Below are 66,452 nucleotides of genomic sequence, written 5' to 3' on the forward strand. Positions count from 1 at the left end.
AATCAAATCCAATTTATTCTTGGCTCTTGAAAAATTTTGTTTGAATGGAAGTCTGGTCTGCTTCCCTTTTTGACACGTTGGGCAGCAATTTTCCATGAATTCAATGTCTGGAACATCCTTGGCCATCCCATTTTTTTTAATAATCTCATATTTTTAATCCATAGTGACCAAGACGGCTGTGCCAGAGTTGAGATTCTGCAGAAAATACCATTGAAACTTCTACAGGTTGAACCGGATGAGTGTTGAAGATAAAAAAATTCTTTTGTTGTAGCTCAGCATGAAGAACTGAGTGATTTCTTGGGTCTGTGATGTAAAGGTGAAGTCCTCGAACCAAGATTTCTATTTTTTGTCTCAGGATTTGCCCAAAACTTAACAGATTTTGGGTTAAACCAGGTGCATAGTAAACATCTTCCACAATCATGGGCTTCTTTCCTCTAGATAAGTATATGCTGCCAACACCCAGTACTGGAGTGGTGTGCCCTGTAGCTGACCTCACAGCTCTTCCTTTTTGAGTTCTAAAATTGAAGAGTAACGTTCTGTCACAACACATGTGGTGAGAACACCCACTGTCAAGAATCCAACCTTTTATCGATTGTGTGGTAGTTTCATCAACAGAGTATGTTATTTCCACAGAATCAGGTGAGGTTTCAGTGCAGAATGCTATTTCTAAGTTGCATTCTTCGTCAAACAAAGAAAAATCCACCAAATTTGCGTGTTCTTTCGCCCTATTTTTGTGTATACAGACTCTTTCAACATGCCCTGTTTCCCCATAGCTTTTGCAAATAGCTTTAGGATGGTAGAAACAGAATTGAGCTCGGTGGTTTGTCTTCTTACAGTGGGGGCAAGGTTCGTAGATTTCTTTACCATTTCCCCCTTTTTTTAGTGGATTTTGCTGCACATAACCTCCCTGGCTTGGAGCCTGCAAATTTGATGCTCCTATGCTGATTGCTAAATTACTAAGATCAAGATTTTCTGCAGATAATAAGACTTCGGTTTTCTCGTGCACACCCTCAACCTCTGGGGGTGTGATTTGCATTCGTTTTTCATAAGCTTGCAAAGCACTGATAAGTTCTAGAAAAGTGATTTGTTTCAGTTTGTCAGTTTCTTCTAAAGCGCACAACTTTGCCTCAAATTTATTCGGGAGACTCATAGTCGCCTTTTCTACAACCTTTTCTTCAGGTAATTCCCCACCAAGAGCTCGGATCTCCTTTACTATTTCGATTGTGCGGTCATAGTAATCTTGAACAGTCTCCTTGTAACTCATCCGATTTGCTTCAAAATCTGAGATACGGTTTCGAATATGGATTTTCCGAATCTGATCACCACCTTCATGAATGGCCTTCAAACGATCAAATATCTTCTTTGGTGTGTTGCAGTTTGCAATTTTGGTAAACATGCTCTCAGTTAGAGCATCATGCAGAAGAGAAGCAGCTTTGTGTTTGTTGATGGTGTGATTTTTGTAGCGAAGTTTTTCATCCTCCCTTGCATCTTCTCCGGGCACTGGTAGGTCTTCTTCTTCTACTGTATACCACAAGTCCTGAGCACGCATGTACGACTCGATCTTGATGATCCATGAGAAATAATTCTTTCCATCCAGAATAGGTGGGCCTTTGTTGAAAGACATTTTGGAAAAAATGTGGAAATATTTGAAGAAAACTGATCAAATAAGGGAAAGCATAGGTATTAGGAATCGAGGAGCTCTGATACCATGTTAAGTTTTGTTATGGTATCTGGATAACTCACAAGACCAAAAACTAACTGATAAGCTTGAAAAGTTCTTCAAATGGAGAAATTTTCCCTCTACACCCCACAGAGAGACTGGTAGCCTATTTAACCTTATTACAAAATGACTTTTCGAGTTCCCTAAGTATCGGGACGAACAAACTAATTGAAAACAAGCATAAAGAGATTCTTCAACATTAATGCAAGTGAACTAACTGTTAATCATGCAGCCAATGAGGTGGATATGTCAACAATCGCCCGTCATCGATCTACCTTCTCTCGCCCTTCGCAGAGATGTCCTTGTCATCGAGCTCATCGCCAGCGGAAGGCGGCACCATGCTCGATTAGAGCAGGATGTAGGGGATATTCTGCAGACTAGGCCTTGGAGACTCCCAGAGCTGTCGAATGGAGATCAAACAGATGGAATGTGATGTAGCTGATGGTCTAGTGGATGAGAGGTGGGCAATTGTCATGGTGGCACTAGCCTCGATCCTTCAGTATGGCAGCTATGTTATCTTTGGCACTTTGACTCCGCAATTGGGTTCCTCTTCCGGTGACAGCAAGTTGCCCCTTTCGGCCACAGAGGATCTTATGGTGCCAGATGATTTCAAATGCTCTATATCACTAGAGATGATGCGTGATCCGATGGTTGTGGCCATTGGGCAGACATATGATAGGGATTCCATTGCCTGGTAGATCAGTTTCGACCATGCTACGTGCCCTAATTCTTGTTAGGTACTCACACGCCTTGAGGTTGTCCCTAATTGGGCCCTTGAGAACCTTATCATCCGATAGTGCTGAGACAACTATATTCCCTTTGATGGATCCGACAACGCCATGGAATAAGATGACTGTTTCGACTGACAACGCTTCCACCCACACTAAGACTAACAAAGCAACCCTCGAGGCGGATGAGTTCGCTACGGCATCACTGACAGATGATGTGCACTGGATCGTCGATGAGCTCCAGCTTTTGGCGAAACACGGCTTTGACAACCATGCCTTCTTGCCTCCATGGAGGAGGCCTGCACAATTCCCCTGCTCTTCCCACTTATCGAATCGACAGACACCGGGCTTTAGGTTAACGTCGCGACTGTCTTGCTCAACCTATCGATTTTGGAAGCCAACAAGTGGCGCATCATGCACACAAATGATGTCATCAACGACATCGTCCACGTTCTAGTAGATGGTGTCTCGTGGTAGGCGAAGGAGAACGCACACCTCTACCATGATAATGTTGGTGCAGGAAGCACTAGACGATCGAACCTAAGTTTTGATAATGACAAAGGGTTCAAAAGTTAAGATGTCTTGTAATCTAACAAGTGTGATTGAGCTTGCAAGACAGTTTAAGTGTTCTTAGGTAAAAGTCCTAGTGGATTCTAGGCAAGTGGAAAACCCCAGGGGGAGATAACTCTAGGTCCTAGGGGTGGTAACTCTAGGTTATGGAAAGTTCTAGGTGCAGTTAAGCAATGAAGTCTTGGTCCGGAGGACTGGGCGAAGTTTGGTGGGTCAAGGACTTTGGGCGAAATCCTAGAGTCGAGGATTCTAGGTGAAAATCCTGGGAGTCGTGGACACCAGGTGGAAATCTGAAAGGGTCGTGGAGTGAATGTTCAGTATGAAGTCTTGGAGTCTTGGACGTTAAGCAAAAGTTTAGACGGTCTGGAGGACTGGTCTGACAAAAGGTAGACTCTCCTAAGAGGAGTAAGTGAGGATGTGTTCCTCGAAGAGGGAACAGTAGGCGTTGATCCGACCTAGAGTTTTAACGAAACTCAAAGTTAGGACCGGACAGTCCGAAAACTGTCAAAACTTATCTTTACATGTTATTTGTCTTTTATTCTGTTTTGCAAGAAACAAACAATTTTGCAGGTTCAGATTTTACCTTGTTCGGTCGATCGAACATCCGAATCGGTTGACCGAACCTCTAAGCTAGAAGACCATATTTTAGCTCGCAATGAAGTGTAGATCGAGGGATCGATCGACCGAACAGGGAGGTTCAGTCGACTGAACGGTGGATAAACTTCAGATCGGGTTGATTAGATTAGATAAGCCGATGAGCGTCGAGGGTTCGGTCGATCGAAAGGCAGAATCAGTCGATCGAATGAAAGTCTTATCCGAGCAGTAGCATCTGGACGAAAAGCTAGGCGGATTTAGGTAGGATCGATCGACCGATCAATGTCGAGTCAAACCTGATCCCGAGATCAGTGGATCTGGATCAGGCTCAACTTGGCTATAAAAGGAGGTCTTGACCAAGCACTTCGAAAAACGAATTCTGACAATCTCTCTAGTGCTCGCTACTCCAAAGACAAGTCCACGAAGTCGAATGCTGCTCTAATGACGGAAAGCACGCATCTCCGAATTCTAAAGTCATTAGTATAATTGTTTATAGTACTTTAATTACATTATCATTGTACTTCATCTCTGTACTTGAATTTCCAAAACTATAGTGATTGTCCAATAAAAGCACTCTCAAATGTAGACCTTGGAGTTGGAGTCGTCATATACTCCGAACCAAGTAAATCTTTGTGGTTGTGATTGCTTGTTGTTTCTTTATTTCTACTACGTTTTACTCCGAAGATTTTAAACGAAAGTGAAAAAAATCACGAGTGTTATTCACCCTCCTCTCCCTCTAGTACGTCTCGATCCTACAGCTAAGTCTCTCCACCATCCATTTCTACTGATGGTGGCTCGCGCAACACCACTGCATGGTCAAGAGCTTAGTGCAGATGGTGCACCATGGCCCCACTAGCTCAAAGAAAGAATCAATGGCAGCTATGCTGAGCCTCGTTGGAGACTAAGAAAAACAGCGCTCGGCGGTAGCAAGTTTTATTTATTTTTTCAAACTTTGTCTTTGCCTGCCTCCTTGACCCCGACATGAGCGAGCGAGTTGGACACTAAAAATGGTGGGCACTAAAAATAATGGTCATGCACATATCTCACGTGAAAGATTCCGTCAAAAAAAATATGAGAGTTGATTATGGGGATAAATTTGGGACACTTTATAAAATACGAGGGACATAAATGGTTTCACAAAAACTTTAAGGATATAATCAGACTTGGTTGAAATATTAGGGATATTTTAATGAATTATCCCATATTTTTAGTTTAATTTAGAGTAAGTGTTCATGTTGGAATATTGTGTTATAAGGATGTGAAATTGTGAAAGTTAAGGGGTATTTCGATGATATCTAAATTACGAGGGGCGACGGTAAACAAGATTGTAAATATCCAAAAATCTGTCCAGATCACATTCATTATCATTTTGACGGTTAATTCGATCCTACCTGTACAGACATTGTCCCAACCTCTCACAATGAGGTGATGGGGCCCACACTTAAGTAATGGGTCCCACCACCTCATTGTGAGAGGTTGGGGCAGTGCCTGTACAGGTAGGGTGAAATTTACCCATTTTGACACGTGGTGGTGCGAGCAAACAGGTGACCTGTTCAGATGACCTCATTTTACGTCAAGCTGTGCCTGCCGGAACAACCTACCGCTAAGCAAGCCCTTGCTTCTGCTGCCCTTCCCGACCGTGGCCATGGCGGAAGAAGCGCGAATCGGTCCCTCTGATCCCCGCCCGACAACTCTAACCGCTAATGGATCTCTCAAACCCCAGGCGCGTGCAATCTCTCGTATCCCTTTAATTCCGCTCCTTGATTTGTTTGATTTCTTTTCTGGATCTGCTCTTTTCTAGAGCTAGGGTTTCTGTCCTATCGGTTTGAATATCAAGATCAATTTTCCCGAATTTATTGTGTCTTTGGATGTTAGATGCGTGTGTTTCTTCACTTTTTATTATGGTTTCTCTTTTGCTCTGTGATGAAAACAAATAAGCATACATGACTTTTACTCTTGCGGCGACGTCACTGTTATTTGATTGATCGGATGAACATATGGTGGTCTAATTGCATTTTCCTCTGAATCTTCGTATCTAAATAACTTTTATTTCTTTGGAAAGCTAGAAAATTGAAACCTTTAACCTGTACGATCTGATCTGTTTTTGATGGTTAACCTCATGTATTTTGGAAGTGTAGGTAGCTGATATTTCTGGCTTCACGATGCCTCGTGAACTAATGTCACCTGGAATGGCCCCTATACTCAATCCAGAGTACAACGAAAATGGTGCAGGAATTTATGCTATTCAGTGTCTTCCATATATGAGTCCATTGGCTGGCTTTTCTCCTAAGACTCTTATTCCGTTGAAATACAACATACCTACGTAAGCTTCTGCTCAATTCTGTTAGATCAGATTGACTTCTTTTATCTTTAATTAAATTCTAGTTACTGAAATCAACTTTTGCCAGTTCAGTGACTGTTGATTCTACTAGAAAAATCAATATCCTGAGTTCATACAGTCTATCTCTATCTCTCCTCTCTAAGTTACTATAGGACAGTTAGCAGCATTACAGTTACTTGATTATTGCATTTAGTTGAGTAGATTGGATCCTCATCCATTTTTGAAGATCGTCTCTGAAGGTAGCTAGCACGTGACATCCTTTTCTTTTAGGTATTCTTCATGTTGTGACTCCTAGTTCAATTAAGATTGACATTTAAACCGACTAAGTTCAGTTATTCACAAGCATAATCTTGAGAACTCTTTTTTTTTTTTAATATAATTCTTTATTGTATATTTTTCTCATCATAGTTCAATTATAATTGCTGCTTCTTATTGGCATATTATCACTTCAGTTTTCCCCCATTTTTTCTTTTTCATCTTTTTTGTTTATATTGATATGTAATACTATTGCACCTTCTATTTCTCATCTCTCATTTATCAATCCATGTCATTGGAATCAGCATTCATCTTGTTGCAAAATTTTCCTGAATTAACTGTCTTGAGTTTAAAGTTTGTCATTGGCATGACATTTAACCGTATGAAATATTCTGTATCTCATGTTGCCATGTAACTGGTCTGATAATAGAAAAAGTCTGTTCTTAGTCCTCTTATGTAGTAGACCTACAACAAGCACTTATGCATCCGTTTTGGATAATTGTTCACTTTTGGCCTTTGATCACTTTGAGATCAAAAGCTTGTGAAGTAATTTTATGCTCTAGGGATGCACGGACCAATTTCAAGTCAGCAAATCTTGCTGCATAAACTAAAATGGATTGCAGACATTGTGTCTTCTTTGATTGTTGAATTGTATATCCAAGTCACATTTGTTTTCTTTTTGTTCATCAAGTCTAAACAAATACCAGTTATTCAGTTTTCCATTCTAAAATTCTAGTTAAACTTGATTAATATCTAGCTATATCATTGAGAAATTGACCAGAGTTTCTTTAAAGATACTTCAACAGATCAACTAGTTAGTGTGTCCAGTAAAATGTATTTATGCTGCAAATGACATGTTGAGCTTGATCATGCATTTATTTCATCTCATTTGTGCCTTTCAGGAGGCAAAGTGCAGGTGGAACTACAAATGAACATGGGCAGGAAGCAGCGCACCAACATGGAGTTCAAAGACAACCTGTAGTAAGGAGAGTTCTAGTTGCATTTCAGCTTGACTTGGGTCTGATCATCAAGTTGGCAGCGATGGTTTTTCTTTTTAGCCAGGATGGATCACCGCAGAACTTTGTTCTTCTTATTTTCTTTGCGTCGTTTGTATACCTGTGAGTGCAACACCCTTCCTTCACTACCTGAATATTATTTACTCCTTACTCGTGCTATTCCCTTTTTAAATTCTTTATGTATGTTGATATCATAGGTATCAAACTGGAGCCTTGGCTCCATTTATAAGATGGTTTCAGCAAGCAGGAGCCCCTCGTCGACATCATGCTCCTCTAGTGCAGCAGAATGGCCAACCTGTGGTTCGTGACCTTCACAATAATCCTCAACCTGGTATATTTCTCTACTATTCCATAGATATATGTTTGTTCGATTCCATTATCATCCTTAAGTCAAATATCATGTTTGTGGCTTGTTTTACAACCTTAACTTAGAAACAAAATCTGAAACCAGTCAGAAATCCCTCCCTTACCGATTGAACATCCCTACTTCACGCCGAATGTTTTGTTCTCTACTGAAAAGACTCTACATCAGTTGCAGGTGCAAATAATCAAGATCAACCTACCCAAAACCCGGAACAAGTCGATGACAACCAGAATCCTCCCCAGCCTGAGCCACCTGGGAACAAGTATTGGCGACTGGTGAAAGAGATCCAGGTGTTTGTTGTTGGATTCTTAACTTCACTTCTTCCAGGTCACCATAACAATGATTAAACTCCATCCATCATCACCACTCAAATCAACCACAGGCGATGAGATTTAAGACGAACAAACATCAGCAAAAGGGCGTCAAAGGTTTTTATTTGTTTTATCTCTTGTCTGTCTTTCATAAATTGAAATAAATTGTCATGTAATATATCTCGAGGGGAAAAAAGATTATTTGTTGTGCATTTCACATGTTTGGAATTTGCTAAGCTCTAGTATAGGAGTAGAGAGTATGTTTAATGTAGTGAAATGCATAGAAAAGAGCAAGAACAGAGGATGGAGTAACAAGCATGGACTTATAAAGAGTAATTATACTTGAGAATTTATTTGTTTCATTTTGTCATAGACTTGATTCAATTATTTACTTATTGATTACTTACATACCAACTGAATATCAGGCTCAACACCCTACAAAGAAATGACGAAGGGGCCAACATAGATGTTGATGATGTTCAATCTATCAAAAGGCGATACTGCAGTCCCTGCAAATGTCGATGTGCTCATAGAAGGAAACAGGTAAACACGAGAAAGAAGACGAGACTTCTATGCTCATTTTTCGCAAGATCCTGAGTTTTGCATTCACAATCTCATGCTAGAGTGAGTAAAATGGCTCGTTAGACAAGATGCAAACCTTCACTTAGAAATATTGAACAATAATATATAAAATAGAATTGAATCAGCACAATTTTTGCATCGTTTCTTGTCCAAATAATAAATATCAATCACAGACAGAAAGAACAGAATCCACATGCTTAGAACTCCTCCCAAAGTCACAAAACAAAATAAATAAATAAATGTGTAATAATAAACTGATACGCACATATATCACCAGAGAATATTATTATAATTATAAATTATCTTATTTGTTTTTACCCTCTGAGAAGGAATATATCTATCTCTGCTTTGTGCTGAAAAGAATAAATCTAATTAAAAAAGATGGCGAATATTGTCACACAGCAGCTGGTATAATAAAGATAGACAGAGCAGATCCTCTCAAAGGAATATATCTATCTGCTTGCCAAAACAAATACACTGGCAGCCTTTTCAGCTGACCCAAAATCCATTAAAAACACATCAACACTTGTTTAATTTAATCACAAGTAGATTAAATTAATCCACTGATTCTCATTTATCATTGTTTTTATATTTGAGAAGTTTGTTCCAAGTGGCATTCTTCATGGTTGATGTGGTGCTCAGTGTCATCATTTCAATGAAGAAACTTGAGTCACCATTGGAAGTGATTGGTTGGTCAAAGCTTTGTAGGTCAAGATGATTTGCTCATGATTGTGTGGATCTTATTTGTTACCGATCGAGTTAGACAAGTTCAAGATAGGTCTAAGTGCCTTCCTCACTCTTGCAAGTCATTGCATACATTTGCATTACTTTAACAAATTTAAATAGGTAATGTCACTAAGTGAGTGTGAGTGTGGTTCAACCTCACTATTGTTAGTTTAATTTTTTAATCTTGGCTACCTCTAGGAACTAGATTAAAGTAATCGAAGAGAAAGAGCACTAACTAAAAAAGAATAGTTCCAATCGAGCATCTTCTCTTTAGCTTTGAAGCTCTTTTCGGCATAACAAAGTGGTTCTTTTCCTCCCCACAAGTCATTGGATGCACACTAACTTAATTTCTTAGTGTCGTCTAATTATCATTTGTCTTACTCAAAAACTCTTCAAATGCACTCCATTAAGAAGTTGAAGAAGAAGAGTTGCCTAAAGTGGGATGAAATTTGAAGGCATTGTGTAGAACCAACCAAACCTAAGGCTAGTTAGGGTTTGAGGTAGTGTCGATAAGTGCATGCCCGACATTGGTATTGTGGAAGTTCGCTTGGCGACCAGGGTTTCTAGTGACATCCTATCATGCTCTTTTAAGAATTTCCTAGTACTTTTCGCAAAACACATCCGGAAGACCAAAGCATAAAAATTTTTTACGAAACCCTAAGAATCAAAGCTCTAACTTTGAAGAACATTTCGAATAAGGGAATAAACTTGAGGGTAAAAAGTAAAAGCCTTGCTACCTATTGTGCTAAAGGCAAAAGGCTAGGCTTTCAATCTAATTCTAAGTTAACTTAATTAATAGAATAGAGTCATGGCCATGATCATCATTTAGCATCGTATCATTAAAGTGGATTTGCATTAACCCCCTTTTCCTACTTTTTAAAAGATAACTTAATTTAGGGTTTATGCAAGTGGTCCTTCTTATTTCGAAGAGTCCACCATGCAATAAAATCAATTATGATTTTAGTGGCCCTTGAGGCAGAGTTAGAGTTGAATTGGTTACTATACGAATTGGTTATTATACGGTAGAACTTGTTACAATGGATAAGGATCGATTCTCGGAAAAATTCGAATGAACAATCTTTTATCATGTGATTAACTATAATTTCTTGATTTAACTTTTCATAGATAGTCGTGGAGCTGATAGTGTGGGACTGTTGGATGATAAATTTCACCTTTTTAATACAATTATGAATTAAATACTTTTCCTCTATTTATTAATCTTGTCTTTATGAAAAATATAACGCGGACCGTCACTAGAGTAGTTTGCAGCATTATGCAACAAAAGGTTAGTAGCTTTATATATATAGTTTACATTATTCTGTAACAAAAGGTCCGGGTGTCATTATCTAGGGTTAAGATCCTGATGATGCGCTTTCAATTATATATTTATATTTATCTTCTTTCATATTCATAAAATTTACTCTAAAGAGATCCATGATGTGTCAGTTCTATAATTTTTTTTTTTTGATTAACTATATTTTTATTTGGATCTTTTATGGATTATAAAGGATGAATTTTTATACCTGAAAGTAGAACTTTGGATTATATATCTACTTTGGATTATATTTATATATTTATTTGCATTTGAAAAGTGGCATCAATTTGTTTCATTCGAGGTTGAGGAAATCGAAGCTCAACTACACGTGGTTTGCATGCATGTGCATGCATGAGGGCATATTTAGATATCAACTGAATTATGTATCTTTTTTATTTTTATTCATGTATTATTCAATTCATTATTTTTTTAGGAAACTAAAAAAGAAAAGAAAAAAATGACTATAGAACCAGATCATTATTCCTAAGTTATATTCCTACAAATTATCAAAATATTACAGTAAATATTTCATGAAATCCTTAGATTCTTATTTTATTTTTATAATATGCATGGTGATGATGACCATATCCAATCACCACTTTAATTAATACTTTTAGCATTAATTATATCTTATCTTTGATGATTCTTCAAAGATATATATGAGTGTTGTTCATGTTCCCTCTAAAATTAATTATTTCTTCATGAACACAAATCTCTTATATATGAAGGAGCCCTTAGCTATAAATAGCTGTCATCTCCCGTCCAACCCTAACTAAATTTTATTATATTATTATTTATATTTAAACAATTTTTTTTTATCAAAATTATAGTTTAACAATCAACTATATATAATATATGTAAGATGTAACTAGCAGTGTATAAGATTTTGATCAAAATCATCAATATTCAATCGAATCTGACAACTAGATAGAAGAAGATGTCCTCCATTAGAAAATCTATGATGCGTTTGTGTATATATGAGTAAGATTTGCTAAATTTTGTCTGATTTACTGGTCGGAAGAGAACCCTCCTCCTCTGTTCCTTCTACACGACTCTACGAAAAAGCTTTTTCAAGTGCGTGCACATTTAAATATATAGATCTCTGCTTTTGTATGCATCATAATTGATATTATTCTCCTTGCCTTTCTCCACGTGCAAATCCTATGCAAACATTTTATAATTCTTTGTTTTTTTTTTCTTTTAATAAAATTTTGACAATTTATCAAATTACGGCCCTATAACGTATAATCAACGTTAACTTATTATCCAGATGTTCATGATTCTCATTAATATAATTTTTTTTTTTACATATGGCACGTAATCATGATATATTAGGTTTCTGGGCTTAAGTACTTTTTAATTTATCCTGATAGTTGATAGAAAATTTCTATGAGACTAAACCGATCGCTTAGATTTGGTATTGTCTGATTTAATATTTTTTTTCTACCACCTAAATTAGAGACTCAAGTTTTATATTTATCAAAATATATACATATCTTATATTCTTAATTTTTTTAAGCAAAACTCACTAAAACTCATGCACTAATAGACTATAGTATTTAGAATTTCAAAAATCTTGATTGGGTCAAAATTAGGGGACTTAAGAATCCTTTCATGGTGTTAGTGAGCAAATACGAGGACCCTTTTATATATATACATATATAGTTTAGATAATAAACTAAAGAGCTATGAGTTTCTAAAATTAACATAACCTTGAGATATTTTCTCAAGAGCTTATTAGACAACCTAAGTTTGTGGTAAATACTCACTAATACTATCAAAGAATTTTCAGAACTCCCTTAATTTATATCATCTCAAGATTTTAAAATTCTGAATATTCTAGAATATCAATGAATTTTAATTAAAATCACTGATAGCCTTAATTAGACATCTTAGAAATACTTTAAACTAATCTTATTGTGCTCCTTATAACTTTATGAGTATAATTATACTCTCAAACATGGATTGAGATATTAAAATTAAAATATTAATTTATTATAGTCGACTACTAATAATAGATTTATGACGGAGTTGATTGACATCCATGATGGAGCTCATAAAGTTCAAGAATCTATTAGGCTAATTGATTGGACTAATAAAAATAGATGGATAAAGTTCAAAAATTTATTAGGCTAGTCGATTGGACTAATAGATTGATGAGTTACAATCAATGGACTACTCAGTGATTATAGTTCACACATGGAGTGAAGCAGAAGTATAATAAAAAAACTAAGCACGTATTTAAGAAAATATAAAACTTAAATATGCAATTTGAATATCAGAAAAAGCTGAGTATATGGTTTAGTAAATTATTGATAAATTATGATGGAACCTTCACTTTTATAATTAGGTTTGGTACATTTTTGTTGATCCCTTGACTTCTCTCAATTTCTAAGTTAAATTATATCAAACTTAGGATTATAAATTCAAATTTGAATTGGTTAATCAATTCGAATACTTAGAATTTTCTCACACATGCTACTCCTTGAAAAGCCATTTTCTCCATCGCTATCGCTCACTTCTTTTGTATATACATATGTATACATACTCCTATATATACATACTCATGTACAATTGAAATCCCATGTTACACTTAATATATAAAACAATTGAGATAACAACAGCAACAATTAGAACAAATCTATGCATATCCCCATCGAGAAGGGTCAAATTAAGGAAAGCATCTCTACTTATATACTTCAAACAACATGAGCCACTTGAAACACTTTTCCACTAAGACAATGAACAAAAAGAAGCAAGAAGGGCATCATTCATCTACCATAACACTAGTGAAGCATCTTAGTACCATAACAGTAGTTCAATGCATGTATAACATGGGGTGAACTGTGAGGGTTGTACGGGATGAACGTAATCATCTTTTACTACAATTCATTCCATGTACTGAAAATTTTAAGGTATTGTGTCTCCTAGTAAACAAGAGCAACTAAAATCCAACCTATTCCTTGCGATGGAGGGCTCGTGATCAATAATGAATGGTAAAAGGAACTTATAGTCGGTAACTAAGGGCAAAGCGATTTGTGCTCAATGATAGATGGCAGCTAACGAGGGTGCAAGGTTCACATATGAGTGGGATAAGATAACTTCCTCTCTTATCAGTGATATTATACGAATATGCACGCTAATATGCATCCTCAATCACAACTTCAACTTTGCATGTAGTCCCTATATCCAAAAAATTTTTATTTCCACTCTCTCTCTGCATGTAAAGTTTTATTTGCTTCAACTTTCTCATGCAAATATCATTATCTAATTACCCCTCATATTTTTTAAGTACAAAAAGTTTAAAAATAAATATAATTCCTCTTAAATTTAACACTTTAAACTAAAATCGAACATATTTTCTATCAAAATTACCCCTTATATTTTTTAGGTACAAAAAGTCTAAAAATGAGTATAATTCTTATTAAATTTAATACTTAAAACTACAATCGAATATATTTTCTATCAAATTAAGCACAATTTTGTTCTCGCTTAATATAATTCTTCTTAAATCCAACATCATTTATAAAGAATCTAGTATATTTTCTATCCAATTGAACATCATTTAAAGAGAATCTAATATATTTTCCATCCAATTGAAATGGAAAAAGAGTTATGCTTAATTTGATAGAAAATATATTGGATTCTAGTTTAATGTGCTAAATTTAAGAAGAATTATATTTATTTTTGGACTTTTTTATCTAAAAAATATGAAAGACTATTAGTGTCTACTATATTTAGTTAGAGAGTGAAAATAATTTTTTTTTGATATTAAAATTTCATGTAAAATTTAAGTTGTGATTGGAACCACATGCAAAGTTCCCTTAGATCAAATAACTTTTGGTTTTGGGTGGCATTTTTGAACTCTTAGAACTAAAACTGTAAAAGTGAGTGCAACAAAGCATATTGGTGGGTCTCTCTCTCTTATAAGTTTGTGCTTGCGTTCTCCTTAACCATCATCAAACCACCAGCCATTTCCTCCGCTGATCCACCATGGCAACGCCTGAGCCCGAAACAGAGTTAGCCGGCGGCCGAGAAGCTAACCTATCACCGTCCACCGTTGTCGCCTACCCAGCCGATGCGACCTCTGTCTTTCCAATCACCCTGAAGGTAGCCAATTTATGATCCTCTGTTTTAGTGCTCTGTTTTGATGTGAAGAAAAGATGCGATTTTTATGCAGTTTGAGGAGGTGGTGTACAAGGTGAAGGTTGGAGAAAGAGGGGGGTGGTGGTGGAGGAAGAGAGGGGCGGCGCCGGTCGAGAAGACGATACTGAATGGGATCACCGGAGTTGTGTGTCCAGGGGAGCTGCTGGCCATGCTCGGGCCCTCGGGCAGTGGCAAGACGACTCTCCTGACAGCGCTCGGAGGGCGCCTCCGCGGGAAGCTCTCCGGCAAGATCACCTATAACGGGAGCCCGTTCTCGGCCGGGGTGAAGCGGCGCACTGGGTTCGTGGCCCAGGACGACGTGCTGTACCCGCACCTGACGGTGGCGGAGACGCTGCTGTTCACGGCGCTGCTGCGGCTGCCGGCAGCACTGTCGCGGGCGGAGAAGGCCCACCAAGCCCAAGAAGTGGTGGCGGAGCTGGGCCTCAGCCGAGTCGCGCACTCCATGGTAGGCGGCGCCCGCGGCATGCGCGGCGTCTCTGGCGGCGAGCGGAAGCGCGTCAGCATCGGGCTGGAGATGCTGGTGGACCCCAGCCTGCTACTGCTGGACGAGCCCACCTCGGGGCTCGACTCCACCACCGCCGCGCGCATCGTCGGCACCCTCCGGCGGCTCGCCGCCGACAAAGGCCGCACCGTCATCACCACCATCCACCAGCCATCCACCCGCCTCTACCGCATGTTCCACAAAGTGGTGCTCCTCTCCTCCGACGGCGCCGCCATCTACTACGGCCGCGCCGCCGCCGCCATCGACTACTTCACCTCCATCGGCTTCCCCTCCCCGACCGACGGCGTCAACCCCGCCGACCTCTTACTAGATCTCGCCAACGGTAAGTGACTCTTCTCCCCATGCATCCCTCTCTCACTGACACTTTTCTCGATCATAAAAGCAGAATAAAATCAAGGAAAATACTAAAATCTCTTCTATCACAAGATCTGAAACATCGATTGCAACAGAGATGAAGAGACAAGTGTGATGAGACTTACGACACTGATACTTTAAGTCCCTGTCTCATGGCCCCATCGCCTCCTCATGCATCTCCTATTCTCGAACTGTTCTCAGTCTCAATAATGGCGGATGAATTGGCCTCTCTCTGTCCCGTGCAGGTCCTCTCTGTATCATGCACATCTCTTTCCATCGTCTACATTGCCAACAAGGAGAAGGCATTTGAAAGTGGGGAGTTAGGCGAGTGTAAATCCTCTAGTCCGCAATCTCTGGTCACCTCCTAGTCCCTTTCACAATTTGTACGTCGTCCACTCTGTGCATCATATCCAACTTTAGAAGCTTGCTGTGAGAGCAAAAGGGGAATGTAGATCCAAACTGATATCTTTAGAACATAGACAAAGATACAATGAAAGACAAGATTAGTGGAAATCTCACTTCTAATGTTCCTCATCTTATTCTAATGAACTGTTCTATGGAGCAGGAATTGCGCCGAACTCCAAGTACGCGATCGAGAATGGTGACTTCGCGAATGGTGGCAATGGTTTGCAGCAGGAGCAAAAGGCCGTCAAGGAGGCACTGATCAAGGCGTATGATCTCAATATCGCCGCACAATTGAAGGCGGAGCTTTGCACGGTAGACCCCAACAATTATGGGCACACTCGAGAAATGTCTAGCGCCAGTAAGCCACTCTGATCTACCCTCGAAGATCACCAATTTACGAGAACAACTAATTCGAACTGATGTGTTCTTGGTTGATGCAGTGAAGAGGGAGCCATGGTGCACAAGTTGGTGGGAACAGTTCAGAGTTTTGCTCAGTCGAGGGCTGAAGGAGAGGCGGTATGAAGCTTTCAACAAGCTCAGGATTTTCCAAGTCCTCAGTGTCGCCACTCTCGGTGGTCTCTTATGGTGGCACACCCCAACTTCTCATATCCAAGACAGGGTAAGCATCCCGAAAGAGCCTTCTTCATTCATTCAAAAAAGGATTTTTCTCATTACTTCATTCATCTATTTCAATCAGACAGCATTGATCTTCTTCTTCTCGGTCTTCTGGGGCTTCTTTCCGCTCTACAATGCTGTGTTCACGTTCCCTCAAGAGCGACCAATGCTGCGGAAGGAGCAGGCTTCGGGCATGTACCGACTCTCATCCTACTTCATGGCACGCACGGTGGGGGACTTGCCCATGGAGCTTGCCCTACCGACCGCCTTCACATTCATCATATACTGGATGGGTGGCCTCAAGCCGGATCCCGTCACCTTCCTGCTCTCCCTCCTCATAGTCCTCTTCAGTGTTCTCGTTGCACAGAGCCTAGGCCTCGCGGTAGGAGCAATACTAATGGATGTTAAGCAGGCAACCACCCTTGCCTCAGTCACCACCTTGGTCTTCCTAATGGCTGGTGGCTACTATGTCCAACATATACCGAGCTTCATTGTCTGGCTGAAGTACTTGAGCTATAGTTTCTACTGCTACAAGCTCCTACTAGGGGTCCAGTTCACCGACCGTGATGCCTACGAGTGCTCCAAGGTAGCGATGTGCCCAGTGATGGAGTATCCGGCCATCAAATCAGTGGGGCTCGGTCATATGTGGGTCGATGCGTGCATCATGGGGCTAATGCTCATTGGCTATCGGCTAGTCGCATATCTCGCATTACATCATCTACAACACTAGTGATAAAGAATAACCAAGACTATGTCTCGAGAAGAAGTTACCGCGGTGAGTGTTGAATAACCATGGATTCAAGCCTCCCAGAGGATACAAAATAACAGACTAATGCCTACAAGCATTCTCAACTTTTCGAGAATTGCCTACTAGTGAAGTTCTACGTTATAGGGTTGGAAAATGTGGAAAGAACTACTGATCAAGTTTTGAGAGTGTCATCTATAAACAATAGGCAAAGTAACCGAAATAAGATGCGCAGGATAACTTGTTTCAATCAAAAGGCAAAGCATTAATGATTCCCTAAATAATATATAAGCCACAATTTATTCATGTAGGCATTTTTCATAACTAAAGCGATCTACACAATAGATTTGAGCTCTGTGATATAGTCAACTTATACATAAACCAAATGGAACTTATAAAAAATCCATTTGTTTAGAAGGAATAGAAAGAATGCACATAAAAAGGACTTGGAGATAGAAACAGGACTTACGAGATCAGGTACTGCTGCAGACTCCTTGTTCTCCTCTTGCTTTTAAGTTTTCTAAAAGCGCAAGACTCAATTTGACGAACTCTCTCTCGACTTATGCCCATCAACTCCCCTATCTCCTGTAATGTCTTCATCCTCCCATTTTCCAGCCCAAATCTCAGTCTCATAACCTGCTTCTCTCTGGGATTCAAAGTGTCGAGTACCTTATGCAGTTCCTCCTTCATGAAGTGCTTGATGAGAATGTCTTCCGACGTCTCAGCTTCAGGATCAGCAATAATTTCCTATAATTGAAGCAAAATAAGATCCCTGAATGAAGAAAATCAGATGAGATGCTATAGCAGGACATTGACATACTGAAGGCTTTAGATTCAGGTTAAATCCAGTCTTCTGGTCCAGAGATATAGGAGCCTTTCGAGTAAGCAATACTGCTTCAACCCTCTTTAAAGGCAACCCAGTGATCCGAGCAACTTCTTCATTATCAGGATACTTCTTGTTCTCACTATAGAGTTGCTTTCTGGCCTCTCGTACTCGGTAATTCGCCTCGACCATGTGAAACTGTTAAGCTTAGAACATGAGTTCATAAAATCTTGTCCTACTGAGTGAATGCCAACATAGCTTTCCTTTTATTCAAAGATTGTTAAGGACAGTAGCTAAAACTGAAAACTTCACATAACCAGTAAGTGCAAAATCATTTCATATTGTGTCAATTGATCTCATACCCAATACAAAACAATTATATGATTTTGACTGTATCTCACAATGGACAGCTGCAAATTGTAGGAATATTCTAGCAAAGTTTAAAATTGAAATTATCATGTCTGCTCAACAACAACAACAACAACAACAACAACCAAGCTTTATCCCACTAGGTGGAGTCGGCTATATGGATCCTTTTACGCCGTTGAGCTATATCTCCAACTATATCATCATCTATATTTAAATAAATTTTATATTATTTTATTGTTGCTAATCAAGTTTTTTTTTGTCTTCCTTTTCCTCGTTTGATATACGTATTTGTCATAGTTTCACATCACCTAACTAGAGCATTTATTAGTCATCTAAGTACATACCCGTACCATTTTAAACGTGTCTCACGGAGTTTTCCCTCAACAGATGCAACTCCGACTCTCTCTAATGTTTTCATTTCTTATTCTGTCCATTCTTATATGTCCAAACATCCACTTTAACATCCTTATCTCTGCAACTCTCATCTTCTGCTCATATGCTCGAGTTATAGCCCAACATCCAACTTCATATAAGAGGAGCATGTCTGCAATCATGTCTACTCCATCTCTGCAATCATGTCTACTCCACTAGAAAACGAAAATTCACACTGACTTTTTTTCTACTTTATACAGTCAAAGTAGGAAACAATTCATTAGCTCTCCTTTGTTTTGCAAAGAATGTTTTTGATACTTTATGTACTAATTGTCAAAAATATAAATGTATAAATTTGTCTTTCCAAATTTTCAAGTTTTTTAGTTTGAGTGTTTGATCAATCAAATTTGATATGGTACAAGAACAAGAGGTACTATGTTTGAATCTCACTTCTCTCAGTATTATTTTTCTGTTCAATTTCGTTGAATTCCATCAATTCTTAGTGTTAAGAATAAAAATGTATAAATTTTTTGGAAAGGTGGCCAACCACTCAAATATAACTCTACTGTGAAAAACTGAGAAAATTTAGGTTTAACATGTTTCAACAAAAATTGTAATCCCAAACCACTTTCAGTGGAAATAATGGTAGCTTAACTTACCGGTAAACGGATTATCCTTGATTGCTCAGAAAGAGATCTCCGGATTGCTTGTTTGATCCACCAATGTGCATAGGTAGAAAATTTAAATCCCTTTGAAGCATCAAACTTTTCAGCACCTCTGACAAGGCCCTTACATCCTTCCTGTCGAAGAAAGGAAGGTTCAATGTACTGAATCGGTACTATTCTAAACTTACAAAATTATCAGCAAAAGCAAGCACCAGAACAAGATCCTGAAGGTTCAGCCCTGCATTCTGAAAGTTTTTCGCAATTGAAATCACAAGACGGATGTTGCTCTTGATCATCTTATCCTTGCAAAATCTACCATGGCTTAAATGTTTCCTTAGAGTCTTTTGGTCTACTCCAGCAGCTCCTGCCCATTGAGCAAATGTTGGCTCACCACCATTTCTTTCAACAAGCTCCTTCTTGAGCCTTTCCAGGCTTAGTAGGTGCTGGTAATGTCCATTGGCAAAAGTAGTTGTTAGCTATAGCACTACATGAAATGAAATCAAATAGACACCTAGAAGTTCCAGATGGTTCTAAACAAGCTAGCTGGCATTCCATTACATGTAGACACAAAGCATCATGCATCAAAATTGTACAGAAATAAAGCTGAACAAGGAAAGATGCTTAACAAAAAAGATTTGCATACCCAATTAAGGAGTGAAGGGGAGTCTTGGCGCAACGGTAAAGTTGTTGCTTTGTGACCAAAAGGTCACGAGTTCGAATCCTGGAAACAGCCTCTTGCAAAAAGCAGGGTAAGGCTGCATACAATGGATCCTTCCCCAGGACCTCACATGGAGCTTCGTGCACCGAGTTGCCCTTTTTTTATACCCAATTAAGGAGCAACTGGTGTATCAGTATTTCCAGAACAGAGGAAGCTAGAATACAATGATTTCCCATTATCACACATTCATCATCAATTTGTCCAACTGAGGTTAAATACATGAATGGTGCCCCTCTATTAAGCTTTATGTTACTAGAAATACTCAGAAAAAATTAACAATTTAAAGCAATTTTCATCACATTAACATTTTTTTGGGTCTCCCTCTACACTTACACTTTTCACTCAAATAGATTCAGCTCTTCTAACTATAGTATCTACAGTCACACTCAATACAATCTCTATCAGAAAATTTACACCCCTTAAAGGTTATCAAAATAGACTAATGTGCCTGAATTAATGCGACGAAGACAGTGAAATAAGTATCTATTTGTGTCCTTATTACCTACAAGTTATTCAGGTCATTGATAAACAAGTAAAAAGAATAGGTTAGGAAATCATAATAACTAAGGAGCTTACTTGGATTGCTTCTGACAATTCTAGCTCTTCAGCTACTGAAAGAAGCTTTGAACTGTTTGTTGTACCCCTGAAGTAACGCAAGGGATCTGAGTAGTCAATTGGCTGAATAGAGGAGCGCTTTTTCTTTCCAGACTTGCGAGAAATAGCACCAGCAGGCTTCTCTGCTGCTCTTGCTCTTCTAGTTCTTCTCTCAGTTTGACGTTCAGACTTGACAGCTATAGAGTTATATATTTCTTGAATGTTTGGTTCATTGAAAGCTAAGGTAGAAACATCTGTACTCTCAGATGGATCTTTGGTTGCATTGTCTTTGAAGGGCTCAACAATATGAGAGTGACTGATCCACTTTGTTTCAGTAATTCTAACCATCTCTTGACTGGGTATTCTTGTGCTTGTTGACGGCAGATCTGACATATGTGATTCTGCAAATGTATTTTTTCCAGCTTTCAAAGCAGCCACTTTGGCAATTTCGACTGCTGCTCTAGCAAGAGCAACTGCCTCAGCTGCTGCGGCTGCTATCACTGCCTCCTCACATGTTAGAAGACTTTCCGTGGCCAAGGTTGCCACAATACTTGCCTATAAAATGTTACGATAAAAGAAGCATAAGAAATGATTGATTATGCTCAAATGGACTATATTAGGTTCTACTAAAACAATGTTGCACAATTGGAAAAAGTTGTCACAGTTTAATTACTTATATCATGTATTTAATACAGTTCTAGAACTGCAAGAAAAAGTACCAAGAAAAACTATGACGATTAGCTTATTGTATTAATGAGCTATCAGTTGTTTGTAACACATTATTTTCCTATATCCATCCATATTACAATTTGTTAGTATCAATAAATGACTCTTAAGGAATATTTTTGTTATCAGTAAAATTTTTTAATAAATTTGATATGGATAATATTTTTCTCAAAAAATGTTAAACACACTAAGCCTTATTTTTTATATGCACAATTTTCAATTTCATTCTGCAAAGATTTTTGTTTTTTGTTTTTTTGGCAGAATTCTGTTTAGTAATCAGTGTGCAATTTCAAATCTAACCTTTCCAGGAGGACCAACAGTTGCTGCATATTTTAGGGGTCTACTAACATAAGTTGAATGAGCTTCCAGAGTAGGTATGTGCTCAATTTCAACCACTGATGGAGGCGACAATGCACACTGAGTTCTGCTGCAAACAGAATCTCTAGCCTTCGCTGCACAAGAAAACAATAGTGCATATAGCATAATGAGAATTGTGCATAACATTAACATATGAAATACAAGGATGCAGTAAGACACCAATGCCTAAATGGTTAATGAAATGTCATATATTAATTTCAATGCTCCAAAATCATGTTTCGTTCCTTTTCTATTTAAGCTGAAAAAGAAGAATCAATCATTCATAGAGTTACCTTCTAGCCACTGAATTAGGATAGCAAACGAGAGTAAAATTCACAAACTAAGCAAGAGTTATAGAAGGAATATCCACACAAGCCAAAGGCATTTAAGAAAATGAAGTAGCAATTTCCTTAGTTGAAAGTTGAAACCCTTAGTAAGGCCTCCAACCTTGCAAAAAAAAAAAAAAACATGATTGACACATTCTTTCTTGACATTAAAAAATGACAAGCATACTAAGTCTTCTGAAAATTTTGCAAAGCTTAGATTCTCCAAGATTGTTGGTTAAAGATCTTATGGGATACACATCTAAAATATGTCAGCACCCTCAAGTGTATCGGTTGCATGTATAAGTTGGCTTTGTAGTTTATTACAATGGCTTACCAAAATGATAACAGCAAATACTCAGTAAGCCAACATAAAAATCTCGTTTCTTCCATCAATTCTGAAAAAATAAACAACAACGAACTCAGAATCCTCATTCCTCATAGACAGCACACAATTATATTCCCATATCCGGAGTTCCGAAACAACTTCCATAAAGAATTTAACGCAATTTCCAAGACACTAACTTTCTCAGTCCAGGTTGCACGAGGAAACCAAGAGAGCGAACGATTAACCGAAAAAAAAATCAAATTTCGCATCAACAACCAGCGCGTCGATACTAACTTACGCCCATCAAAAGCAGCTCCGGAAGACCATCATCACGGAAGGGGCATTTTAGCTGTAGGGAATCAAATCCAACGTACGGTGTCAAAGAGGAAACGAGAGAGGCGACTCACGGTGAAGCGAATGGAGAGGAGAAGGCCACTTGAACTGCGGCGCCGCCAAGCACGACATGGCGACGCGGCCGGAAGCGATTCTTATCCTTCCTCTTCCTCTTCGTCGCGAGAGAACGAGGGACTGGAGCGGAGTGGGATGGGAGAGGAGGAGGATGAGGAAAGGGATAAGGGGCGATGGCCACCGTCGATCTGGTGCTCTCGTGCTTCGTCCACGCCGACGCCGCGCGAGTGGAAACTACAAAGCCACAAACGGATCGGGTTTCGGGCGGATCGGATCCAATTCGATCCATGTTTGATTGGAATTGACCAAATTTATTATCCATTTAATAAATACAAAATTGATGAATCATTTTCAGAAGAAAAAAATCATGAAAAAAAAGATTATTAATTAATATAATAATAAATAAATTTTGAATTATATATTATTGTTAATATGGACCTAGGTTTTGACTTTCTGGGCCGGTTCGGCCGGTTAATTTGTCCGACAAATGAGAGGCTCTCAACCGATCGATCTTAATCCGACGGATGGGCAGCGAAGCCCCAAATGGAGGTCCAGTCTCTCCGCCATCCCTTGCCTCGCGTTTTCAATTCCGTCGCCGCCTCGCTCGGCGGCTATTTCACCTCAATTCCTCGCCGCCGCGGCGTCTACGTCGATCTCCTGATCTCTTCTTTCGATTCTGGTGGTCGCCGCATGCGACAGTATTGCCTCGGCGTTCTCCTCGTTTCTTCGTGTACTGGATGTGCTGCTGCAGACGAATGCCCTGTGCAGACAGTTTCTTCGCCTTCCTACTATCAGTCGCCGGTGGCCGGCGAGTCTCTAGTAGTTTCTACGAAGATAAAAGGACGACTCCATCCAGGCATCGAGGTGGTGTCCTTTGTTTTTCTTTCGTCTCGTGGCGGTAAACATGAACGGTGAGTTTTGTTAGGAAAGAAAAGATTTTTTTTTTCTTTTTTCATTGAAGCAGTTGTGTAGGTAAATAATTTGCTCGGTTTTGGGATGAAATGATGTTTTGAGGCTTGCTTTCCCTTTAATCCGTAGTTTAACCAATTATTCCATCATAAATTTCGTCAATGAACACTAAAAAAGAGATGAATACTAATCAATCTTGTTCTTTGTCAGGAACAGACCTAGTGATCATAATGAATAAATTCTGTTTTTTTTTGGTTTGTTTGATTACATTTGTAATGTGCTCTTTCAGTACGGCATTTGGAAGCTTTATGGGGATGCATTTGTAAATTTGTAGTGATTTGTGAAGACTTGACATGTAGTTGTTACCTTAATGGTGGTAGTTTGGATGTTTTCTTCAGAGATAGCATAGCTTTGGGCTGTGTGCTTTGGAGAAATGGAAGGAACAATAAGTGAAGATGATGGACTGATACCGGATGGAAGTATGGATCTCAATGGCAACTCTAGTGATCCTCAAATGGATTTAGCTCTTGGCGCTCTTGGCATTGAGCTAAACTTGGATGGAACTGACCTCGGGGAGCCATGCATTGGAATGGAGTTTGAGTCTGATGAGGTTGCAAAAGAGTACTACATTGCTTATGCTAATCGTATTGGTTTTGGAGTTCGCATGAACAAGTCACGTCGCTCAAGGAAGGATGACACTGTCATCATGCGCCGCTTTGTGTGCACAAAAGAAGGGTTCCATTCTAAGAGGGTAATCTATGATGATGGCAAGAAGAAGAGAAAGCGAGGGACAACAAGGGAAGGTTGCATGGCAATGATTGAAGTGATCCGTAAGGATCATGGTAAATGGGTTGTTACAAAGCTCATCACTGAGCACTCACATGTGGTGGCATTTCCTGATAAAGCTCAGCCTCCTCTCAGTAATTCAGTTATCCATAATAACTCAACCTTGCTTAATGCAGCATCCAGTGGAGGATTTAGTAATTTGAAAAATTTCAGTAGAGGAATCAGAGTCAATCCGTTTGGGGAAGGAGGCGAAGCACAGGGCCTTTTGGAATATCTGCAGAGAATGCAAGCTGCAAATCCTGCTTTCTTCTACGCAATTCAAGTTGACAATAACAATTGCATGACTAATGTCTTTTGGGCTGATGCTAAAGCTAGGATGGCTTATCAGTACTTTGGTGATGTCGTAACATTTGATACGACATATAAGAAGACAAAGTACATGATGCCATTTGCGACGTTCAGAGGTGTGAACAATCATCAACAGAGTGTCACTTTTGGCTGTGCACTTCTTATGGACGAAACTAAGGGATCGTATGTCTGGCTATTGGAGACCTGGCTCTCAGCTATGGGAGGACGCCACCCAGAGACGATAGTTACTGATCGAGACAAGGCCATGGAAGGAGCTATTACAAGGGTATTTCCTAACACCAGTCATCGGTTTTGCAATTGGCACATACTGAGTAGGTGCAAGCAGAAGCTATCAGATGTTTATTCAAAATATGCTACCTTAAAGACTGATTTAAAAGAATGCATCAACCAAGTTGAAACTATTGATGAGTTTGAGACTCGATGGGAGTTCATTCTTGACAAGTATAACCTTTGGGACAACCCATGGCTGCAATCATTGTACGAAGTTCGCCATCAGTGGGCTCCAGCTTACCAGAGGGGCAACTTTTCCCCTGAATTATCTGCATCTCAGCGATCGGAAAGCTTGAACAAATTTTTCAAGAGAAACTTTAATTCAAAAACATCCCTACTTGTTTTCATTGCACGATTTGATCAAGAGATGGCATCTGCATGTGAGAAGGAAGCTCAAGCAGATTTTGCTGCAGCCTATACTAGACCACTACTGAAAACCCCGTCACCAATCGAGAAACAAGCTGCTGCTGTCTATACAAAAGAAATATTTGAGAAGTTTCAGGAGGAATTTATTGAGTCGTTAGGTTATTATGTTAATAAGATTGAGGATGGTCCTAATATTAAGTATAGTGTGATCAAGGAGGAAGAAAACAATAGAACCTACTTTGTCCACTTCAACGAACCTGATAAGACTGCAAATTGTAGTTGTTGCAAGTTTGAGAGTTCTGGGATATTATGCAGGCATATTTTTAGGGTTTTCTTTACTGTTGGGGTACATGTAATCCCAGAATGTTACATCTTGAAACGATGGACTAGGAATGCTGCAAGCACCGAGCTACTAGATGAACGAGCTATTGAAAATGGATCCAACTTCCAAGATTGCCTACTTGCTTGGTACAATGATCTCTGTGTTGATGCCGTCAAATATGGAATTGAAGGCGCTTTGTCTTCTGAGATATACAAGGTCGCTAAGGCTGCACTTCAGAAGGCCTTCACCGAAGTAGTCTCTGCAAAAAATGCACAACGGAAGGGCCAGCAGAATATGCAAAGATTTGCGCGTCTTCAAAAGATGCAATTCAAAATGCCACTCCCGAAACTGCAGGCAAAGAAGACTCCTGCAAGATCAGCTCAAGAGGATGGCGATAGAGATAAGAGATGTGATAAAGATGCCTCTTTGTATGACTATTGTTGGGCTGGTTGTTAATAAGCTTATACTTCATTATCAAATTAACATTTTTCCCCCTTCGACTGTGTTTCAGGGATACAAGTGATCCTGGTCCTAACGACGGAATGCAGTAAACAGAGTTGTAGTTTTCAGTGATGTTTCTCGAAATCATGTCATATTGGGAGATTAGATCATACAGCTACAAACTCAACAACATTTTGAAGTATTCAGAATGTTTAAAGTGCTACTTTTTGTAATGATTAGTGCTAGCTAACTTTCAAGTGTGTTGGATTTGTACATCTTTTCTCCTTGTAGTTTACTGATCTCACAACATGAGATTTTACTTATGGAGTTGCAAGAAAAGAAGTGACATATATATTTAACAAACAAATTTTGAGGATTTGGAAATTTTGCAGTCTTGTAAACTACTACAATGCATGGATAGCTTTGTAAACACGTTTTTTGAATTCTGCCACTAGTTTTTAAGCTAGACTTAATTAGTTATTTGTGAAATTTTGAGGAGATAACTAGTCATCGAGATCATTAATCATATGGAAGTGAGCATATAAAAAAACAATGAGAAACACAACACAGTGGGCAACGACAAATTCATCTGTCACAGCAAGTAGTTTGGATTAAGGCATTCGTTCTTTAGATATAACTACAAAAGCTACCAGTAGCTGTTTACGCTACAGAACTGCACAAACTGCTGTAGTTCATTCAGGATATCGAATCCTCATGGGAGAAACTGCCAAGCATCTTCCAGCTCCTTCTCATCGGCGCAATTGTAACCAAGCATATAGTAACGAGCTGTTCAGGGGAGACAAACAGAAATCAATATCATTGAAACTGCCTCGCTTGAGTGTAATCGAAGGAAAATAGTCATCCCAATTCATTACCGAAACGTCCAGATCCCCAGAAAGGCTCTGGTTCTTCAGCTGCAGCAGCTGCTTGTTGATCCTGATCCTGAATAACATGCAAAAAGCTTAGTTACATTGCTCGCTGGCAGAACAACAAAAGTGATGGGGTCTCTAAATAGTAAATAGGGTTTAGGGCGTGTATGAAGTTGCCACTGATGAACAGGTTTCAACATCGAGATGATTAACATAAACATGCTGCATTAGTCGCCACTACTTCCAATCATCTGTAATCGTTTTATGCTTCCTTTGTACTCTATGCATTCATAATATACATGATGGCTTGATCATTAACCCCTAATAAACTTAACCCACTACATGACAGGAACCAAATAACACTTAATGGTAAAGGAGAATTCAAAGTTTTACATTATCAAATTGTTGTTGACTGCTGTATTACAAGCCACATGAAAAGTATTATTGTTAACTTATCTATGATAAAAAGAACAAAAGATAATCAGAACAACACAGGAATAAAATATTAGTGCCCTTTGTAAAAGTACATTCATTGCTTAAAATAACTAAATAGACTTGGGAATCTATAACACATTTAAGATTTATTTTTGGGTCGAATAATACTTTTGTAGAGAGCAAGTGAAAAGACCACCAACTAGTCCATTATGCAATGATTAGGCAAGGTGATGATGTATAAAACAACCAAATAGAGCCCGTCACATTTTTCTCTAAACTAGCTGTTTAAAGCCACATAAGCAAAATTTTATGGTCGATAAAGACTAGGGGCATCATAATACTTAAATTGACAACTAAAACACTGATGAGATCAGAATAAAGCAGAAGCCAGAGACAGATATTGTTACAATTTTTTAGAAGAACTTACATTTTGCAAGGTCTCTGATTCATCTCCAGGATCCAGCAATCTATCAAAGCATTGACCAGAAATAGTACACACCATAAATCCACTAACAGCATCGAAGACAGCCTCTCGGCAATTATCAACACAGACTGCATTACCATATAAAAAAAATAGTCACAAACAGATCTAGCATAGACAATTTGGGAAGTGGAGAGTGCATACCATGTACACAACCGGTTCTCTCACAAATAAATACATCACCAATTTGGGAGTAGGAGCAGGTATTTCCAGAACAGATATGACCATTTGCTGCTTCATCAGTTAAGCCTCTGCTTTTTTTCCACATTGACACTTGCTCAGCAACTGTTCTATCGAGGGCTCTATCATCAACCTTAACAGAGCAAAGGAAAAATTAATCCTTCTCCATTTAAATATCAACCAACATAGAGATGCAGTGACATTTCAAGATATGAGAATTTTCTTACTTGTGATGGACGAGGTGCTTGACTCCTTTTTGCTGCTTGCATTTGTATGTAGTACTCCTTAAACTCTGAAGGGGTGTTTCTCACGAACTCATTCATGTCTTCTTGATCTCGCTAAAAAGAAGTGTTTGGTTATAAAAACTTTATTATGAACCTTCAAAAGAAAAGGCAAAAGAACCAAAACATTGATGTAACTTGTTTATGATAATGATGTGTGTTTGACATAACCTCAAAAAAGATTATTAAAAAACTAAAAATTAATGCAAGGCCTCATAACTTGATACAGTAAGAATGACTTTAACAAAATTATGTGAATTTCAATATAGTTTGGGCAAGATCCATATAACCAATCTCAAATAGTTGTGGGAACAACCATGTCTTAACGATTGATACTTTGGATCTCAATCTGAACATTCACCATGTAACTACCTGAATATAGAGCTTCTTCCAAGCACATTGTCTCAACATCCCCTTCGAACAACCCAACCCCCATCTCATGCAATACCTGCAAATATGATGATAGAAATAAAGATAAATATCGATCCATGGAATCATGCAAATAAACGGGGGAAAAGTAGAATTTGCTCACAGGTGACGCCAGAGGCTCTCATCTGATGCCGCAAAACTCATGTACTTACAGACGAGGGCGCACGTGATAAGATCCTGCAACCGTCAATTGGAATATCAATATCAAGACCAGCTATGACATGAGCTACATGATTCACTATATTTCTTTTTTTCTTTTGCAAAGAGAAGTTGAATCGTCAGACCTCGGAAGATAGGAATTTGAAGATGTAATGGAAGAGTTCAGGAGGCATCTTGCTGAAGGTTCCGGTCCCAATCTGCGAAGCTTCCCTCGACGACCCCTCGTCGGAGCGGACCCTCTTCGCTGGTCTAACCTCCGATGAATCCTCCTGAGCCCACATGATTACCATTAAAGAAGCCCCAAATCGGACATAATATTCCCAAACCAAAAGGTCCTGAAATTGAAACGGAAAAAGGAGACGATTACTTGTTCCAGGCCGGCAGATAGGATCTCCGACTCGAGGAAGGAGGCGAGCACCGTATCATCGTCATCTGCGGCCGCGGGATCCGCCATGCCTGATTGTAAACCCTAGAACGCAGAGAAGGAGAAGAGATGGGAAATGAATCGGCTGGCAGGGGAAGGAACACACCCAAAACGAACCTGCTAAACGTACGCACAGAATCCACGCGTTCTGTAAACAATTTCTGGTCGTTAGATTGCGATAAATTAGGAGAACTTAAATCGTAGAGACATCCGATGGTTCTCGCGTGCGAACTTAAAGCCTAGAATTTGCTCGTATGATTAATAGAAGATAATGGATAGAGGTGTAATCGAGTCGAGTCGAACTCTTAAATATTTGAATTTGATTCGTTTATAATCGAGTCGAGCTCGAGTTTTATTTAACGAATATATTCATAGCTCATGAGCTTATTCAAGCTTTTATCGAGCCTAAACTAGTTTAATAAATATAAATTAAAAATTTAAATATTCATTAAAAACTAAATTATATATTTTTTAAAAATTATAATATTCTTGTTAAAATTTATAATTTTATTCTAATAAATAAATTTAATATATTTATCTATATTTTTCATAAGTAGAGTGTAAAATCTATAAATTCAATATCAAAACTATTATTATTTTTATTTAAAAGTTGATTCATAGCTTAACGAACATGTTCACGAGCTAACGAGCCGAATATTGTGAAGCTTGAACTTGGTTTGTTTATCTTAACGAGCCTCATTAAACGAGCTCAACGAGTTTTTATCGAATCGAGCTTCGAATAGTTCACGAGCGACTTAGCTCATTTACACCCCTAATAATGGGACCTTATTTGGACCGATATGATTCATGGGCCTATCGATTACGAGTTGGAAACGAATTAATTCGTTGCATACCCAAATCCTCTCGTGTCATCGCCTTCCTTCGTCCTTCACCTCAACTCTCTGCTCTTAATGGCGGAATCCTTTCTTCTTCGCCTTTGAAATCCTGTAAAAAAAACATGCCGAAATTGAATCTAGAATCAGACCAATGGTCGAGGCGATCCTTCGCTTCCCGAGCCCTCCCCTCGCAGCGTCATCTCCTCCCCTCGAAGGAATTCCGCAATCACCTCGAACTCACGGAGATCCCGCTCAAAAACTCGATCTTTGTCTCCCGAGACACATGGATGATGAAGCTTCTCGATAACGTGAGAAGGAAGACTCCGACGCTCTGATCCATTCCCACTGCACAAAGCGTCGCCTTGGAGGCGGAGGGGATTCGCGTGCTTGTTGAGGTGACAAAGGACGACGCATAGAGGAATCGAGAGACCTACTTGATTCTATCACATTCCTAAGTCCATTCCGACCGACTGGTGAACACCCGACGGCTTCTCGGAGAGATGAAGAAGAAGGAAATTCTGTGTCTACGGCCAAACTATTAGGGTTTACAGGACCAATGACATGTGGAAGAAAGCAATGAGCGCCTTACGTGAGATTGCACAACGGCATGATCGATACCTTATGAAAGTATGATCAGTTGAGACGAAGCAGTGAAGGTGTTCGAGGAAATGCACAACTAAGGATTGGAATATGCTGATTAAGATGCATTGCAAGGTATTTCCGGAAATGCAAGAACAAGGTTCGTACCCTGATCCTAAGATCATTCTCACCACCATCGGTTTGTTTAGAACTATCTTTCGGTACTGCTAATATTTGTTGTGGTTTTTTACCTACTACAATCTTTGTATTTGTATGATCTTCGAAAACATACATTACTTGAATCTTCAACACATTATGTACTAATTGGTATATATATATATATATATAGAGAGAGAGAGAGAGAGAGAGAGAGAGAGAGAATTTTTTTTAGCATGCACACCCTTACCCTGTATACTCCTGGGCGCCCCTCACATGTCCGGGTACCCGGATGCCAGTCCAGACATGTGAGGGGCGTCCAAGAGTGGGTAAGGTATCAAAGATATATATATAGAAGGACTTTTTAGCCTTGGCGTCCATCATAGGTGACCACCGTGGGCATCTCTCACATGGGAGGTGCCTCTGCATGTGAGAGGTGCCCACGACGGTCGACCACCGTGGACGTGTATATATATATATATAATCCGATTTAAAAATCTCACAACGATGATGTAATAGTAGAAATCCATCCTGGTATAAAGAATAATGATGTCGAGACCTTCTTTTAGATCTCTTCCTTTAGCACCATGATTTCCTGCGAAGAGTAACAAACATCAAAGAGTTCATCGAGCGTTACCCTGGCGAGACCACCCTAATGCCTAAGTTAGAAGACGAAGAAAAAGCTAGGTGTGCGTCTATACGTTGCTACCAAGAGGGCTCCTTTTTATAAAGGGGCAGAGGACGATTTCTTAATATTACCAATTTCTTCAAATAACCCAATATCCACATGATTATTATCTATTTCTTAAAATAATATGAGATCTGTGTGATTATTATTTATTTTCTTTACTTTCGCATAGAGAAAACCCTAAAGACTTTTCTCATTAAAGGGTTATTAATGGGTCATTCATGGGTTATTAAAGGGATACTACCATATAATCCTTGCGTTGACTCAGTCTTGAAGATTGAAGAATGCCACCCGAATTCCCTGTTGACCTAGTCAAGGGATCGTCACGTGGACCCTTACCATCCAGATCACAAGCATCCCTTTCAAGTCTAGTCAAATGAGGGTGTATGATAACTGACTAGACAAGTATTCTATTCAACGACCGTCCAAGTCCATATAGCTGAGTACTTGGATATAGAGCTATCGAGGCTTTAGGAGAGAAACTAATTCGCGACTATGTCGGGAGAGAAAAGCTCAATCTGTGATTATGTATGAGTCGGAAGATGGAAATAAAGTCGATCTCACGACTCCTGGTAGGGATGTAAATGAGCCGAACCGAGCCGAAAGTATTAGGCTCGAGCTCGGTTCGTTTAAGTTATACTCTATTCGAGTTCGGAGCTCGGTTCGAGCTCGAATCGAGCTTTTATCACAAGGCTCGAGCTTGGCTCATTTTAGAATTATCAAGCTCGCGAACAGTTCGAATTCGACTCGTTATTAGCTCTGATCCGGTAGTAAGAGCGGGCCCCCCACCTTTTTTCTTGCCAAGTCAACGCCGTGGAAGTCACCGGAACAGTCACCGGAACAGTCACCCGCCCAGAGGAGAGTGTGGTCCGACCGGACGGACGGCTGTAGACGGTCGGTCTGACTGAATTGCTGGCCGGCCGATGGAATCGAATACCCGAAGGGGTCCAGCCGGCTCGCACTTATAGTTGGGAAGAACCCTGTCAAATCGGGGTTCCGACGCTCAGTTAAAAAGGTCAGGGACCGAGCTGACCTTTTGACCGACCACAGTCATAAAGCACCCCTGTTTGTTAGCTCCACAAAGCACAAGTAAACCACTGCTAATGTCCGGTCGGATGTTTGGGTATCTGTCCGCCCGGACTACAAGATTGGAGCACGGGAAAAGGCCAGAGGATTTCTTCCTCTGACAAGCTGTAAGTTTCACGTGTGTGCCATGCTCCAGATCTTGTGGCAGGGGATTCCGCTGTCCCATCGAGGGCATGCTCTGACTGTAGCGATATGGGTCAGGTAAGCTTTCTGACAGCCGCATACCTAGGAAAGGACAGAGGACACTTATGCACCTTGGTACACTTGACTGTAGCGATATGGGTCAGGTAAGCTTTCTGACAGCCGCATACCTAGGAAAGGACAGAGGACACTTATGCACTTTGGTACGCGTGCCCAAACTTGACACCGCTCTATATAAAGAACCTCAGGTTTCACCGGCAAGGGGATTCTGGTACGTACTCTGAGACTTCTGGAGCCACCTTGTTCATCGTGATTTACCTGACTTGAGCGTCGGAGGGTCGTCGCTGGGAATCCCCTTCCCGGCTCGACTTCTGTGCAGGATAGCCGGAGCATCTCGACACTAGTTGGAGATCTACATCAGCGAGCCTTGGAGCGCCACGTGCCCAGCGTCTGTTGACTTCTGGTTCGGACAGGATCAAATTGGCGCCGTCTGTGGGAACGCTCCTGCATCCGATCGGGGACAATGGACGAGGCTGGACGACAACACACGGTGACGCTTTCAACAGAGGAACTCGACGCCCTGGTCGAGATAAGGGCCGCCAAACTCATGGAGCAAAAACAAAAAGCATCCGCCGAGCGGGCGGAGCAACAAGCGACATCTGCGTCTGGTGGCCGAGCGGAAGCACCTCAAGCCACCGTCGCATTCCACCGAGCCTTGTTTCGCACTCCTGAAGCCGCACCAGCTCGAAGAGATAGAGGCTCCTCTTCAGATGAAATGCCAAGGCGGGATGACAGAAAAGGGAAAGCCCCCCGGGCAGACTCATCTCCCGAGCGGACCAATCGCCAATTCTCGGAAGATATTTTACGAGACCCTCTGCCCAAGCACTACGTGCCTCCGACGATCGGCGAATACAATGGAACAACGGACCCGGATGATCATCTGGGTAAGTTTGATAATACAGCCACGCTCCATCAATACACCGATGGAGTGAAGTGCCGCGTCTTTCTTACCACTCTCTCGGGATCGGCTCAACGGTGGTTCCGTAGGCTGCCGGACGGATCCATCACAAGCTTCAAAGACTTCCGAACGGCCTTCCTCCACCACTTCGCTAGCAGTCGGCGTTATCAGAAAACAAGTGTTAGCTTGTTCGCCATCAAGCAAGAACCAAAAGAATCGCTTCGAGCTTACATCCAGCGATTCAACCAAGTGGCGATGGACATCCCAACGGCCACATCGGAGACGATGATGAACGCCTTCACACAAGGCCTTGTGGATGGGGACTTCTTCCGGTCGCTCATCCGAAAGCCGCCCCGAGACTATGATCACATGCTACATCGGGCCAACAAATACATAAACGTGGAAGAAGCGCAAGCCGCTCGGAAAAAGGAAACTCCAGCCGAGCGCGCACCTGTTCATGCCGAGCGGAAACAGCACACCGACCGAGGGCCGAAGCAATTCGATCCCCGCGCCAGATCGCACGTACAAGAAGTGGCTGCCGCTCGGCCCAAGCCAAAGAAGAGGTGGACCCCTATGTTCTGCTCCTTCCACCAGTCAGATACGCACAACACGAGGGATTGTCGAAGTCTTCCCTTCGTGACTAATCCCGTTCCCCGGAGAGCCGAACGACGGTCTCCTCCCCTCGACAGGAGGCAAAGGACCCAGGAAGCCGACCGGACCCGCATAGAGAGGCGACATCACCAGACGTCCGATCGGCATAGATCCCCAAGACAGGAGAGTCGCCGGACGTCCAGAGAACGGTCCCGACCGCCCACTCGGGAGGAGGAAAATAGGAGCAATACTTCCCGGGGCGAGATCAACGTTATTGCTGGCGGACCGACCGGAGGAGATTCCAACCGAGCCCGAAAGGCGGCCGTCCGGCAGCTGCAGATCCACACGGTCGGCTGTAGCCAAGAGCGGGCAAGTGGACCGGAAATCACTTTCGGGCCTGGAGACTTGGAAGGAGTAGAAGTGCCCCATGACGACGCGCTGCTCATTAAAGCGGTAATAGCAAATTACACTATTCATCGCATATTCGTTGACACAGGGAGCTCGGTCAACATCATATTCAAGAAGGCGTTCGATCAGCTGCAAATTGATCGAGCTGAGCTGCTGCCCATGACGACTTTCAGCCGGTCGGACAGATCCGGCTGGCCACCTCACTGGGGGAAGAGCCGCTCAGGAGGACCAGGACAATAAACTTCGTGGTGGTCGACTCTCCATCATCCTACAATGTCATTCTGGGACGACCGGCGCTCGGCGAATTCCGAGCGGTTGTTTCAACCTTCCACCAGAAGATAAAGTTCCCCGTGGAAGACAAAGTAGGAGAAGTGCGTGGAGATCAACTAGCAGCTCGGCGATGCTATATAGAGATGATCCGAGCAGAAGCTTCTTCCGCTCGGAAGGCCCCCCGAATCGAGGTACACGCCATAACCGAGAAACCTCCTGCTTTAATTTATGATGAAAAGGAGGAAGTTCAGATCCATCCGACCCGATCGGAGGCCACCACTTTCATCGCCTCGGATCTAGAGGAAAAATAGAAGAAGAAGTTGATCCAATGCCTCCAGCAAAATCATGATGTCTTTGTTTGGTCGACACACGAGTTGCGAATTTCGCCGAGCCTAGCGCAGCATGAGTTGCATGTCCGACTGCGCTCGGTGAAGCAGAAAAAGAGATTTTAGCGGCGAGCGAATGCCATAATCCGGCGGAAGTAGAAACACGGAGGCCGGCCACATCTGTGCGCCCCGAGTCAAGTTCAGTGGCTAACGTGGTATTGGTCTCAAGCCGGGCGGCAAGTGGAGAGTTTGCATTGACTTTCGGGACTTAAACAAAGCATGTCCCAAAGATTTTTATCCTCTGCCGGATAGATCAGTTGGTGGACTCTACGGTCGGCTGTGAATTAATATGTAGGATCGGCTTCGTCATGCGCAAGTGCTCGCAGGAAAAGGTTAGCTCGTTACTGCGGACGCACCTACTTCTACAACGTGATGCCGTTCGGATTGAAGAATGATGGAGCCACCTATCAACGCTTGATGAACAAAGTGTTCAGGGAGCAGATAGGGCGGAATCTGGAAGTTTATGTGGACGACATTCTTATTAAATCCGTCCTAGCGGCAAATCTCTTTAAAGACATGGAAGAGACATTCCGAACGCTGCGCAAATATAGAGTCAAGCTAAATGCCTGTTCGGAGCAAAGGAGGACGTTCTTGGGATACGTAGTGACCGAGCGGGGAACGAAGCCAACCCCGCAAGGTGAAAGCTCTGCAAGACATGCTTCCTCCCAGAAACACAAGGGAAGTGCAGCGGTTGACCGGTCGGATAACTGCTTTGTCCAGATTCATCTCCAAAACTGCCGACCGGAGCCTGCCATTCTTCAAGATCCTGCGTAAGGCTACTAAGTTCCAGTGGAATGAAGAGTGTGACCGAGCATTTGAAGAGTTGAAAACATATCTGAATTCTCTGCCTATACTTGTCAAGCCGATCGGGGTGAGTCACTTTATATGTATCTATCGTCAACCGAGCATCTTGTCAGAGGCTCGGCCTTGTGAGGTGACGGTGAAGAGCGGTGGTGTATTTTCGAGCCATATTTTGAAGATCTTGAATCTCGCTACAGGGCTCGAGAAGTTGGCCTTTGCTTTGGTTCTAGCCGCTCGGCGCCGACCGTATTTCTTGGCTCACACAATCATTGTCCGGACGAGCAGTCCACTCGGAAGAGTCTGTTCCAGGAGCGTCCGGACGGCTTATCAAGTGGGCGACAGAATTAAGTGAGTTTGACATCCGATACCAGCCCGCTCGGCGATTAAAGCCCAATCCTTGGCTGATTTTGTGACTGAAGTGCAGAGGCCAGAGCCGGAAGCTCTGTGGAGGATATATGTGGATGGGTCTTCCACTCGACTCGGAAGCGGGATTGGGATATTGCTTATCTCACCGCAAGAAGAAAAGATGCACCTATCCGTCCGGCTGGACTACAAGGCCACCAACAATGAGGCAGAGTATGAGGCCCTTATAGCCGGATTACAGGCAGCACGGCATGTGGGAGCTGGTCGGGTGACTCTCTATTCGGATTCACAGTTGGCCGCTCAGCAACTTTCCGGCACCTTTGAAATCAACTGTGTTCGGCTTAAACTCTACGCTGAGGCCTTTGAAAAACTCAAAGCTACTTTCCGAGAAGTGCTCATTCAGAAGATTCCCCGAACGGAGAACCAGGCGGCCGATGAGTTGGCCAAACTCGCGAGCTCAATAACGCCGGTCGCCATTCAGCAGCCAATTGAAAAAACACTGATGGTGGCGCATGTCGACCGGATGCAAGGCCTCGCGTTTCCAAGTGACTGGAGGACACCTATTATAGAATTCCTCCATTCGGGCACCACACCATCCGATGAATATGCAGCCCGGCTCCTCAGAAGAATAGCCGGTCGGTTTACACTCATCGGAGATCAGCTTTACAAGAAAGCTTTCTCGCGTCCTCTGCTAAAATGTGTAAGCTCGGAGGACTCAGCTTACATCCTCTCAGAAGAAGAGCCGGTCGGTTTACACTCATCGGAGATCAGCTTTACAAGAAAGCTTTCTCGCGTCCTCTGCTAAAATGTGTAAGCTCGGAGGACTCAGCTTACATCCTCCAGGAAGTACATCAAGGATCATGTGGAGGTCATCCGGGCGGACGCTCGTTAGCCAAGAAGATCCTCTTGGCCGGATACTTTTGGCCAACTTTACAAGCAGATGCCGCTCGGACAGTATCTACATGCCTTTCATGCCAGAAGTATCACAACTTCTCCCACCGACCGGCAGAGGAGATGAAGGCATCAACCATCTCATGTCCGTTCGATCAGTGGGGAATGGATATTGTGGGTCCATTTCCGATGGCGACCGGGCAGAGGAAATTTTTACTAGTGGCGGTAGACTATTTCTCCAAGTGGGTGGAGGCCGAGTCGCAAAGATCACTGAGCAAATGGTTAAAAATTCATCTGCACATCATTTGTCGGTTCGGCATCCCTCGCCGGTTGGTGTCCGACAAGCAATTCACGGGGAAGATGTTGGAGGATTGGTGCCAAGCTATGGCATTGAGCAACATTTCACGTCCGTGGCCTATCCTCGGAGCAATGGTCGTGAAGTCGCCAATGGGAAATTCTTCGCTCGGCTCGACCATTTGGGAGGAGTTGGCGGATGAAGTGCCGAGCGTCTTGTGGGCTATCCGAAGGACGCCAAAAGAAGGGACGGAGTCACACCGTTCCATTTGGTATATGGCGGTGAGGTCATACCGGTCAAGTCGGCGTTGAGTCGGCCAGATCCGAACTATGATGATGACAACACCGAACGAAGAAACATGGGTGGACTTGGTAGAAGAGGAGAGGCAAAGGCGTCCGTTCGGCTGAGCGTACCGTCAGTGGATGAAGCAAAACTACAACCGGAGTGTAATTCCGGATCGTTCCAAGTCGATCTTGTCTGGAAGAAAGTCAAGCCGTTCGGCGACGTCGGCAAGCTTGAAGCGCCATGGGCGGGCCCTTTCAAAATCATCGAAAGCTCCGCTCGCGTATTATCTGGAGGATGAGGACGGACGGCAGCTAGATAGGCCGTGGAGCACGAACCACCTCCAGCCTTACCGGGCGGGGTGAAAGGTGTATCACTGTAAATCACCCTGTGTATTTCATTTTTCGACTAAATACTTGAAATGCAGAGATGAAAAGTCAAAGGAGCGAATATAAGGCATTATCATCGTAGCGCGAAGGCCCCCGAGCCGATCGGCCGGGAGGTTTATGTGGTTAAGACTTGTAAGCAAATAACCCGTGCCGTTTGGCCGGAAGTAAATTGGTCGAGCCAAGCGCTCGAGGAACGAAGGCCCCGCGCCGTTCGGCCGGAGGTAAATGGGTCGAGCCAAACGCTCGAAAATCGAAGGCCCCGTGCCATTCGGACGGAGGTATATTATCCGAGCCAAAATACTCGATGAAGTAGATCCTGAGCCGTGCGGCCAGGAGGGCATTATCCAAGCTGGGGTAAAGGCAAAGAGCTACGCCGAACGGAAGTGTCAAAATTAGCCTTAAACGCCGTCTAGTCCGACGTTAAAAAGCGCGACAGGCTATAAATATCCGCGCCGGCGAGCACCGTCGTTAAAGATCAAGAGACGAGCCGGCGTCTATAAACCCTCCGGCGGAAGACCGACGAGCACCGTCGTTAAAGATCGAGAGCCGACCGGCTATAAATATCCGACCAGCACCGTCGTTAAAGATCAAGAGACGAGCCGACGTCTATAAACTCTCCGAGCGGAAGACCGACGAGCACCGTCGTTAAAGATCGAGAGCCGCGCCGACCGGCTATAAATATCCGCGCCGACGAGCACCGTCGTTAAAGATCAAGAGACGAGCCGGCGTCTATAAACTCTCCGAGCGGAAGACCGACGAGCACCGTCGTTAAAGATCGAGAGCCGCGCCGACCGGCTATAAATATCCGCGCCGACGAGCTCCGTCGTTAAAGATCGAGAGACGAGCCGGCGTCTATAAACCCTCCGAGCGGAATACCGACGAGCACCGTCGTTAAAGATCGAGAGCCGCGCCGACCGGCTATAAATATCCGCGCCGACGAGCACCGTCGTTAAAGATCAAGAGACGAGCCGGCGTCTATAAACCCTCCGAGCGGAAGACCGACGAGCACCGTCGTTAAAGATCGAGAGCCGCGCCGTCCGGCTATAAATAACCGCGCCGTCGAGCTCCGACGATAAATATCGAGAGACGAGCCGGCGTCTATAAATAGTCCGGGCGGACTAACCGACGAGCTCCGTCGTTAAAAATCGAGAGACGAGTCGGCGTCTATAAATAATCCGAGCAGGCCAACCGTCGAGCTCCGAGGTTGAACATCGAGAGGTTCGGATCGTCCCATAACCAGCGATTCTTGGTAGCAACATAGAATTATGTGCGGCCGAATGGAAGAGCTGGAGAAAATACTCCAGCGATTCTCCAAAGGTGTGATGTGACAGGAGATGAGCGGACAGCACAAGTGTTAGCAAGGGGACAGTGCAAGAAGATAAAATACACGAAAGGAAAGCATTTCATTAAAATTAAAACCTTAGGCCGAGTGGCCTAAATACAAAAAGGTTCATGATCAGCCGAGCGACTAAATTACAAGAATTACTCGATGTAGTCGTAGAGGTCCCTCGGAATGTTGCTCAGAAGCTCCACCTGATCGCCGGCCGGAATATTGGTGGACTCCGGAAGAAGGCCCTTCGACTTCAGATAGGTCATAGTAGCCGTAATGGCCAAGTCGAAAGCCGAGTACATCCGCTCGCAAATTTTCTCCGAGAACTCGGGCGATCGGATGTGGCTTTGTCGGAGAGCGGCGACTCGGCTCGGCATCCTGGTATTCTTTGAAGGTTGCCTGGGAGCTTGTGAGGGCCTCATTCAGACGTTCGATCTTCTCCGCATCGGCCGAGCGGCCTGCCTTCTCCCGATCGACTGCTCCGTCAGCTCCTTTATCTTCGACCAGGCCCCGGGCCTCCACGTTTTCTTCTCCAGATCGGAGATGGCTGTGTTCTTCCGAGTGGTGGCCAGAGTTATCTTTGTGTCAAGCGACTTGACCTGTCACTCGGACTCGGCTAGGGCGTGGGCCTGGTCAGCTGTTTTCTTCTGCTCAGCAGCCAGCAGAGTTTGAGCTTTCTTCAGCTCTTTTTGCAGCTCGGAGTAGGAAGGTCCTTGGGAGCCGCTCGGACCACCTCCCTCCCGCAGTTGCCTTATCTCCTCGTAGCCAGACGGCTGGAAACTGCTATCTCTTCCACCCACCTCTGAAACGAGAAGGCGCAGTTGTTAGAAGCCGAGCGGAAATATTTTAGGCAAAACAAAAAACAAAAAACAACGAAGAACTTACCCCCGTAGCCGCTTGCATGTGGCTGTTGGCTAAGTTCTGGAGAGGGATCAGTGCTACGCGCGCCCGAGCGTCGGCCCACATCTCGGCGAGGGGCCATTTCAAAGTAATAGTGTGCTCGGGCACGGTTGTCCGGTCAGCTTCTGGCAGCAACTCTTCAGTAGGGAGATGAAGAGTAGCCCGTACTGTGCGGCCATGACCAGGGACCGCCCGACCGGGATCAGAAGCTGGCGCAGAAGATCGCGAATGGATGGTCGAACGTTGGACTGAACGGCGAGCAGGGGGGAGAGTGTCGACCGGAGTGGCCTCGACCGGAGTGGCCTCGACCGGAGTGGCCTCGACCGGAGCAGTCAGCTCGTCCCAGTCAGAAGGCGTCCGGTCGGACGAAATGGTCTCGGGCACAGGCGCCTTCCCTTTCGCAGTCGAGGCGGCCCGGTCAGAGGGTTGGACCGCGGAGGTAGCCGAGCGTAGCGGGGTCTCCACTCGGCGTCTCTTTTGCAGTGGCTGATCCTCCTCCCGAACGGACCCTTCCTCGGGGGCCGTTGGTTCCCTGGAGGGGGTAGCTCCGCTGTCCACCTGCTGTTGAGAGGCCTGAGCGGCCGATTCAGCCTGGGTGCCGCTTTCTCCTTCGTGAGAACCGACCGGCTGAATACCCAGCACCTTCATTTCCTTGGCTGCCACGGCCTCCAGCGCCGCTGCCTTTCTCTTTAGAACGCCGGCCATCACCGAGTCCATGACGATGTCAGCTGCAGGAAGAGAAAAAGAAATCAGTTAGCAATTAAAGCAAGTGCCAAAGCAAAGTTCTTACCGAAGCCGGTCGGAAGTGGGGTCCGTATAGGACTCAGCCCAAAAATGTACATCACTCCCTCGTGAAGAAGCTTGTTGATGTCAAGCCGTAGACCGGCTAATACATTTGCGGCGTGAAGATAATCCGATCGGGTCTTGAATTTCTTCAGTTCTGGAGGGGGAGGTAGACTGACTTGCCACTGGGTCGGAAAGTTTGGCTGACTGGGCATGCGGAGGTAGAAATAATAGTCCTTCCAATGTTTATTGGAAGTGGGTAGTTTATTGAAGAAGACCAGACCGGGCCGAGCTTGGAACATAAAGGTGCCCGGCTCGGCTTGCTTAGGATAATAGAAGTAAAAGAAGACCTCCGGTCGGAGGGGGATGTTGTGAATCTTAAACAAAACGACAACGCCGCAGAGCAGACGAAAGGTATTTGGTACTAAACTTCCGAGCGGCACGCTAAAATAGTTACAGACGTCTACTATAAAAGGATGTACGGGGAACCGCAGACCGGCGATGAATTGGTCGCGAAAGACACAGAAATCGCCGCGCGGTGGTCTGTGAGGCCGAGCGGCAGGACCAGCTAGGCGAACTTCGATATCCTCGGGGATTTCGAAATTGTCAGCCAAAATATCAAAATCCCGTTGTTCGAAACGAGATCGCATGGTAGTATACCATGGGCCTAAGGATTGTTCTTCGGGATGAGAAGAACTGGCCATGATCGGGACAGAAGAAATCAAAAAGGAAGTTTCAAAGACGAGGAAATGGAGTTTCAAAAACTAGAGCAGAAGTGCGAATTAGATATCGGAAAGGAAAAAGGAAAGATCTAAAACCTTACTGGGGGAAGAGGGATCGAAGAAAGGCGCCGGATAGCGTCAAAGGGTAGAAGCGAGATCGCCGGAGCTCCAGAGCGCAGAGAGCAACAGTAGAGGTGACGGAGGCGTGTGAAGGTGAGGAGGAAATGAAGAATTTATAGGGTGAGGGCCGGGCGGCCTCCACCGTCGGATCCAGGTCACGGGAATCAAAGCATACATCTAGCCATATATTTCGAATTGCTTCGGTCACATCAAAATATCACGCTACCGCCTCCGTATTCCGATGGCATCGCTCCACGTGGCAGTCAATCGTTCGGAGCATTTAATGAAGGTATGATCAACCTTGATGGCGAAGATTGGCGCAGAACGCGAGGAGATCCGGTGAAGGCCATCACTGACTCATTCAAGGACATCTCTACGGCTGACCGGGCGGAGAATACCATCATGAATGAGCCGTTCGGCTAGACTCACAGTCCAGTCAGTCGGACTATTCGCCTCCTTCGACTAGACTTGAAGGGGAGGCAAGTGATCCGGTAGTAAGAGCGGGCCCCCCACCTTTTTTCTTGCCAAGTCAACGCCGTGGAAGTCACCGGAACAGTCACCGGAACAGTCACCCGCCCAGAGGAGAGTGTGGTCCGACCGGACGGACGGCTGTAGACGGCCGGTCCGACTGAATTGCTGGCCGGCCGATGGAATCGAATACCCGAAGGGGTCCAGCCGGCTCGCACTTATAGTTGGGAAGAACCCTGTCAAATCGGGGTTCCGACGCTCAGTTAAAAAGGTCAGGGACCGAGCTGACCTTTTGACCGACCACAGTCATAAAGCACCCCTGTTTGTTAGTCTCTACAAAGCACAAGTAAACCACTGCTAATGTCCGGTCGGATGTTTGGGTATCTGTCCGCCCGGACTACAAGATTGGAGCACGGGAAAAGGCCAGAGGATTTCTTCCTCTGACAAGCTGTAAGTTTCACGTGTGTGCCATGCTCCAGATCTTGCGGCAGGGGATTCCGCTGTCCCATCGAGGGCATGCTCTGACTGTAGCGATATGGGTCAGGTAAGCTTTCTGACAGCCGCATACCTAGGAAAGGACAGAGGACACTTATGCACTTCGGGATTCCGCTGTCCCATCGAGGGCATGCTCTAACTGTAGCGATATGGGTCAGGTAAGCTTTCTGACAGCCGCATACCTAGGAAAGGACAGAGGACACTTATGCACTTCGGTACGCGTGCCCAAACTTGACACCGCTCTATATAAAGAACCTCAGGTTTCACCGGCAAGGGGATTCCGGTACGTATTCTGAGACTTCTGGAGCCACCTTGTTCATCGTGATTTACCTGACTTGAGCGTCGGAGGGTCGTCGCTGGGAATCCCCTTCCCGGCTCGACTTCTGTGCAGGATAGCCGGAGCATCTCGACACTAGTTGGAGATCTACATCAGCGAGCCTTGGAGCGCCACGTGCCCAGCGTCTGTTGACTTCTGGTTCGGACAGGATCAAGCTCGATTATCAAAGTTAACGAGCCTAACTCGTTAAGCGAGCTCGGGCTCGTTTAGAGAGCATTTTTTGCTCGTTTTAGAGCTCATTTTACAGCTCATTTTAAGACTCGTTTTAGAGCTTATTTTTTGGCTCATTTTAGAGCTCATTTTTTGGCTCGGTTTAAGGCTCGATTTAAGTCTCATTTTTTTGGCTCACGAGTCTATAAACGAACATATTCGCGAGCTCACCAACCGAATATCCTTAAGCTTGAGCTCGGCTCGATAAAATTGTCGAGCTCGAAATCGAGCTCAAGCTCGGCTAGATAAGATAAACGAACGAACTTGAACGAGCTTTTTACCGAATCGAGCTCCGATTAGCTCATGAACCGTTTGGTTCATTTACATCCCTAACTCCCGGGTACCGGAGTTGGGGAGAAAATAAGGGGCTCGATCTCACGACTTCCAAGTGTCCGCAGTAGTAGAAATCCATCCTGGTATAAAGAATAATGATGTCAAAATCTTCTCTTAGATCTCTTCCCTTAGCATCGTGATTTCCTACGGAGAGTAACAAACATCAAAGAGTTCGTCGAGCGTTACCCTGGCGAGACCACTCTGATGCCTAAGTTAGAAGATGAAGAAGAAGATGAACAATAATTAGGGGTTGGATGCTTGTAGGTGTGTGTGTATATCTTTGCTACCAAGAGAGCTCCCTTTTATAAAGGGGCGGAGGACGATTTCTTAATATTACCAGTTTCTTCAAATAACCCAATATCCACATGATTATTATCTATTTCTTAAAATAATATGAAGAAACTACCCAATATCCACATGATTATTATCTATTTCTTAAAATAATATGAGATCCGTGTGATTATTATTTATTTCCTTTACTTTTGCATAGAGAAAATCCTAAAGACTTTTCTCATTAAAGGGTTATTAATGGGTTATTAAAGGGATACCATCATATAATCCTTGCGTTGACTCAGTCTTGAAGAATGCCACCCGAATTCCCTGTTGATCGGGTCAAGGGATCATCACGTGGACCCTCTCACATGCATCCCTTTCAAGTCTAGTCAAATGAGGGTGTATGCTGACTGACTAGACAAGTATTCTGTTCAACGGTCGTCCAAGTCCATATGGATGAGTACCTTGATATAGAGCCATCGGGGCTTTAGGAGAGAAACTAATTCGCGACTATCTTTGGAGAGAAAACCTCAATCTATGACTATGTATGAGTCGGGAGATGGAAATAAAGTCGATCTCACGACTCCCGGGTACCAGAGTCGGGGAGAAAATAAGAGGCTCGATCTCGCGACTCTCAAGTGTCCACAGGAGGCTTGATCCCTCAATTCTCATGCATCCGCAGAGTTGGGGAGCAAATAAGAGCCTTGATCCCTCGATTCCCAAGTGTCCGCGGAGTCGGGGAGAAAATAAGAGACTTGATTCCGCGACTCCCGAGTACCGGTGGAGTTGGGGAGAAAATAAGAGGCTCGATCCTTCAACTCCTGAGTACCGATAGAGTCGGGATGAAAATAAGAGGCTCGATCTCTCGACTCCCAACTGTTTGCAGAGTCAGGGAAAAAAATAAAAGGCTCGATCTCGCGGCTCCTGAGTACTGGTGGAGTCTGAGAGAATGACTCGAGCCCCACAATGTCCGAGCCATGAGAGAATAATAAGCTCAATCTCGTGACTCTCGAATACCTGTGAAGTCGGAGAGAGAATGACTCGATCCGCGACTATGTTCGAGTCAGGAGAGAATAATTAAACTTGATCTTGTGACTCTTGAGTACCGGTGGAATAGAGAATGGCTCGATCTGTGATTATGTTTGAGTCGGGAGAGAGAAAGAATGGCTCGATCCACGACTGTATACAAGTTAAGAAAAAATACTAATCATGCTTGAGGGAGGCTTACCGACATAGATAATATCATGCTCGATCCGTGATTCTCCAGTATTCGCAGAGTCAAGGAGAGTCTTACCGGCATCTTGCTCAAGTGAGGCTTGTAAGGATATATGAGCTCAATCCCAACTATGTTTGAGTCTAGAAGAGAGTGAGAACTGAAAAGGACAAGGTGATACATGACCATTGTATGAAGGAGAGTTCGCTACACCAGCCTGGATGATCTCAACCCCGACTACGTCTAAGTCTGGGGGAGTTTAGGCCCTGAAAATGATAAAGCGATAGAGTACTTGTTCGACACTTATATAATGAGGAGTCTGCTACCGTAGCCTGGAGGATTTCAACCCCAAGTGCGTCAAAATTTAGGGAAGTTTGGGCCCTGAAAAGTACAAGGCGATATGTTACTCAGTCGACCCTTGTACGAAGGGAAGTCCGCTATCACAGCCTAAAGGATCTCGATCCCCATTACGTCCAAGTCTAGGAGAGTCTGGGCCCTGAAAAGGATAAAATAATACAATACTCACTCGACCCTTGTACGAAAGGAAGCCGCTACCGCAACCTGGAGGATCTCGACCACGACTATGTCCAAGTCCGGGTGAGTCTAGGCCCTGAAAAGGACAACGCGATACGATACTTGCTCGACCCCTCTCAACCCCAACTACGTCCAAGTTGAGGGAGTCTGGGTCCTAAAAAGATAAGGCGATACGGTACTCGCTCGACCTTTATACGAACGGAAGTCCGCTACCGTAGCATGGAGGATCTCGACCCCGACTACATCCGAGTCCAGAGGAGTTTGGGCCCTGAAAAGGACAAAATGATATGGTACTCGCTTGACCCTTGTACGAAGGGGAGTCCGCTACCGTATCTTAGAGGATCTCAACTCTAACTATATCTAAGTCAGGGAAAGTCTAGGCCCTGAAAAGGACAAGGCAATATGGTACTCACTCGCCCCTTGTACGAAGGGGAGTCCGCTACCTCAACCTGGAGGATTTTGACTCCGACTACATCCAAGTCCGAGGGAGTCTGGGCCTGAAAAAGACAAGGCAATATGGTATTGTCTCGACCCTTGTACGAAGGGGAGTCTGCTACCACAGTCTGGAGGATCTCGACCTCAACTACATTCAAGTCTGAGGGAGTCTGAGCACTGAAAAGGACAAGGCGATATGGTACTCGCTTGACCCTTGTACGAAGGGGAGTCCGCTACTGCAACCTGGAGGATATCGACCCTAACTACATCCAAGTATGGGGCAGTCTGGACCCTGAAAAGGATACTTGCTGATGGAGGATGTTGGCCCGAGACAAGGAGAAATAGTTGACGGTCTCGATGAAGTACCTTACGTAGAGCTGCGTGGAAAAGCTATAATTCATATTCAAAATATAGAACTAAATGCATTCGAACCTAAGGTAGAGTTTTAAGGTGACTCCGCCGCTATCCAGTGGATAATAACTCGATTCCTCTGATAAAATAAATGGATGGAAGATTCCTTGTAAGGGCAAACATCAATTATTCAATGATAGAACTATCACAGATAAGATGGCTGATGATGCATCGATAGTTTTGTTCAGAGTTGCTTTGTCATATTCTTGAGACAACGCCAAGCATGTATTGGTTTAGTACAAGACCATTTGACAATCTTTGAGTCAAAAATATGAGTTGCTGCTTCATAGCGAGAGTATGAGGTTGTGTTTGTAGGCAGACGGTATAAGTTGGCCTAAGGTGATTGCGCTTACCCCAGCATGCCTGTCAATCCATTCCAGAACTACCACGGAAGAGGTAAGTAGGCAGACAGCATAAGAAGACGCTAATGGTGGTTCTTTTGCCCCAAAGAATTGCAAAAATGCAGCCATTACTCAACTAATGAATGTAAAGTTCACTTAAATGTGCTTGATGCTGAGGGTTAGAGTAACGAACACCCAACAAAAGCCCTAGCAGACGAAGCAAATCAAAACCACATAGTGCAAACATCGCTCACCCCATCAGATTTTTCGGCACAAGATTTGTACTCATTTTTTCTCCTTAATAATGAGATGAAATGGTGTTTGGTCTTCACCAGATTTATACTCATTTTTTCTAGAGAGAATTTTTAATACATACAAATCTAACAATAATTGTTGGTCTTGCAATTGGAGATTGCACTTCACCCTATGAAGAAGACCTGACCACTGCTCATCTTGGACAATGGTTTTCATGCATCCACCACTTCCAAAAGAATAGCTTGGAAAGATAAATGAGGAAATGAGAAACAAATGACTTACCTCGCCACTGAAGATTCCTTGAGAAACAAATGAAGATTCACTAAATGTGTAAACTATCAGTTGATATTGTTATTGCAAAAGAAAAATGAGGAAATGAGAAACAAATGACTTACCTCGCCACTGAAGATTCCTTGAGACTTCCAAGTTGTTCAACAGGAAATAAGTTCTAGCCAACAATCGTGTTCTAGCTTGAAGCAAGACATAATAATATCTAATTTAGCTCCATTCTTGGTTTTCCAGAAGCAATGAACTATTAGTTGCATCAGAACTACCATGAACAGGATGCTTCTTGTTGAATCCTCCGTCAAGTCTTCCAAGCTACTGAAGACCTAGAAACCATGATTTGTTGGATTTTTGGTGGGTGACCACTGGGATGATGAACTTTGTCGATAATTGTCAAGTGTTGAAGCATTTTTAAGTTTTTGAACAGAGAAATGAAAATCCAGATAATAAGCCTGGCATCCAATATTAGCCACGGGGAGAACCAAGTTTAAAATTGGCTTCTCAGAAACATCAGAAGTGGTGCCAACATTCTCCACCAACCAAGGAACTTTGATGATAGGAAGAGCCAGGGCCGGACCGAGACTTTGAAGGATCCGGTGCAAAAACAAAACAAAAAAAGTAAGCCCTTTAAATTCAAATAAAAAAAATCGATACTATATAAATAATTCATTAACAGAACACATAAACTAAAATCCATAATAATGAAAATATTATATTCCACATTGCTAATAATTTGTATTAGAAAATGAAAAATAACTATTACATTTAACTATGAAAAACGGATCTTCTTGCATTTTTATCTGTAAAGTCATCAATCAATCTTTCATAATTGAGTTTTTCTAAAAACTCACTTTCAATCGAAGTATTGCATTTGGGAAACAATTCATTCTTTGCAAAAAAATTAGTATTTCACTTGCTATTTTTGTTTTCTTTGGTAGAATATGTTGTATGTGTAGGGCCGTTGCGGCCGGCTAGGAGGGGGTTGTTGGATATCCTGCAAACACAAAAAGACAAACCCTCCTCGAACTCTTTAAACTAACACTTGCATATATAAAGTAAGCAAATAAATTAAAAGCATAAAGAAAAAACGAGGCACAAAAGGTTTACTTGGTTACAACCGATGTGGTTGTTAATCCAAGGAAGATTAAGCTCACTAAAAATCTCCTTCAGGCGGAGAAGTCTCGTACAGCAATGAAGCGCAGAAAACAGAAGCTTAACTCTAAACTAAAGCGCACAAGCGTTGGAATTACAAGTAATGAGTTCGTTGAAAAGCTTCTAGACCAAGGCTATATTTATAGCCTTGGTTGGGGCGCCTAGAAGGGTTCCGGATGCCCTGGGGGGATAAAACTTATCCTCCAACGTTCAGATCGCGTAAATCATGATCCTAGTCAAAATCAAGGTCCGGGCGCCCGAAAGGGTTCCGGGCGCCCCGGAGGGCTCCGAGCGCCCCGGACTGCTCCGGGCGCCCTGGAGCCCAAAGTCAATAGGCGTTGACTTTTTCGTCCGGGACCTCTTCTCTGGTTCAGTCCCACCTTGGTCCGGCTCTTCTCCTCCGGATCCGCTCACTTGGGTGATCTCTGCCATCCGGAAAAGGGCTCACCCGAACCCAACTTCCGATCTTCTCGAGCGTGCTTTCCTCCGGCTTCTCGTCCCTCGGAATTGCGGTGTGTTTCCTTCTCGTCTGTCAGCGTACTCATCCGCAGTCTTCGTCCCTCGGTCGTCGACTTTCTCGCTAGCTGCGTCTCTTGCTCCCCGAGCAATCTTTCGCTCCGGCTTTCATCCCTCGGAACCATCGCGCACTTCCTTCTCGTCCGCCGGTGTACTCTTCCGCAGCGCCTCGTCCCTCGGATGCACCGCGTGCCGTCCTTCTCGCTAGCTGCGTCTTCCGCTCGAGTACCTGTGCTCCTAAGCTCCTGCACACTTAGACACAAGGTTAAAACAACGCAAGACCTAACTTAACTTGTTGATCACACCAAAACAACCTTGGGGTTCCAACAGTATGATTTTCAATTCTTGATGTAATTCATCTTCATCCAAATTTGAAACATCTTGTCTTGTACCTTCTTTTTTTTTTGTAATTTCCTTTCAAGATTCTTGCAACGAGATTTCAAGTCCTCATCAATAAATGAACACAACTTTTCAGCTGTAAAAAGAAATCCAAAAAGATTTTCATATTCCTTATATTGTTCAAACTTTTTCTTCAATGACCTAATTGTTTAATCTACTATATACAAGAAATAATGAATTGCAAAAGCTTCCTCGGTAGATTCTTAAGGTATTTTGGAAGACTCACATGCAACCTCATCAAAATGTCTTTTTCCATATATTTGCCTTTTTTCAAGAAAAATAGGATCAATTTCCATTGTTGAAGCAAGTTCTTTGCTGTATTAATAGCTTGTCCAAATCCTGATTCTCTATACTCTTCAAAAGAAGCAATTAGCTCCTTAACTTTGGTCATAACAACGTCAATAAGCATGTTTTCAGATTGTAATTCTTTGTTAACAATGCTAACTTTACCCAATATGTCATACCAAATAATTTTACCCATTAAAAACTCAAAATTTTCAAGTTCAAATGTTGATAAAGACTTAGCTTTACTTCTTATTTTAGAGTCGGTGTCTTTTTCTTCTGCAACTCGAAGTAAAGCTTTTATGATTTGTTGAGCTTGAAGTACCACTACTTTCACACTTTCGGTACGACTTTTCCATTAAATGATTGACAATGGCATGAGAGTTAAACCTTTTACTGTCACACGATCTATCAAAATCTTCCACCTCTTTGCAGAATGAGAAAATATTATATAAATCTGTTGTACTACAAAAAAAGTCTTTCGCTTTTCCACAAGAATTTGTAATATCACAAAGTGTTAAATTCAAACAATGGCAATCACATGGAGTGTATAATGCTCTAGGATTTATATCCAAAAGTTTTTTTTTGTACGCTTTGGTATCTCCCTTTCATATTTGCTCTATTATTATATCCCTGTCCCTCACATTATCAATATAAAGATCAAAACTTTTCAACACATTTTGCAGTTCTTTAAACAACCCTTGTTCTATTGTATCATCCACTTTTAAAAATCTCAAAAAGTATTTTCTACTTTTTTGTAGAAACATCAGCACATTTTATAATCAAATTCATTTGTTATTGGTTACTAACATCAGGAGTGCAATCAAGTATTACAGAAAAATAACTTAGCTTTTTTAATGTTTTCAAGAATAGAACTCTTTGAGAAGCTAACAAACATATCAATTCGTTCTGAATTTTGTGACTAAGATAATTATGATGTGTATTTCTTTCAATATGCTCCTTCATCACTGAGCCCCTCTCAGCAATCATCTCAACAGCAGTCATAAAATTTCCATTGTTATCATCATAAAGCTTCTCATTACTACCATGAAATGCTATATTTTGTTTAGCAAGAAATCTCACAAGTGAAATTAATTAGTGTAATACCTTCCTCCAATGCTCTTTTGCCTTCTTGATTTAATCTTGAATAACATGATCAATTGTTGTACCCTTCATTAACCTGATATGCAACTCAGACCAACTTAAATAATAATTGATATGCTTAATATTTTTCTCATGTTCTTTAAGTCTGCTACTAAGATGCTTTCAATCACAGTATCCCTCATTTGCTAGTTGACTTGGTTAAGGCCCTTTTTTAAACAACTTACAACAAAAATAAAATATTTTATCAAGTGCTTTTAAATAGACCAACCAATCTCTATGGTATTTTTGACCATTTGGCAAAATCTGAGTATAGAAATTTGAAGAGAATCGTTTATTTGATCTATCTTTAGGACCTTTTCTTATTAATACATCTCTTATAGGGCCCTTTTCCACTAATTGATCCTTCCACTTGGGATCTAAATTCTCCTAATTTTTCGGATAAAAAAAGTCAAGTGGAGCTGATGAACTTGGGACACTTGGTTCTTCATTCATGACATTAATAACATCATCATCACTTTCAGAATAATTATTTGCAAAGTCTAAGTCATCACAACTTTTCATTGTCTTCAATCTTATTCACATCTCCCTCTATATCATTTTCAATGGCTAAACCTTCATGTAATTCATTAGAATTATTTTTTTGTTCTTCTTCATTAACCAAATCTTCAAGTGATGAATTTTTCAATTCTTTGATAACAAATTTATGATTGGCACTCTTTGAGACTCAATAAATTCTTCAACTTTTTTTTTTCACTTTTCATGTCTTGATAAATACTTTCTAGTATCAGACATTCTAATATTCTAAAAAAAACAAATCAAGCTCTTGGGCAACCACTTATTATATACATTAGATAAGCACTTATTATACATTAGATAAGCACTTACCCTAAAATATTCATTTTGCTTTAATGACATTGAACTAGAATTAAAAATCATACATTAACTTTTCAAACTCGTATTATTCGATTTTGAATTATTTCAACCAAATAATTTATCTTTATTTATTCACTTACAATTCTCATGAGGGTTTGAATTCTCTTTTAGGGAACTATCCTAAGTTCTCATGAGGATTTGCACTATTCAAAAGTGCATAATATAAGTGCATAATATAGTTAAGTTTTCTGATAACATATGGAGATGAGTGTTCACATAAAGGATGATAAAATGTTATTAACTCAATTTTCTGTGAAAATATACAACATCTAGAAAATAAATTGATTATTCTACAATTACATCTAACTAACTGGAGTGAATGTCAATGAATACATAATGACAAGGATACAAGAAATGTCATTGAACTGCCATTTTAAAGTCGAGCGACAATTTGGTTCATCAACCATGACATTTTTTGGATTTAATGATAAGTTATCCTTTTTATTGCAACCTTAAACCTTTACCATGAGATTTGCAGATCTACAAGGTGCCAAATAGTGAGGTTTCTAGCTAGTTGCTATGAAAGAATTTTCTCAAGGGCAGTAAAATATATGGTCAAAATGAATTCCACCAAAATGTTAGATTTATGTCCTTGTTCGTTTTCTCTATAACGGCACACTGCCTACATTTTAATTACCCACTTAAATTCCTAGAAATCCAAAAACCACAAATTTTAAAGAAAAAAATACATTAATTTGATGCCGGCAAACAATGAAAAGTATAATCCAGCCAAACATATTTAAACAAAACAATAGATGCATAAGTACAAATGGAAACTGATATACCAACCCGATTGTTAGAAGATGAAGAGCAAAAACTAAAAAACTATAACACTCAAAGTAGGAGGAAACTACTTCTTCATATTTTCTTCATGTCTAAATTGTTAAATCTATAGGGTATTTATAGGGTATACCCAAGATGTATCTACATAAATACATGAACCAATATTAAATGATATACATGCATCATCCAAAGAGTCATTCATGAATCCTCCAAAAGACCTCTAATATTCATGCACACAATAATAAATACTTAATTAATCTAGTTTATATTTTTCAACATCCCCTCTTAAACTAGATTTATTACTCCAAGTAAAAAACGTAGCTTCTTGAAATCATCAAATTTCAACGGTTTCATGAAGATATCGGCAACTTGATCTTGTGACTTCACGTATTTAAGCTTCACTTCTTCCTTCGATATACAATCTCGAATAAAATGATACCTTGTATCAATATGCTTGCTTCTTTCATGAAACACCGGATTCTTGGCCAATGCAATTGCAGATTTATTATCAACATAAATCTCCGTTGGATCTTCTTGTGACAGATTCAATTCTTTCAACAAACTCCTTAGCCAAATAGCATGGCAAACACAAGAAGTAGCAGCTACATACTCCGCCTCACAAGTAGAAAGAGTCACAATAGGTTGCTTCTTAGAATTCCAAGTAAAAGCTGAATTTCCCATAAAGAAAACAAACCCAGTAGTACTTTTTCGACTATCAATATCTCCGGCCCAATCACTATCACAATAGCCAACAAGCATAAAGTTGTCCGAGAAAGCATACAAGATACCATAATTAATTGTACCTTTGATGTAGCGAAGAATTCTTTTGGCAATTTTCAAATGTGAAGTAGTAGGAGCTTCCATGTAACGACTCACAAGTCCAATACCAAAAAGAATATCCGGTCTAGTACAGGTTAAATACCTCAAGCTTCCAACAAGACTCTTGAATAAAGTTGGATCAACTTTTTCACCATCTTGATTCTTGTGTGGCTTGATTCCACACTCCACTGGTGTCCCGACCGGCTTACAATTATTCATATCAAATTTCTTGAGAATTTCTTTAGCATATCTTTCTTGAGAAATAAATATGTCATCATCTCGTTGCTTCACTTCAATCCCAAGATAGTAGGACATTATGTCAATTTCCGTCATCTCAAACTCCTTTGTCATACCTCTCTTGAAATCTTCAAACATCTTTGGATTGTTCCCTGTAAAAATTAAGTCATCCACATACAAGCAAACAAGTAACATATCACCATTTTTATCATTCCTTGCATAGAGAGCATGTTCATGTGGACACTTGATAAAACCATTTGCTTGAAAATATTTATCAATTCTGTTATTCCAAGCACGAGGGGCTTGCTTCAAGACATAGAGAGTATTCTTCAATTTTAACACTTTATTTTCTTCGTTAGGCACTACAACCCAAAGGTTGATCAATATAGACTTCTTTCTCCAAGTCTCCATTCAAAAATACATATTTTACATCCATTTGATGGATTCTCCAACAGTTTTGAGCTGCAATAGAAATGATCAACCGAATTGTTTCAAGACGAGCAACAGGTGCAAATACCTCATCATAGTCAATTCCGGCCTTTTGCTTGTACCCCTTGGCAACCAATCTTGCTTTGTATTTTTCAACCTCGCCTTGCGCATTTCTCTTTATTTTGTACACCCACTTCACACCAATTGTGTTCTTTCCATTCGGTAATGATACTAGCTCCCATGTATCATTCTTTGTAATTGTCTTGATTTCTTCATTCATGGCATTTCTCCATTTTTTATCATGAGCGACATCATCATAACTTATAGGCTCAGTTTCTGCTAGTAAGCAAAATTGAGTAAAATCACCAACATTTACCTCTTCAGTGACATCATAAATGTCACTCAAACTTCTGAATCTTTGAGGCCCTTCACTTGAGCTTGCTTCATTTGTTTGTGAATCTTGTGGCGGTGGTGTTGGTGGTGGAGTATTAGGTGGTGTCATGCCTTCTTCCCCCTCATCATCGTCAAGGAAAGAACTATATCCCCTCCACTCCCAAACACCTGCTTCATCGAACTCCACATTGTTGATACAGTCTGACCTGGATGTTGTTTTGATGTTGACACTGATTTAAGTTTCAATCAGATATTGAATTAACTCAGACAAATCAGGGTTGACTTGGTTGACCTGATTAATCTGATTGGGAAAAGTCCGAGCAAGGAGCTTGGCACGGGAGAAGTCCTGGTGAGTGAAGCCAGGCAATTGGAAAAGTCCTGGTGAGTGAAGCCAGACAATTGGAAAGTCCTGGTGAGTGAAGCCAGGCAATTGGAAAGTCCTGGTGAGTGAAGCCAGGCAATTGGAAAAGTCCTGGTGAGTGAAGCCAGGCAATTGGAAAGTCCTGGTGAGTGAAGCCAGGCAATTGGAAAGTCCTGGTGAGTGAAGCCAGGCAAGGGAAAATCCAGATGGATCAAGGGTGATCGGACATCTGGTATTGGGAAGTCCAAGTATGGAAACTTGGCATGTATAGTCGGAGAAGAGCTCGGTAGCTCGGTCTCTGGACTGTCAGGATTAAGGGTAGCAAGCTTGGAAGCTTGCCTCTTAAATCACAGCCTTGGATCGGTCTGATGACCGATCCAGTGGCACAAGTGGCACGGGTGATCGGTCGGCAGACCGATCCAGTGACACTAAGTGTGTCCTGATCGGTCTACGGACCGATCAGTAAACACTCAGTAGCATACTGTGTTGTTACTGATCGGTCCGCCGACCGATCAGTGAGAACTCAGTAGCATACTGCGAATACTCAGTATGCTACTGTATCGATACTGACCGGTCTCGGGACCGGTCAGATTGATGCCTGATCGGTCCGGAGACCGATCAGGCTTGTGCGCGCGACACCTGATCGGTCTGAGGACCGATCAGGTTAGTTCCTGATCGGTCCGCAGACCGATCAGTAACGATCGAAAAAGAGATTTGAACGTATGGATCGGTCTGCAGACCGATCCATACTATAGTCTGTTTTGCATGCACTTTCTCTGATTCTTTCTGATTCAAAGTTGCTTTTGCCTAAATATTTCTAACCATCTAATGCAAGATTTTGAGGTGCAGGTTACTGGTAATTTGCAATTGGTTGATTTCAAATTGAGCTTCATTAGTAGAGGATACCAGAGAGACTTTTGCTATGTTCCACTGTAAACCTGTTAAAGCAGCAAAGTCGTGGCTGCAATCTGGCGGTGATCTGGCATCGATCAGCTCAACTCATGGTGATTGGGAGGAGCTCAGAGACACCAGTGAAGACCAGAATTCCATTGGTGTGAGCTCAGATGATCAGATGAGAAAGAAGCGTGATTGGCGATGCTATGGCTGGATGCAGAGATTTGCTGCAGTTTGGCAGGGATCCGTTGCGGGCGAAAGGCAGAGATGGCAGAGACATAAAAGGCTGGTTGAAGAGAGGGTTAAGAAGAAGTTTTTCTGGAGAAAGAAACTCTCTGTCGATCGGTGCAAAAGCTTTGACGCTCGGGGCTGAGAAGCGGCTGTCTCGACTTGCTCTCTGTTTCACTGACCTTCGCGTGACTGTAAGCTTAATTTTCATTCTCCTAAGTCACCAAGCTCAGTAAGTCTTGTGCTATATTCTACATACCTGTTGAGATTTTGTTGAGAGGTCACTCCACCGAGAAGGAGAAAGTTCATAGCCGGGTGTTCACCGGGGTTGATCTACCGAAGATCGGCTTGTCCACCTTACGGACACCGAGGAGTAGGGGCAAGTTATCCCCGAACCTCGTAAACACTTGAGTCACTGTGGTTTGCTTTGTTTCTTCCCTTATTCTTATTCTGTTCTTAACTGGTTTTCCGCTGCGCTAACCACTCGTGTGAGTTTTATCTTTAAGTTTTAGCTTTTGAAGAGGCTATTCACCCCCCTCTAGCCATCCAGGATCCTAACAAGTGGTATCAGAGCTTGGAGCTCTTCATCCGGCTTAACAACCTAAGAGCAAAGAGATGGCCATGAGGGAAGGTTTTAGCACAAATCGACCACCTTACTTTGAAGGGGCAGATTTCCAGTACTGGAAGGGACGCATGGAGTATTACCTAAAGACGGACATTGCCATGTGGTTCTCAGTCAAGGAAGGCTACACACCACCAAGAGATGAGGAAGGTAAGGAGCTCGAATCGTCAAGGTGGTCTACCGAACAACTCCGCAAAGCACAAGCCGATGCCAAGGCCATGGTCACCTTGCAATGTGGAATCGCCAAGGACCAACTAGTCAAGGTAGGTCCTTTTACTAGTGCAAGAGATCTATGGAACAAGCTCATTGAGCTTCAAGAAGGGACTCGGGACTCTCGAATTGCCAAGAGAGACTTGTTCCTCAACCAACTCCAGAACCTCACCATGAAGGAAAATGAGAATGTAAGTGAACTTCATGGTAGGTTTAAAGAGATCATGAACGGTCTCCATTCCATAGATGAACATGTAGAAAACCGCGATCTTGTAAGGTATGCACTTAAAGCTTTTCCTAGGAATGCCTTGTGGTCATCTATGGTAGATGCCTACAAGGTATCCAAGGATCTTTCAATTGTCAAGTTAGATGAATTTTTCTGTGAAATGGAATTACATGAACTTGCTAACAAAGACCAAAAGGAGAAAGGTATTGCTCTTGTTGCAGGAGAAAGGAGCAAGGATGGGAGAAGGAAGAAGGAAAAGAAGAAAGAAAAGGAGATCTCCTCATCCACCTCTTCCTCCGAGTCCGATGACGAAGGCGAATCATCGTCATCAAGCGAAATGGCGAATTTCGTGAGGAGGATCATGAGAAGAAGCCGAAGATACAAAGGTAAACCTAATGATCCGAACATTGATAAATCTAACGTTACGTGCTATGAATGTAGTAAGAAAGGGCACTACCGAAGTGAGTGTCCTAAGCTCAAGAAGGAAGAACGAGCCAAGAAGAAGGAAGAACGAGCCAAGAAGAAAGAAGAAAGAAGCAAAAAGAAGAAGGCCCTTAAGGCCACTTGGGATGAGTCATCTTCAAGCTCATCCGAGGAAGAAGAGAAGAAGGAGAAGAGCACTCGCCATTTAGCACTCATGGCAAGGGAGGACTCCGGAAGCGATGGCAACTCAAGTGATGCTTCAAACGCGGCCTCATCATCCTCGGATGATGAAGAGGTAACCTCTTCTCATGTAGAAAAATGTTATAAGACTATTACTCATTTATCTACATTGCTTAAAAAGTCGAAAACAGAAAATAAATTGTTAAAAGAAGAAGTAGAAATGCTAAAGGCTCTTAGGGAAGATGAGGTTGATGACCTTCATCTAGAGCTTCTTGAAGATGAGAACAAGGCTTTGAAGAGTGAGGTTGAGAAGCTCAAGAAAATGCTTGAGAAATTCTCAACTAGCTCTAAGACATTAGACATGATCTTAAATGCCCAAAGGGCAGTCTACAACAAAGCCGGGATAGGTTATCAACCCAAAGAATCGAGTTTTATCTCATTAGTGTCTAGGACCCAATACCATAGATCAAATGATTCTAGGGTTCATGGAACTAGGAAGGGTATGACCAAAGCATGGGTTCCTAGGTCACTTCTTGTAGATGCATTAGGTCCCAAGATTTGGGTACCTAAAACATCTATCTTTCGTATCTTGTAGGCATTGATCGAGGGGGAGCACCTATCAACTTGGTTTGTTGATAGTGGATGCTCCAAGCACATGACCGGGGACAAATCTCTATTTGCTTCTCTTCAAAACAAAAGTAGAGGTAATGTGTCCTTTGGTAACAATGGTAGTCTTAAGGTAATAGGAGTTGGAGACATTCATATATCCGAATGTCTTCATATCAAGAATGTCCTTCTAGTCAAGGGAATGACTTTTAATCTCCTAAGTGTCATTCAATTGTGTGATACGGGTTACACAATTGAATTTCATTCAAGTCAATGTTTGGTTAAAAACATTGACACACTTGACACAGTACTAGTAGGCACAAGGGTAGACAATATTTATCAAGTATCATTTAAAAGTGCTACTAATGCTTTGATTAAGTGTTTCATGTCAAAAGAAGAAGAGTCTTGGCTATGGCATAGAAGGTTGGCACATGTAAACATGAAGAACATCCGGAAGCTAGCAAACAAAGGATTAGTGCGAGGCTTACCAAGCATCAAATATCAAAAGAACAAACTATGTGATGCATGTCAAAAGGGTAAGCAAACAAAAGCGGTTCATAAAGGTAAAAGCATTGTAAGTACTTCTACTCCGTTAGACTTATTGCACATGGACCTATTTGATTGCAGTAGTGTAATATCTTTGAATGGAAGTAGATATTGTCTTGTGATTATTGATGATTTCACTAGATATACTTGGACCTTCTTTTTGAAACATAAGGACCAAACCATAGATATTTTCATTTCTTTTTGTAGAAGAACGGAAAATGAAAAATCAACCACAATTAAAACCATTAGGAGTGATCATGGTGGTGAATTCCAAAACCATAGGTTTTTAGAGTTTTGTCAAGAGAAGGGTTATAGACATGAGTTCTCTACTCCAAGGACCCCACAGCAAAATGGGGTTGTGGAGAGAAAGAACCGAGTCCTACAGGAAGCTGCACGAAGCATGCTCAATGAGTACTCTTTGCCGAGCTACTTATGGGCCGAAGCTGTGAGTACAGCTTGCTATGTGCAAAATCGAGTCCTAATACACAGATTTTTAGGAAAGACCCCTCATGAACTTTGGTTTGGGAAACCACCTACAATTAAACATCTTAGGGTGTTTGGTTGTAAGGTGTTTATCTTGAACACAAAGGATCATCTTGGGAAGTTCACGGCTAAGGCTGATGAAGGGATACTGGTCGGGTATTCACTCACCAAAAAGCCTATCGAGTCTACAACAGTAGGACTAAATTGATTGAAGAGTCCTCTGATGTAGCTTTTGAAGAAATCCCTAATTTAAATGATCAATCAAGGGATGTAGAACAAATTCAATTCGAACTTAGAAGGCTAAGTTTGAATGACCAAAACATCGAAAGAGTCGAAATTGACTCTGATAATGATGAGCAAGGACAACAAAGAACTCAGGTGGATCCATTGCCTGATATTGAGTCCTTGTCTGTGCCAAGTGAGACCACTCATGAGGCACCATCAGCACCAAGGCAGTCTAGGTTAGACACTAGTCACCCCCAAGACCAGATTGTGGGAGACATCCATCAAGGGGTTAGGACTAGGTCATTCTTTAGAAATGAGTCCAATGAGGTCGCTTTGATCTCGGAAATTGAACCTAGATTAATTGATGAGGCATTGCATGATCCTGAGTGGATCATAGCTATGCAAGACGAATTAGGTCAATTTGAAAGGAGCCAAGTATGGGACTTGGTTCCCAGACCTAAGAAGACCACCATTATTGGAACCAAATGGGTCTTCAAGAACAAATTGAACCAAAAGGGAGAGGTAGTTAGAAACAAGGCAAGACTTGTAGCCAAGGGCTATAGTCAAGTTGAAGGCCTTGATTATGATGAGACATATGCTCCAGTGGCCCGATTAGAGTCCATTCGCTTAATGCTAGCTTTTGCTGCACATAGAGGTTTCAAGCTCTATCAAATGGATGTAAAATCGGCCTTCTTAAATGGTCTCATTAAGGAAGAAGTTTATGTTGAACAACCACCGGGATTTGTGAATACCGAATCTCCAAATCACGTGTACAAGCTCAAGAAAGCACTTTATGGGCTTAAACAAGCACCACGAGCTTGGTACGAAAGGTTGTCAACATATCTACTAGAGAAGGGCTTTGTTAGAGGACAAATAGACCCAACACTATTTCTACGTAGAGATGGTGAAAATATTTTTGTAGCCCAAGTATATGTCGATGACATAATTTGTGGCTCAAACAACAAGGGCTATTTAAATGAGTTCATCACTCACATGGAGAGTGAGTTTGAGATGAGTCTAGTGGGAGAATTGACTTTCTTCCTTGGACTCGAAATCAAACAAACTAGAGATGGTATTTATGTCCATCAAGCAAAATACACTCAAGAGATGCTCAGAAAATTCAATATGAGTGACTCTAAGGAAGTGTCCACTCCAATGGCGACAAACACTCGCCTTGACAATGATGAGAGTGGAAAACCAGTTGATCTAACGCAATATAGAAGCATGATCGGTAGTCTTCTATATCTCACACCAAGAGACCCGATATACTTTTTGCTGTGGGCATGTGCGCTAGATATCAAGTCTGTCCACAGGAATCTAATTTAATTGCAGACAACAGAATTTTGAGATATCTTAAGGGCACAATAAGAGTAGGTCTTTGGTATCCTCGTACCGAGTCTTTTGACTTGATAGGTTATACCGATTCCGATTATGCTGGGTGCAAATTGGATCGGAAAAGTACGAGTGGGGGTTGCCAATTTTTAGGGTCATCTTTAGTTAGTTGGTCAAGTCGGAAGCAACATTGTGTTGCTCTCTCCACGACCGGGCTGAATATATTGCCATGGGAGAGAGTGTATCGCAATTGTTGTGGATGATACACACCTTAGAGGATTATGGATTTTCTTACAAGGGTGTACAAGTGCTATGTGATAACATTAGCACGATTAACCTAACTAAAAATCCAGTCCATCATTCAAGGACAAAACACATTGAAGTGCGTCATCACTTCATTAGAGATTATGTAGCTAGGGGAGACATTGCACTCACATATGTTGAGTCAAAGTCAAACCTAGCTGATATTTTCACCAAACCCCTTCCGGAAAATGAATTTAGTCATTTAAGGAGGGAGTTGGGAATGTGTTTGGCTCCTTAGGTCATTAGAGTTTCACCATGATCAATAAGGACTATTAAAATGACAAGAGTAATTGGGACAAAAATTTGGGCAACTTGGGAACATCTCACATACACTATAAGGTTTAACAAAATGTTTTTGTTTGCTAGAAATGGGGTGAGATGCTAGGATCAACCAAATCATTCAAAATGTATCATGCATCCCTTGAATAATTAGGTTGAAGAGACATTAATTGAGTTTGGGGAACACCATTACACAATTCATGTGTATTTGGTTCCTAGATCTTACTCATACATTCCAACCAAGGAATCTTGGTTGGACTTTTGTCTAGAAATTGTCTAACATAGTTAATGTGTTTGGTTGATACTTTTTGCTTGATACATTTCATGACTTTGATTGATGTTAGGACAAGTTGATAAAGAAGTATTAGGAACTAAGACTTATTTTGACAAACTTGAAACTAATCATAGAGAGGACGAATTTTGGAATAGGTTATAGGTAGCCTATGTCAGTTTTGGGACTTTGCTTCACTACAGATTGTAGTTTCAGCAATTTCCTAAGTTTGTGGAGATTCACTGATTTTGAAGCTAAGAATCGAGAAGGTTTAAATTTTGAATTTCTAAGCCTTGAATGAGTTCAATTCTTGAGAGCAAATCATTAGGAATTATCCATCTGATATCACTAACTATAATCTATGGGCTTCTAGGATCCTAGGAAGTTGTTGGAACAAAATTTAGGACTTTTGATACGAGTTTCAGATATCAGAAGTCTGAAGTATCAGACACTGATCGGTCGCTGGACCGATCAGGAAATTTCGATAGGTTCTGTTCGCGTTTTGAACGGTCCCGGGACCGATCTGAAGGATGCCTGATCGGTCCAGGGACCGATCCGCTATCTCCGATCCAAGGATCTGATCGTTCAATCCTTCTCCTGATCGGACGGCCGTCCGATCGGGTTGGTCACCTACCCTCTTAAAACCTCCCACTCTTTGGCGTCTCACGCGAACCCTACCTCTCCGCTTCTCTCGTTTCTTCTTCCCAGCGCCGGCCGACCCTCGTTTCTTTCTCCGACGAACGAAGTAATGCCTCCAAGGTAACTTCCTCTTCCCATTCTATTCATCCTTAGCATTTTTTTTAAATTTAGTTCTCACTGCATTTGCGTTTTTGGGTCGGTACTTATCCGTTGTGGTCTTGTGCTCCCATGTGTACCCCGGTCATGTCCCATTTCCCATCCTTAGGAAGAAATCTGCAGGGGAGGGTACCTCTAAGTCGGATAAGTCCAAATCTAAGGTTCCTACCTCTTCCCGACCTCAACCATCAAGTTCGGGGAGATTCCCGAACCAACAGTTTGAGAAAAACTTTAAGGACAGGATTTTCAAGTTGCTCCCGTGTAGGTCGGTTGATAAGAAGTACATGAACGAATTTTGTCCGTCCATAACCGAAACTATCGCCTACTACAAACTTGACGCCTTGGTATATTTGGAGAGAGACATCAACCTTGACTTAGTCTCGGAATTCTATAATAATCTTCATCAGACTTTGGATGGTAATTATAGAACCCGAGTGGCTAAGCAAAACGTTGATTTCAATATGATTGACTTCTTGGGTTATTTGGCTTGTCGTGTAAGTACGGGGTTGCTCTCTTTCTACCCTGATTTGCCAGACCCCGTGCCTCCTCCTCTCGATGCCTCACCTGACTCAATCTATGAGTATTTCTTTGGACACCCCAGACAGGATGGATTAAATGAGTTGGATGACGACTTTCCCACATTTCCAGCCCTTAGCCTTTCTCCTCCTGACTATATCCTTTTTAAAGTGGTCACACAATGTCTTCTACCGATCACCACTAAATCGTTGGCAGAGATTCGCCCGTATCACTGTCTGATGCTTTACGGGTTACGTCGGCGTCTAGATTTTGATATCATGTCCAATATCTATGCATCCATCGTATTCCATAGCACGCCAAGCGGCGACAATGTCTATATGCCTTATGGGCATGTCATTACTGATTGGCTCGAGACTTTGGGTATAGATGTCTCTAAGGGGAGGTTGGTGAAGATGGTTCGCCAGGATTGTCGACTTGGGAAGCGTGCGTTTTCCAAATCTGGCATCCTCAGTCAAGATGGGACCATTAGGTGGATGGATGGGAGGGCACTGGGTGAGTTACCACTCCCACGACAGGGTGCTCGTGCTCCTGCTCCAGCTGCACTTGTCGAGGCGGATCCAGATCTGCGCTGGCAGATCGCGGAGTTGGAGGACCGATTTGATCGCCACGAGGAGATGGTGGCTGCTGAGTTCGTTGGTCTACGTCTCCACATTGACCGACGCTTTGAGACCCTACAGAGACATCAGCTGGCTACTCATCAGGCGTTTATGGGATGGATGGCCAGCCACCCACCACCTCAGCCTTCTACAGACGATCCATCTTCAGGCAGGGGATTCTCTTATCCTGTTGCTGATGACACTGCTCCTCATGATGAGGATGCGAGTTGATTTTGACTATGTGATTGATTGTTGATTGTGCTACTTTATTCTAGATACGATGTTGATTGCCTGTCCTGGATGGTTGCTATTTTAGACATTATGTTTATTTTCATGCGTTTTGTACTCCTATGATATCTTTTTCATGCTATGTATATGACATTGCTTGAGTTCTACCATATCTTACTTCTTTTTGTGGATTATGATATGGGTTTAAGGGGAGGTGTTTGTCATCCTCATATTTTTATATATATACCTTTTCGTGTTTGACAAAGGGGAGAGAGTATTTGAAGTTTAGAGACGAATTGTAAACTCAATATGAAAAAGGGGAGAAGATATTTGAGATATATCCGTCTAGGGGAGGATCCCGATTTCCCTAAAATTATGGATATGAAAGCTTTCGATCTAAACTTAAATCGTGTTGTCAAACAACAAAAGGGGAGATTGTTGATACAATCGACCGGATGTTGTTTTGATGTTGACACCGATTTAAGTTTCAATCGATATTGAATTAACTCGACAAATGTATTTGTTGACCTGATTAATCTGATTGGGAAAAGTCCGAGCAAGGAGCTTGCACGGAGAAGTCCGTGAGTGAAGCCAGCAATGGAAAAGTCCGGTGAGTGAAGCTAGCAATTGGAAAGTCTGGTGAGTGAAGCAGCAATTGGAAAGTCCCGTGAGTGAAGCTGGCAATTGAAAAGTCCGTGAGTGAAGCTGTGCAATTGGAAAGTCCTGGTGAGTGAAGCTGCAATTGGAAAGTCCCGTGAGTGAAGCCAGCAATTGGAAAGTCCCGTGAGTGAAGCCGCAAGGAAAATCCAGATGGATCAAGGGTGATCGGACATCCGGTATTGGGAAGTCCAAGTATGGAAACTTGGCATGTATAGTCGGAGAAGAGCTCGGTAGCTCGGTCTCTGGACGTCAGATTAAGGGTAGCAAGCTTGGAAGCTTGCCTCTTAAATCACACCTTGATCGGTCGATGACCGATCCAAAGGCACGGGTGATCGGTGGCAATCTAGCAGAGAAGAGATGCCCGATCGGTCTACGGACCGATCAAGAAACACCCAAGATCGATCTGGTTGTTACCGATCGGTCCGCCGACCGATCGGTGAGAACTCGCAGCATATCGCGAATACTCGATGCTATCAGATCGATCGACCGGTCTCGGACCGGTCGATTGATGCTCGATCGGTCCCGAGACCGATCAGCACTCTTCACCTGATCGGTCCGAGGACCGATCAGGTTAGTCTGATCGGTCCGCAGACCGATCAGTAACGATCGAAAAAGAGATTTGAACGTATGGATCGGTCTGCAGACCGATCCATACTATAGTCTGTTTTGCATGCACTTTCTCTGATTCTTTCTGATTCAAAGTTGCTTTTGCCTAAATATTTCTAACCATCTGCTGCAAGATTTTGAGGTGCAGGTTACTGGTAATTTGCAATTGGTTGATTTCAAATTGAGCTTCATTAGTAGAGGATACCAGAGAGACTTTTGCTATGTTCCACTGTAAACCTGTTAAAGCAGCAAAGTCGTGGCTGCGATCTGGCGGTGATCTGGCATCGATCAGCTCAACTCATGGTGATTGGGAGGAGCTCAGAGACACCAGTGAAGACCAGAATTCCATTGGTGTGAGCTCAGATGATCAGATGAGAAAGAAGCGTGATTGGCGATGCTATGGCTGGATGCAGAGATTTGCTGCAGTTTGGCAGGGATCCGTTGCGGGCGAAAGGCAGAGATGGCAGAGACATAAAAGGCTGGTTGAAGAGAGGGTTAAGGAGAAGTTTTTTTTT

The 66,452-nt window shown here is 42.3% G+C and overlaps 7 protein-coding genes across 12 annotated transcripts in view; 5 read left to right on the plus strand and 2 right to left on the minus strand.

The window, feature by feature from the left end:
- Nucleotides 1-2,127: 2,127 nt before the first annotated feature.
- On the plus strand, nt 2,128-2,925 carry LOC121995482 (U-box domain-containing protein 17-like). Its single transcript, XM_042549213.1, has 3 exons — nt 2,128-2,414; nt 2,518-2,698; nt 2,803-2,925. The coding sequence occupies exons 1-3, from the start codon at nt 2,128-2,130 to the stop codon at nt 2,923-2,925; spliced, it is 591 nt and encodes a 196-aa protein (XP_042405147.1).
- A 2,258-nt stretch (nt 2,926-5,183) lies between these two features.
- Nucleotides 5,184-8,608, plus strand: LOC121998679. Of its 4 annotated transcripts, none has more exons than XM_042553692.1 (6): nt 5,184-5,335; nt 5,751-5,935; nt 7,111-7,326; nt 7,422-7,555; nt 7,757-8,231; nt 8,325-8,608. In XM_042553692.1, exons 1-5 carry the CDS (start codon nt 5,258-5,260, stop codon nt 7,933-7,935), a joined length of 792 nt encoding a protein of 263 aa, XP_042409626.1. In that variant the 5' UTR covers nt 5,184-5,257; the 3' UTR covers nt 7,936-8,231; nt 8,325-8,608. The 4 variants fall into 4 exon arrangements, with proteins under 4 accessions (XP_042409626.1, XP_042409625.1, XP_042409628.1 ...); XM_042553691.1 differs by having other exon boundaries at nt 7,757-8,016; XM_042553694.1 differs by having other exon boundaries at nt 7,763-8,231.
- Nucleotides 8,609-14,460: 5,852 nt separating this feature from the next.
- On the plus strand, nt 14,461-17,591 carry LOC121998680 (ABC transporter G family member 14-like). The gene is made up of 5 exons (XM_042553695.1): nt 14,461-14,632; nt 14,703-15,513; nt 16,111-16,308; nt 16,391-16,569; nt 16,648-17,591. Exons 1-5 carry the CDS (start codon nt 14,516-14,518, stop codon nt 17,293-17,295), a joined length of 1,953 nt encoding a protein of 650 aa, XP_042409629.1. The 5' UTR covers nt 14,461-14,515; the 3' UTR covers nt 17,296-17,591.
- LOC121998681 (RNA polymerase sigma factor sigB-like) lies at nt 15,584-23,198 on the minus strand. 2 transcript variants are annotated; one of them, XM_042553696.1, is made up of 8 exons: nt 22,993-23,198; nt 21,878-22,029; nt 20,834-21,406; nt 19,752-19,982; nt 19,534-19,674; nt 18,131-18,331; nt 17,780-18,057; nt 15,584-15,942 (listed from the first exon to the last, which is right to left on the minus strand). In XM_042553696.1, the coding sequence occupies exons 1-8, from the start codon at nt 23,048-23,050 to the stop codon at nt 15,903-15,905; spliced, it is 1,674 nt and encodes a 557-aa protein (XP_042409630.1). In that variant the 5' UTR covers nt 23,051-23,198; the 3' UTR covers nt 15,584-15,902. The 2 variants fall into 2 exon arrangements, with proteins under 2 accessions (XP_042409630.1, XP_042409631.1); XM_042553697.1 differs by lacking the exon at nt 15,584-15,942 and having other exon boundaries at nt 17,579-18,057.
- Nucleotides 23,199-23,555: 357 nt separating this feature from the next.
- Nucleotides 23,556-26,832, plus strand: LOC121998682 (protein FAR1-RELATED SEQUENCE 5-like). 2 transcript variants are annotated; one of them, XM_042553699.1, is made up of 3 exons: nt 23,556-23,904; nt 24,192-26,443; nt 26,527-26,832. In XM_042553699.1, the coding sequence occupies exons 2-3, from the start codon at nt 24,336-24,338 to the stop codon at nt 26,564-26,566; spliced, it is 2,148 nt and encodes a 715-aa protein (XP_042409633.1). In that variant the 5' UTR covers nt 23,556-23,904; nt 24,192-24,335; the 3' UTR covers nt 26,567-26,832. The 2 variants fall into 2 exon arrangements, with proteins under 2 accessions (XP_042409633.1, XP_042409632.1); XM_042553698.1 differs by having other exon boundaries at nt 24,301-26,443.
- Nucleotides 26,833-27,046: 214 nt separating this feature from the next.
- Nucleotides 27,047-29,819, minus strand: LOC121998683 (F-box protein SKIP31-like). The gene is made up of 9 exons (XM_042553700.1): nt 29,658-29,819; nt 29,416-29,559; nt 29,235-29,308; nt 29,075-29,150; nt 28,649-28,759; nt 28,386-28,554; nt 28,188-28,312; nt 27,332-27,398; nt 27,047-27,242 (listed from the first exon to the last, which is right to left on the minus strand). Exons 1-9 carry the CDS (start codon nt 29,742-29,744, stop codon nt 27,169-27,171), a joined length of 927 nt encoding a protein of 308 aa, XP_042409634.1. The 5' UTR covers nt 29,745-29,819; the 3' UTR covers nt 27,047-27,168.
- Nucleotides 29,820-63,188: 33,369 nt separating this feature from the next.
- The window catches only part of LOC121995484, a 4,734-nt gene continuing 1,470 nt past the window's right edge, over nt 63,189-66,452 (plus strand). Inside the window, exons 1-2 of the mRNA XM_042549214.1 lie at nt 63,189-63,274; nt 63,420-64,418. Of these exons, the coding sequence (XP_042405148.1) occupies nt 63,264-63,274; nt 63,420-64,418 (1,010 nt within the window). The 5' untranslated portion in view covers nt 63,189-63,263. The remainder of the gene's footprint in view (nt 63,275-63,419; nt 64,419-66,452) is intronic.

This window comes from Zingiber officinale, chromosome 6A (genome assembly GCF_018446385.1).
Source record: "Zingiber officinale cultivar Zhangliang chromosome 6A, Zo_v1.1, whole genome shotgun sequence".
Taxonomy (NCBI): domain Eukaryota; kingdom Viridiplantae; phylum Streptophyta; class Magnoliopsida; order Zingiberales; family Zingiberaceae; genus Zingiber; species Zingiber officinale.

Bases quoted from the DNA above. Each gene is read 5' to 3' on its own strand.
- LOC121998680 (XM_042553695.1), top strand. From the start codon at position 14,516: ATGGCAACGCCTGAGCCCGAAACAGAGTTAGCCGGCGGCCGAGAAGCT. The intron at 16,309-16,390 runs GTAAGCCACTCT...TGGTTGATGCAG, and splicing joins TCGAGAAATGTCTAGCGCCA to TGAAGAGGGAGCCATGGTGC. The intron at 16,570-16,647 runs GTAAGCATCCCG...TATTTCAATCAG, and splicing joins CTTCTCATATCCAAGACAGG to ACAGCATTGATCTTCTTCTT.
- LOC121998681 (XM_042553696.1), bottom strand. From the start codon at position 23,050: ATGTCGTGCTTGGCGGCGCCGCAGTTCAAGTGGCCTTCTCCTCTCCAT. The intron at 21,407-21,877 runs GTTAGATTTGAA...AACATTTTATAG, and splicing joins CTGTTGGTCCTCCTGGAAAG to GCAAGTATTGTGGCAACCTT. The intron at 19,675-19,751 runs GTGCTTGCTTTT...TTTCTTCGACAG, and splicing joins ACCTTCAGGATCTTGTTCTG to GAAGGATGTAAGGGCCTTGT.
- LOC121998682 (XM_042553699.1), top strand. From the start codon at position 24,336: ATGGAAGGAACAATAAGTGAAGATGATGGACTGATACCGGATGGAAGT. The intron at 26,444-26,526 runs GTATGACTATTG...ACTGTGTTTCAG, and splicing joins TGTGATAAAGATGCCTCTTT to GGATACAAGTGATCCTGGTC.
- LOC121995482 (XM_042549213.1), top strand. From the start codon at position 2,128: ATGGAGATCAAACAGATGGAATGTGATGTAGCTGATGGTCTAGTGGAT. The intron at 2,415-2,517 runs GTAGATCAGTTT...ATCATCCGATAG, and splicing joins GATAGGGATTCCATTGCCTG to TGCTGAGACAACTATATTCC. The intron at 2,699-2,802 runs GCGAAACACGGC...ACCGGGCTTTAG, and splicing joins TCGATGAGCTCCAGCTTTTG to GTTAACGTCGCGACTGTCTT.
- LOC121998679 (XM_042553692.1), top strand. From the start codon at position 5,258: ATGGCGGAAGAAGCGCGAATCGGTCCCTCTGATCCCCGCCCGACAACT. The intron at 5,336-5,750 runs GCGCGTGCAATC...TTGGAAGTGTAG, and splicing joins ATGGATCTCTCAAACCCCAG to GTAGCTGATATTTCTGGCTT. The intron at 7,556-7,756 runs GTATATTTCTCT...ACTCTACATCAG, and splicing joins TCACAATAATCCTCAACCTG to TTGCAGGTGCAAATAATCAA.
- LOC121998683 (XM_042553700.1), bottom strand. From the start codon at position 29,744: ATGGCGGATCCCGCGGCCGCAGATGACGATGATACGGTGCTCGCCTCC. The intron at 28,555-28,648 runs GTAAGAAAATTC...TGCTCTGTTAAG, and splicing joins AAGCACCTCGTCCATCACAA to GTTGATGATAGAGCCCTCGA. The intron at 27,399-28,187 runs GTAAGTTCTTCT...CATGTTATTCAG, and splicing joins AATCAGAGACCTTGCAAAAT to GATCAGGATCAACAAGCAGC.